This window comes from Nicotiana sylvestris, chromosome 12, assembly GCF_000393655.2.
Source record: "Nicotiana sylvestris chromosome 12, ASM39365v2, whole genome shotgun sequence".
In the NCBI taxonomy this organism is placed as follows: Eukaryota; Viridiplantae; Streptophyta; class Magnoliopsida; order Solanales; family Solanaceae; genus Nicotiana; species Nicotiana sylvestris.
This window is the reverse complement of record NC_091068.1, coordinates 32773302-32845390: the sequence shown is the minus strand read 5'-3', so window position 1 is coordinate 32845390 and position 72089 is coordinate 32773302. Positions and strand designations below refer to the sequence as shown.

General features: G+C 36.0%; 2 protein-coding genes and 1 long non-coding RNA gene across 3 annotated transcripts; 2 read left to right on the top strand and 1 right to left on the bottom strand.

Moving 5' to 3' along the window:
* The first annotated feature begins 32999 nt into the window (after positions 1–32999).
* LOC104210726 (guanosine nucleotide diphosphate dissociation inhibitor 2) lies at positions 33000–40367 on the top strand. The gene is made up of 13 exons (XM_009759689.2): positions 33000–33459; positions 35513–35575; positions 35657–35740; positions 35827–35934; positions 36058–36230; positions 36420–36531; positions 36627–36707; positions 36844–36906; positions 37235–37336; positions 37597–37721; positions 38429–38639; positions 38724–38798; positions 40042–40367. The coding sequence occupies exons 1-13, from the start codon at positions 33373–33375 to the stop codon at positions 40090–40092; spliced, it is 1335 nt and encodes a 444-aa protein (XP_009757991.1). The 5' UTR covers positions 33000–33372; the 3' UTR covers positions 40093–40367.
* A 543-nt stretch (positions 40368–40910) lies between these two features.
* LOC104210727 (MLO-like protein 1) lies at positions 40911–48610 on the bottom strand. The gene is made up of 14 exons (XM_009759690.2): positions 48363–48610; positions 47997–48054; positions 47426–47655; positions 44613–44729; positions 44442–44502; positions 43807–43901; positions 43283–43357; positions 43107–43195; positions 42669–42718; positions 42479–42519; positions 41930–42139; positions 41753–41820; positions 41326–41386; positions 40911–41241 (listed from the first exon to the last, which is right to left on the bottom strand). Exons 1-14 carry the CDS (start codon positions 48489–48491, stop codon positions 41008–41010), a joined length of 1518 nt encoding a protein of 505 aa, XP_009757992.1. The 5' UTR covers positions 48492–48610; the 3' UTR covers positions 40911–41007.
* A 1945-nt stretch (positions 48611–50555) lies between these two features.
* Positions 50556–53004, top strand: LOC104210728 (uncharacterized). The gene is made up of 4 exons (XR_706942.2): positions 50556–50742; positions 51417–51493; positions 51925–52017; positions 52786–53004. It is a non-coding gene; the product is annotated as an uncharacterized lncRNA (long non-coding RNA).
* The last annotated feature ends 19085 nt before the right edge of the window (positions 53005–72089 follow it).

The window sequence follows — 72089 nt, the reverse complement described above, 5'->3', positions numbered from 1 at the left end:
CTGATTCCTTTTAAGGATACGTAGGCAGCCTCATGGTTCGGTCACATCAAAACAAAAATCCAAAATTCCCCAGACTTGAAGAAACTGGGGCAGAAACTGTGGTTTTGCAAAAGATTTGATTCCAAAAGTTGTAATTTTGAACCCTGTTATTTTAAATTGTTTTTAAGCCGGCATGCCACCTTTTCTTTCTAACCCCGTCCAAAAGTCCGCACCCAGTCCAAAGAAAGACCTTCCAATCAATCTTTGAGATATGCTAAGTCAAGCAAGCTAGAGGTATGATTCACATCGTGGGAAACACGTTTGTTCAGGAGCACCCGGAAAAATGAAAATGAGAGTCTTATTGGTGAAAACTCTCGTGGCACCGTAAGGCGACAATGAGTCGAGAGATGAATAAATGAGAGAGTATTATTGGTGAAAACCTTCACGGGCACCGTAAAGCGATGGAAAGCCAAGAGAAAACTAAAATGAGAGAGTCTTATTCGTGAAAACCCTCACGGGCACCGTAAGGCGACAGTGGGTCAAGAGATGAACAAATGAGAGAGGTTTGTTGGTGAAAACCCGTCAGGGCACTATAAGCCAAACGAGGCTCGCGATTTTGCAGAGAGATTGGATTATGGAAAATCCCGGTTTCGAAGTATGAAGACGGGGCACAAAATGAAATATGATTAGGTAAACGATCTAGGCTGATTAATCCGAAATGCAAGTCATGATCATTGGAGCTAGCTGCTTCACTCAGATAAGTCTTTTTTCCACTCTTCCTCAAATAGTCATTTCTGTCTAAAATTCCCTTTTTGTCTTCGTTTCTCGAAGTCACTTTGCTTCGCTGTCTTTTGGGTCTACTTCGCTAAGTCTTTTTCTATGATAGACTTTTTAAGCAAGCAAGAAACGATTTCAAAGCTTATTACCAACTTTAAAATTCACAAAGCGAAGTGCGTCCAAAGCATACCAGAAATAACATGATTCAAAATGATAAATAAGGTGTTAGGGGGGAGTTCAAGTGGTCAAGTGGCTTCGTGAACTTTGAGGAAATACAGAGGTTCAAATGGGAAGGATAGAAATGCAAAACAACAGGATGAGTATGAGACATTCGGGTCATTCGGGGTTCTGTGGTTGAGGTTCGATCAAAAGGTCAGAATATTCTTTGCTAGCCCAAGGCAACCAATCGGAACAAAGCATAGCAGTAGAAAGGCCGCCTTCAGCAAGAATGCCGCAAACTAACCACCTCATTTTCAAACTAATAAGATTTTCTTTGATTGAAACATGGGCAGGAAATTTCGTGTTCGGGAGGAACCCTCCGTGAGGAGAGCGTGCGGCAGATAGGTTCACCCGTAAGTTCTCAGGACCCTCCTGGATAATGGGATTTAATTTAAAATTTTCAGGACCCTCCTGGATAATGGGATGTAGTTTTAAGTTGTCAGGACTCTCCTGGATAATGGGATTTAGTTTTATGTTTTTAGGACCCTCATAGATAATGCGATTTAGCGTAAGCTTTACCTTTAGGAAATAGAATTTAGCTTTCAAGTTTTCATTCTTAATGAGATTTAATTTTAGTTTTCAGGGCCCACCTGAATAATGTGATTTAACTTTTAAATTCTTAGAGCTCTTTTGGATAACATGATTCGATTAACGCTCACAGATGTTCCCGGTACCAAACTAGGGCAGAAAAGTTTCTTTTGTTTTGTCTGTTTTGTTATAATGGCAGGCGCCCACCTGGAGAACAAGGGAATTCGTTTCAAAGTTTAAGCATCAGGCGCCCACCTGGAGAACAAGGGAATTCATTTCGAGTTTAAGTTGCTGGTGCCCACCTGGATAACAAGGGAAATTCATTTTTAGTTTCAACATCATGCGCCCACCTGGATAACAAGGGAATGCAGTTTTAGTTTTAGCATCAGGCGCCCACTTGGAAAATAAGGGAATTCATTTCAAGTTTAAGCATCAGGCGCCCACCTGGAGAACAAGAGAATTTATTTCGAGCTTTAAGTCAAGCTATTGGCACCCACCTAGAAAATAAGGGAATTCATTTCAAGTTTAAGCGTCAGGCTCCCACTTAGAGAACAATGGAATTTATTTCGAGTTTTTAAGTCAGTATCAAGCGCCCACTCGGAAAACAAGGAAATTCATTTCCAATTGCAGGTGCCCACCTGGAAAATAAGGGAATTTATTTCGAATTTTAAGTCAACATCAGGTGCCCCACCTAGAGAACAAGGGAATTCATTTCAAGTTTAAGTTGCAGGCGCCAACCTAGAAAATAAGGGAATTTATTTCGAATTTTAAGTCAGCATCAGGCGCCCGCCTGGAGAAAAAAGGAACCCATTCAAGTATTAGGTCAGGTAGCAGGCACCCACCTGGAGAACGAGGGAATACATATCAGAGTTAATCCCAAGAAAACAGCAGGACCCCGCCTAAAGAATGAGGTCAATTCAAGTTAGGGATAACAGAAGCTCGCCTCGAGAGTGCGAGTCAATAGTTCAAGATGCACAGCAGAACTGCAGAAGTTTCAAGATCAAGTTTGAAGATATATAGATAGGAATTTTGTAACTCATAGATCATAGATTAGCCTAGCTTCTTTTCATTTTTGTTTCGGTGTAATAAGGAGTTCGGTAAGTAGTAGCAACGGCAACAGTAGTGAAATCACAACTTTTCGGTAGTCCCAGCTTCAAAAACTTTCAGAACTACACTGACCCGATTTCTTTATAGCCAAGGATATGTAGGCAACCTCAGATGCAAGGTTCGGTCAAACTTCTCAAAAGTGCTTCCCACGGAGTATCCAAACGGGCAAAAATCGCTCGTATTCGCTCACTTTATCTTTGCCCAAAAACTCTTCATGTTTTCGAGCAAAGAGGGGCAGCTGTGAGCACGTGATTTTTGCCCAACCCAAAATACTCTTACAAAATCACAAAATAGATTTTTGTAGTTTATTTTAATTTTTAGGAATACTTGTTTAATTATATGCATTTTAGGTGAATTTTTGCATACATTAAAAGCATAGAAAATACCCAAAATTATATATTCAAGTTTCATGCATTGTATTCTTAGTTTGGTAGTTGCATTTTAGTTTAATTGTTAATTAATCGCATCAACAAAACAAAATCAAAAAGTATACATTGTTTAGTTTTTAGTTTAGTTTTAGTATTTTTCTTTCATTAGTTGTAAAATCAATTAATTATTTTAGTGTTAGAATTAGCTAATTAAGTCAATTTCATTATTAGGTCTTGTTTAGGATTTAATTTAGGAATTTAGGGTTAATTAAAATTAGTGATTGGTAATTAGTATTAATTAGAATTAAAATTGGGTCAATATGATAAAGAAGGGGATATTTGGACCTAGAGCTTAATTTGGGCTTTTAAATTTGTGGAGCCCAAACCTTTTGCCTCTACAAAATTCGCCTACCCCAGTTTCCCCATATCCGGTCCAGCGCCCCTAGCTAACCAAAACGACGTTGTTTTGCGTCGTTTAATCCCAACCCTTCATTCCCTATGATTTAACAGACCTAAACTTAATACCCCCATCCCATATAATTGTCCAACCCCCCCAAACCCCTCAGACCCCTCACAGTTCCCTTCATCTCCTCTAAAGCCTAACCCTAGCCGCCCCAAATTCCCACACCCCACCGGCCGGCAGCGACGCTCCAAATCGGCCCAAACTGTCACCATACAATCACCATTACCCCCTCTTTCCAAATCCATCACTAGGTTTCCCTAAGTCCCCACCAAATCCTCTTAATTTCGGATCTAAAATCCAGAAAACCTAATTTATTTTTCCCCTTTTTTGGTTTCTTGGATCATGGCCATTCGTTGTGACCTAGAACCTAGGTCAATGGATTGTTCTGGACAAGAACAATCAATTGACATTGGTTGTTGTTCATTTCGAAACCGCCGAGTTTTGATCAGTCCGCCTTATCGGCTAAATTCCTGAGGCTTTGAGGGTCACCAGAGTTTTGTGTTCTGACCAGGTTGTTTTGAATCCATTAGGTGATTTTCTACCCCTCTTCCTATTCTTTTCCTAGAATCAGTGTATTTTTACAGCATGCATGGAGTAATGGAAAATGTTTTAGCCTTTTTTTTAGACAATCACTCGATTTTAGGTTCTATTTGGAGTTTGGCCAATTAACTAGTTCAATTATTTGCTGATTGTGATTAACTTGCATTGGATATTTTGATTAGTTGTTTATTAAAAATTACTGGTTCTGTGAGATAAAAGAGGGAACCGAAGTAGGATAATTACCCTGTTTGGCATTGGTTGGAAATTTGGGGGTGAAAGAGGTAATAAACAGAACTTAAAAGGGGGGACTTAATTAGGACGTAAAAATAGGGATTCTAGGGTGTTTGTTTAGGAAGGTTATAGAAAAGACAACTTTCCAGAATTGTTGTAAAAAATATGTGAAAATATCTGGAATGGACAGCTGTCCCAATAGCTGTCTATTTTTTGTTTTAAAAGATGCATTTTTCCTAAGTTTTAGGGGCTGACATTTTGAGAATTATTCCTCGATTTTTGAGGGCATATAATGTTGCGCCCCCTTTTTTCCCTCCGCGGAGAGAGGTCCGGATTTCGACATTCACGGGGTGTAATAACTCATTTCCTTTGGAAATTGGGTATTTGAAGAGTCGTCACCTAACGAATTATGGTGCGTTAAGGCACCTAGAGTGATTAACTCTTGGATTGGTTTGCATTACCAGAGATTAGGGTAAGGGCTCGAAATGACCTCGAGGGGAAGGTGTTAGGCACCCCTCTCGGTCCACAACTGTGGGTCCCGACCGAACTTATATTTACAAATTAGTCCATTAAATAAACAGTTGAATCCAAATAGGTTGCAAGTAAAGCACATTGTATAACTTCAAACGATAAGATAAAGATTTTGAAAAAGTTGAATAAAATAAAGTTTTAAATAAAAAGAATTTTAAAAAATGGTAGGAGTCCTAGGTTGGTTAGCCTATAGGATCACCCCACACAATATCCGGTAAACACTCCACAATGAGGGGCTACACGTTACATTAGCGCGTAGTCATCATATCCCATATCTACCCTTCTCATCCCCTTAGTGATCATTTAAAGCGAGTGTTGGTTAGCGACCTCTATTGTGTGATGTTACCCGTCCCTTCTTAATGGTCCTGGAGGGATTTAGGACCTCTACCTATAGGTGGTTCTAGACAGACCCCTAAGGTTTTAAAGGTGAAAATACTAAGGCAACAAGCAATAACACATAGGAATCTTAGAAAACAAGAGCAGGAAGGAGCAAATAAGAGGCTCAGTTAACCTCCACAGAAAAGGCATGTAAACAGCACGACTCAAACACAAATAAAGGCCTTTTTGTTAAATAGTATCCTAAGGCATAATGTCTAAGTGAATGTATAGAAAATAGGCAGTTTGTTTTATAAACTCAGAAGTAATGACCCTATCAGTTGCCTACTGATTTTAAAGCTTGTTTAAACCAGAACAACATTAAGTCACAGAAACAGTTTCAGAATTGTAGGTTTTTAAAATGACCTACAAGCTTGCCTATACGCGGAATATTGATGACTACATTTTATATAGTGAAACAAGGCATGTTTTGAAACGGACTCTTTAATCCCTATAGACATGTTGTCTAATGATAAATTGAGGCAGTTTTTGAAAGAACTCGTTTCAGGAAAATAGGCCATTAGTTAAACCAGTTTAGAAGTGAGCTAATCGTTAACCGAATTGATTTATTTTAAACTAAGCTAGTTTAGATCTATAGGCAGAATTCTGGTGTTGTTCCCTATAGGTATGATATCTAATTTTAATACTGATTTCAGAGACTTGCAGGCATGATGACAAATGAAAAACATGTAAACACTTGTTATAACAGAAGTTGGATTGAATTATATCCTATAGGCATGATTTCTAACATAACACGATACAAAAGTCCTATAGGCATGGTTTCCACTTATAAAGGCAAATACAACAAATTGTAAAGTCCAATAGGCATGGTTCCTACCCGTATTACCCCCACAAACATGTAACTACCCACCCTTTTTCACTAGTTACCCAATACTCGTTTATAAATTATTACAAACCATATAAATGAATTACATAAGTAAATAAGAAAATAAGAAGTTATTCTATAGGCAACCTATAGATTGGCCCAGGTTTCCAAAGCCTCCAATAGTCTCAAATTCCTCAATTCCATAGACAGTGTCATAGTCTAGGTGCATCAAAATTTCCTAAGGATTTCAAGGATCCCGGGCAGTGCTTACACCTAGACTTAGTAACCAAATTGAATGTGTGCAGTGTGGAAGGGCCAGCCTCAGTATGCCAGAGTTCAGAGGGTTCTCAAGAGGACCCCAAGGCAGAACACATACTGGAGGGGGCAGAACCTATTGACTTAGGAGTAGAGTGAGTGCTTGACACAATTTGAAAGGTTTTAGTGGGAAAACAGTATAAAAGGAGGTTTGTTTGAAATAGTTTGTGGAGTAAAAGAAGGAGTCATGCGGTAAAACAACTTTGAAAAGAGAGAGTTACATGAATAGACAACAGTAGATCAAACAGGGAGTCCAAAACCACATCAACAATACTCACATGACCAAAACAAACCTACACACGGGGGTGATGGGGATTGGGGATACATAGAGCACATGATTGTAAACACATAATGGACAAAGGTCTTAGGAATTGGTACAGACATGTGCAGACACAACTGATCAGACATAGTCACAGAACCAGCAATATTTAAGGGGGTTTAGTAGGATCCACACGATTTAAGATCAATCCTAGAACCATACAAGTTCAGGAGTGCAGACTACTTTACAAGGAGATCTACATTAGAGTCCAGATAGTGCAAGATTACATGGAGACATATTACATAGAAGGGGTAACATGCTCATACTAATTCTAAGGAAAGGGAGTTCATAACATGCTAATCATGTAAGCATATTAACTACATGTTTCACAGCAAAAGCAAACTAGAAACAGGATGAACTGAAGCGGTAAAAGAACCATATTATTGTTGGAACTTGAATTGAAACCAGAACATACCAGTATAGAAGACAATAAACAAAAGTGAAGGAGCAGGAGGACGCAATAGTTAGCCTTGGCTTGCAGCCGGCTAACTCAAATAGTAGCAAGTAGCATAAAAGAGAGAGCAGAAGGTTTAAGTGCGTGAGAGAGAGAGTTTTTGAACCAAAAATGTTTGTGTGTTTGTGTTAATGAGAGAGTGTGTATAGATAGTAGTTCAAAATTAGATAAAAATAAGGTAAGAATCATAGTAGCATAGTAATTATGGAACTCAGAATCAATTAGAGCAACATCAGGACAAGTACTCTCTTAAGTTAAGGGAATTAATTCAAACGGTAGGAACAAGTAATATATATAAGGAAAGAAATCAGTGTACGACTAATAAGGAAAGATTCAAATTCAGTAAGTATAGGGTAAACAATTAGGGCTAAGTTCAGAACACTCTAATTAAGGAAATAACCAGTAAGAATAAAGTACCACAGTAGACAAGGTAGGCAAATCAGTTAATTTAAATAGAAGAGGTAGAAATTGAGGGTTTAAAGGAAGGTATTTCAATCAAACCCAAAAAATAGGGAATCCAAAATCAATCAAAAAGGGAGTCACGATTTTGTATTCATCATATAAATAGAGAAGATAAGAATAACCAGACCTAGCAAGCATGCAGGTTAAACATTATCGATAGAAAGAGGCAAGTCTGAACAATCAAGATGAACATAAGCACATAGAGGTGATATAAATTAGGGTAAAAACTCAGTAAGAACATATTCGAAGCAAGATAGTCACAGAAACTCAAACAAGAAATGAGTAGTCATGCTAATACACAAAACAAAACGAAGAAGTCTAGAAAATTAGGGCTTTCAACATAGGCGAGTTGAAAAGTTGTAAAATCATAAAATCAGTCGAAATATGCAAGAGATGAAAGTTTAAACATAAGGAATCGGTTTAAACAAAGTTTTAAAAGGAGTTCCGAAAACCCTAATTTTAGAAGAAGGTGAAAACCCTTTGAAATTGATAATTCTTGTACACCCAAGAACAATGTAAAATACTAAAGAAGCAAAATAAAATCGTTTTAAAAATGTACAGACCTAGAAGATGTAGGCAGAAATTAGGGTTTTAGAAGAAACCCAAATAGAGATGAAAGAACCTGTCTAGAATCCCTAGGATCGTAACAAGCACAACATGATTTTACTTGAAATCACACTGAAGTAGCCAAGAACAGACAAATAGCAAACCCTAGATGCAAGTCGTCGTGGCCCAGGGCCCTTGAAGACCTTAGAGAAGGCAAGTTAGCATTAGAGGAGCCATTGAAGGCTTAGGAGTTGAAGGGAGATCACTGGAGAAGACCGGAGAAGAAGGTAGGCGGTTGAAGGATCTAGGGTTAGGTTGAGTGGTTGAGGGATGAGATGAGATGAGAGAATACAGAAGCAGCGGTATCTGAATAATGAGCTAGGGTTAGGGGTCGTTGGAATTAAGAATGGTAAGAACGGACAAGGGCCATTGATCTAAGATCAACGACCAGGATTTAATATGGCTTTGGGTCGGGTAGGCGGGTTCAGGGCTTGGGTCGGGTATTTTTAATACGAAATTGGGCTGGGGTTGGGTTTAAATTGGGCTACAATTGAAATACAAATCTGGCTATATTTTAAATAGCCAATTTTCCCTGTATAATTTATAATAAATAATAAATAATTTCTGAAAAATAATTTTGTGTACTAAAATGATTTAAAATAGATATTTAACATTTTAAAAATATAGGAGGTCAATTTTACGCATATAAATGTAATTATACATTAATGGGGCTAATATTGTAATTATATGCAATTTAGCTTTAAAAATACAAAAATTCAATTATAAAAATGCATAAAAATATTTTAACCATATTTTGGCATTAATATAGAAATTAAATGACTAAATCACCACAACACTAATTTGAGGGATAATTATTGGGGATTTTATGAATAAAAGGGAAGGAAATAAATCAATTTAAATCCTTAACAATATGGAAAAAATTATAAAAATCTTGTGCATGCTTATATATGCTATTTTGAAGGTATTTATGCATATAAAAAATATAGGAAAAAATTGGGTATCAACACATAACAAATTTCATCCAATATATATATGACCTTTCTTCTCACTTGAAAGCACTGGAAAAAATTGGGATAGGGAGAGATGTACAAAACATCATTTTTCTACATATAGATGAATTTTGGACACAGGAAAAACACCTTAAAAAGTTCAGAATCCCTCTCTAATGCAGTCTTCAAATTTTCTGGGTTCGAAGCTTTGTCTTGGGCTTTCATTCTTCTGTTGATTCATTGCTGTGTGTTGTTGTTTATTGAGCTATAGCTGGGCTTTTGGTTCTGTTGTGGTTTATTCTTCAGAAATCAAAGACCTATTTTCTTATTCTTTGTTGTGTTGCTATCAAGGTATTAAGTTTCGATCTGTTTCTATGCATTAATTGTGTTAGAGTGCTATAGTTTTGAGAACTTGCACTTATGGTCTACTTATATGTTAATGAATTTCTCTTGTAGTAGTTCGCCATCTCTGAGTACAAATGAATTTACATTTTTGTTTATTTGCTGCTTTTTAATCAATTTTCGACTAAGTAATTAAACACATAGAAGCTACTGTGAATCTGGAGGGAATCATACATGCTACATTAATCTTATTCTTTACAGTTGTTGTGGTTTAAGGAGTTTGCACAATAGTATGTCTAAATATTCATTGATCATTAGTGAAAAAATAAAAATTGGAATTAAGACTTGTCAGGATAAGTGAAGCAGAGAATGTTGCTCAGTTCAAGCCTTCATGTTTCTGATTAACTGGATCTGGAAGTTTGAAGGAGGGCATGAAATTGTGCACATGATTGGCCTAACTCGGTTGTTTTAAATTGAATCCCAGAATATGATGATGATATCTTTCTATAATTCTTATTCCGTATACAGAAAACAGACTATTCATGTTCTAACTTATTCATTGTAGTAGTCAATCAATATGTAAATAATTATGACTGTGTTTCTATTTTCTAAAAATCCAGCACTTCATTTGATTGAGTTTTATTTGTTTTATAGTCTGTTATAGCATTGAATGCCCATATTTTTACATACTCATGTTTGACCATTTAACCCCTTCTCCTTCATCGATTAAATATCAATTTGTATTTCCCTTTTTTAAGAGTAATAAAACTACTTTTGGTCGTATCCTGTTAGCTGACTGTAAATGGTTTAAAAATAATGCAACCTTGGTTATCTTTTGGACTGATTGATTAATTTGGTAAGCTACGTTAAAAATTACGAACTTTTGCTTATAGGTTGGCATGAATCAACAGATTATAGAAATGAGCGGATTCTTACACATAAAGGCTTCTAGTTTAAGATCCATATTCATTTGTGTTTTAATCGAGTCTCATACCTCACCCCAAATGGTGTCCTTAGCTTAAAGACCTCACATCAATCCCAAATGTAGTTGGTTAATTGAATATTCGTAGAAAATGTTTTAGGCGCGCTATATAGTCATCATAGCTACAGGTACGATTTTTGTGACGTAGTTGTGACACATAATTTCCAAATCGGGGTGACATTTCATGTGACCCGACTTTAATTTTCAATAATGTTAAATAAAATAAATGTGTCGTGAACCGCAGGTGCATTTCATGTAGCGTGGTTTACGATGTGTGTTCAAAAAACAAACAAGTGTATGACGATAATGAATTTCCTAAAAAACAATGAAAGCGGTTAGACAGTTAAAAATGCCTGTAGGTTTAAAATGTGTAATTAATCAGATAATTAGGCAAATAATGATAGTTTGAGCGACCATGCTAAAACCACGGAACCCGGGAATGCCTAACACTTTCTCCCGGGTTAATCGAGTTCCTTACCCGGATTTCTGTGTTTCGCTGACCATAAATTAGAGTCAAACTTCTTCGATTCGGGATTTTAAACAGGTGATTTGGGATACCATAAATTATCCCAAGTAGCGACTCTGAATTTGAATAAATAAATCCGTTTCGGTTATTGTCACTTAAATTGGAAAAACTCCTCTATACCCCTTTCAGGTAGAAAAAGGAGGTGTGACACCTTATCCAAACTTATCCAAAGGTTCGAAACACCACAAATAACATCAAAATCATGAATCGATGATTAAAATCCTTCTTTCAACTTTGAAACATTCAGACTTCGACGAACGCGTCCGAATCATACTTAAACATTCTAGAATAATGCCAAAAATTATGTACAAGTCACAAATCACGATACGAACCTATTCCAAGGCTCGGAATCCCAAACAAATATCAATAACATCAAATTCCACTTCAAATCAAACTTAGGATATTCTAAAATCTTCAAAATGCCAATTTTCCACTTTAAGCGTCGAAACGCTCCCGGACTATCCGATACTAAACCTGAACATACGCTCAAGTCCAAATTCATCATACGAACCTATTGGAACCTTTAAATATTGATTGGTTGTTTACTCAAAAGTCAAATCTTGATCTACTTTTCAAACTTAAAACTTCCGAATTGAGAATTTTTCTTCTGAATCAACTCCGAACTTCCCAAAATTCAATTCCGATTACTCGTACAAGTCATAGAACATGAAGCAAATCTACTCAAGGCCTCAATCCGTCGAACAACGCACTAGAGCTCAAAATTACCGATCGTGTCGTTACATTCTCTCATACATACGTTAGTCCTCGAACGTACCAAGAACTGTTCCAGAGTTGCCCAAAATCGCTGAATAACACCTCGTGCACCTACCTGTGTCACCACAACCCATGTAAGGACATTAGCTCGAGCCCCATTGAAGATCATTCCTACTACCTTAGCCCATAAGCCTTAGAACAAAATTTCAACATCCAGAATTTTCTACGAGACCTGATTCTAACATACGAACACCATATCAATCTCAACACATTGAACCCCAAAACATGATCATCCACCCATACTGTAGTCACACGTTGCACTGCATAATTAGTATGCCCAATATAGTATCCTCCAACCATAATAGTTTGTAAATCCACGAATCTGATGTCGTAGTATATATCATAACACATATAAGTTTGGTTCCGACCCTCGCAATATTGCAATGATGAAATAGATGTGTGAAAACTCATAACCACCTGCCAAATCAATAATTCATGGAATTCCTCCGCTCAACATAAACCCCTGCCTTATTCTGAAACTGAATAGTGATATTTTCTCTCTAATATATCTTATATAAATTTGATTGCACTGATTTCAGGCCCAAAAACCTCATCTTACCCAGTGCAAGCCGCTCGTCCAACAAGCCACATCAAAAACCACCTAAAATCCATATGATGACATCAATGCGTCAACAAGCCACAACTCGAATATGACCAATTTAGGAAAAACAAACTCGGTTAAAGAACTATCTAACCCATGTAATGAATAAAACGGCCAAAAAAATGCTATGAACCTATCTTATAGATGAGGAACAAGGCACGCAAAATAAGTATAATGAACCATACTCAACATCTCACTGTTGCGGCATGCAACCCGATTCACACATGATACCATTGCGACGTGCAACCCGATCCAAACATTATACCCATGGCGGCATGCCACCCGATCCACACATGATACCGTTGCATCGTGCAACTCGATCCAAATATGATACCCATGGCGGCGTGCCACCCGATCCACACATAACAATCGATAAGGAAATACCCATCAAGCTATAATGCTCATACTTATGAAATGCCCGAATATCGACCACAAGCATGCCAAGTGCATAAATACTACCCTAGGGAGACGGATAGCGCCATGCGCTACAAAACTCAAGCATGACTAAGGTAAAATAAACAAGCAGCATCTCGAAAGCCATCTTGCTCATATAGCACCACAAGCTACTCGGGATTACAACCCATGTGCGAATACTCAAGCCGTCTTACAGCCCACATAGCATAATAGAGTATAACATAGAATAGCTAACTATAGGAATACCATCCAATGCCCGAAGACTCCATAGGCAATGCTATGCTGAATGAACTCATCCGACCTAAGGTAGAGCATACATTCACATTAGATCTACCAACAGACCTTAAGCCAATTTTCGATCATCCCATACTAGGCCAATAACCTTTCAAAGGTCCACAAATGACCCTATTCATGACACATATAAACAACCGTCAAATTCAGAACAAACTCCCAGTCCAAAACCAGAGGAATAGAGTGTCTATCAAACAAAAATTTTTCCATTAGCAACATCACCAAGATCTCCATACATGATGTCAATCCCAAATAATCAAATGACTAACACGTCACATACTCTAGAAGAACAATTGCAACATGCAACTAAATTCCTATAACCGCAGAAAATGTAAACCTCAAGTCGTGGTCTAAATCATCACAAATCATCCATTTACACATAACAAGGCCATCAGAATCAAATACCTCCAAATCAATCGAATTACGGTGCTTGTCAAGCCCACACGTACTACCACGAATCACCTGTATACCCTTACCACCCAAAGGAACTTAAAATTTCTACAACTATGCTGATTCGAATCATTACTAACTGATTTAACTTCTTCTAATTTACTTTTGACTTGCCTTTGAAACAATACTTCTATCCAAACACACAACGGACCCAAACAACACTCATCCTGAGTGACCCAAATCATAAGACCACATCGTCTCAATACCCATCAGCCATCTCATACCCTCATCATGCACTCAATAGTATCTCCAAATGATACATCCGTTCTGAAAGTCCTCTTGCGAATACAAAGTTGTTCCTCCCATTTCTCCAATACACAGCCCCGATGATAACATAGAAATTTCCCAAGTATCCTTCACACTCTGCTGCAAACCCAATCCTCATCCACATAACGAACCCAAAATCCTTATACAACGCACTTTAATTCTTGAACTCACTAGAACCATTATTGAGAGTCACCCACTCTGACCTGGTCCCAAATATAACCAAACTCTAGTGCTTTGTTACCACATGAACACTCCCAAAGAAGCAACCAGATAAATTCTTTTCGTTGTACATCATATCCACAAGAAGCATAAATTCTAAGTCATTCCAAAATTTTCACATGAATCGATAAGGTGAAATGAATCACACATTCATCAAGTCATTTGTCCGAATTAACCTTGATGTTTAACCGATAACCCGATACTGCCAAGGCACACAACCATATGACCTAATCGTAGATTATGGCTCCCCCACTTAGCTTTAAGTTGCAATCACATAAATCCATAACCCATAATGGATCGTCCTTCTCAGTTACCATGATCTCGTATTGTTACTCCGCCAAATTTCTCTCAAGTTCTTGTTAAACTTTTCATAAAACATTCTGACTTATCAGCCACAATCGCACATTCGACCTCCTAAAACTCGTACCATCTTCTTCAAGTGATCCACGCTCACATCACATTACATGCTTCCTGCTGGGTAGAAAGTAGAACTCTTCGTAGGAACTTCATCAAAATCATACAACTATTAACCTGCTAGCAATTCAACCACCACGAGACACCTCCCACCATATCCTTCCTCATCCTTTGCTGCCAAAATACTGCCTCCAATCATAGTCCATCCTTGTAGCACCCGAATGGATAAATTGCCACCAACTCTATGCCTTCATAAAGATCATCTCTCTCTAGCCATAAACACTAGAAACACTAATTCGACTCTGAAGCCGCATGTAACGCCATCTTTGATAATCGCTGCTTATGCACAATACCACAACACCCTGCCTCGAAGGAAATTCAAAGAAGACCATAACACCGATGAGCCTTAATGCATTCTAACAAGGACGACGACACCACATGACAATTTAGAATTCCACCATGCTAGAAATATCAAATCTTGCTACTCTATCAACTAAAGATTGAACACTCATAGTTCAATTGCCTCTCCTCCGCTGGAATTGAATACCGAATCTCTAAGACTTAAACCGAATAATTCTCCTATTGAGTCATTTACTGCCACATCACTTATTTAGGCACCCTACCATTTCCACCAGCACTGCATGTAACAATTCATGAACATCACAATACACTATGCTTAGCCTCGAAACCATAGGCAACTCTAACACTGGGCCGAAACAACAGAACACCCCTCCACAAGGCGACGATAATAGTCCACCCAAATATGCATGGAAAAATATCTTGCACCACATCTGCAGCATTACTACAACTCCCCGATGCCCAATTAATAACAAGCGCTCAATATCATATAAGAATGAGTAGAAAGAAAATGAAGACATAAGCTTCAATGAAATCAAACCGTACGACGAGGAATAAAGAAAGGAAGCGCTCCTAACATCCTTGTAACATGTTGAAGATATGTACAGAAATCTCCGTACCGATCTGCAAGACTCTACTGACTTGCTCTTAACTCGTAAGACCTAAGTGAACCTAGCCCTCTCATACCAAGTTTTCACGACCCAAATACCATAATAGATCGTGATGGCACCCAACTATGCAGCTAGGCGAGCCAACGCGTGAACCTCTACTTAACTATCCATTTTAAATTTATAAAATCAGGAATTTCATTAAAAAAAATCTAGCACTCATAGAAACCTGTGATTTTCTTTACCAAAGTTCCAAATATAAATAAATCATAAAGTGAAGTGATAATAATAACGTAAAATAAAATAATGAACATCTACTAGGAACCCCCAAAACCCGGAGTCACAAGAGCATGATCATCTACTAGAACAATACAATAGTACCACAACATCTATGTGGAATAAAAAAAAGACAGGATATAATAACTGAATAAGATGGAGACTCTGTGTGCTGCGAATCATAACGTAGAATGCAGCTCACTATAAAGTTCCCTCAACAACTGCGCAAATGCACCAAGATAACCACCTAATGTACATGCCTCAGTACTTGCACATTCAATGCAGAAGTGTAGTGTGAGTACGTAAATCAACTTGTACACAGTAAGCATCTAGCCCAACCCTAAAGAGGTAGTAACTAGGGGTCAACATTGACACTTACTAGTAGTCCAATAAATTAGATATACTAAGGTAGTCAAGTATGAAACATGATAACTAAATAGTGAGAACAAATATATGCAAATAATACGGTCTACAACTGAACAGTGAATTACAAAGTCCTAAATTATTGGATACCTCCTCAAATGGAATACGTAATGGTCAATACCAAATAACCATTCACATCTCAAGTCGGGAAACTCATAAGTACGCGGAATCCTGATCAAGTATTTCACACGATTCTATCGAGGCGAGCGGCCCGATCGTATAAAAGCATTTCATAGAAATGCCAAGGCGAAGGGCCTGATCCCATAAGAGTGTAATACAAATCCTGCCAAGGTGAATGGCCCGATTCCATAAGAATATGATACATGATAATGCCAAGGCGAACAAATCGATCCTATAAGAATATGTTACTCTAACGAGGCAAACGACCAGATCCCATTAGAATATGAAACTCTGATGGATGACTGACCCCACTCACGAATATATGTATGAGTTGTGAAATTCAAGAAAAACTATTAGAGTAATATGCACAACACGAAAGAAATCCGTTAAGGAAAGTATAATTTCTGCGGCTAATCAAGTAGCTCGTCAAGTATTCAAAATAGCAAGTTCGATACTCTACGCGAGTCTAGTCTCAGGCTAAATATAAATTAAAGCATTTAAATAGGCAAGAATAACTCAAATAGTACAATTAAAGCATGACGTGAATCTAAGTCTACCCAGACATAATCAAGAATTCTAGCATACACACAGACACTCATCACCTCATATGTGTGCAGCTCCCACAACACATAGAACATAATAAATATAACACTTACGGGGTAAATTCCCCATCACAAGGTTAGGTAGGAGACTTACCTCGCTCCGAAGTTCCATAACCATCTAAAATACCTCTCTAGCACCTCAAAAAGATGCCCGTCAATCCAATACTAGTCAAACACCGTACAATCCAATAAACATATACTGCGATACTCATAATTTAACAATTTTTAACTCCACTCGAAAAGTCAACAAAGTCAACCTTGGGCCCACGTGCCCGGATTCCAAATTTTTTCAAAGATAATTACTACCATAACACCACGAACTCAAATATACACTTTATTCCAAATTGCATGTCAAATTTCGTGGTCAAAATCCAAAAATACCAGATTCTAGATTATCTTTCAAAATCTTACAATTTCTACCAATTTCCATGTTTAAATCCTTGTAGAATCTATATAATTTACTTACAATATATGGGAATTACTTACCCTGCCATAGATGATGAAAATCTCCACTTGAAGAGCTTCAAAAATTTCCCAAACCATGTGTGAAGTGGAAGAAATGAGCCAAATCCCGAAATAAATTGAAGTTTGCCCAGGCTTTTCCTCTTTGCGATTGCGGAAGCCCCATCGCGATCACGAAGGCCAGAAATGCTACTGCCAAAAATTACTCTACGTGTTCGCAACCACCAGGTTGCATTTGCGAAGCCTTAAGATCCTATTGCTTCGCATTTGTGGTAAGCGATCAGCGTTCGCAAAGCCTTAATGGCCCCAGATCCCCCGGCTCCACATCCTTCTACACGTTCGCGATGCCCTGTCGCGTTCGTGAAGGGCCACTCAACACCTTCTCTATGTTTGTGACCTCTTCATCGCGTTAGCAATGAACACTTCCCATCAGTCAACAAATCCTTTTTCACGATCGTGCAAGTCCACTCTCGATCATGAAGCACAACACTAGCACCAGCAACCAGCAACACCAAAACACTTAAACTTTGTCTGAAACCATCCCGAATCACACCCGAGGCCCCCGAGACCCGGTCCAATTACACCAACAAGTCCTAATACCATATCCAAACTTATCCAAAAGCTCAAAACACCACAAATAACATCAAAATCATGAATCGATAATCAAAATTCTTTTTTCAATTTTCAAACATTCAAACTTCGATGAACGCGTCCGAATCACACTTAAACATTTCGGAATGACGCCAAACTTTATGTACAAGTCATAAATCACGATACGAACCTATTCCAAGGCTTGAAATCCCAAACAAACATGAAGAACATCAAAGTCCACTTCAAATCAAACTTGAGAAATTCTAAAACCTTCAAAATGTCAACTTTCTACATTAAGCACTGAAATATTCTCGGACTATCCAATACTCAACCCGAACATACACCAAAGTCCAAATTTATCATACGAATCTATTGGAACCATCAAATCCTAATTCTAAGTTCGTTTACTCAAAAGTCAAATCAACTCTTTTAACTTAAAGCTTCCGAATTGAGAATTTTTCTTCTAAATCAACTCCGAACTTCCCAAAATTTAATTCTGACTATGCATAAAGTCATAGAACATGAAGTGAAGCTACTCAAGGACTCAATCCACTTAACAACGCGCTAGATATCAAAACAACCGGTTGGGTCGTTACATTGAGATTGTGGCACGAAAGGCAAGGTCGTGTGATTTAAATTCAATTATGGCACATTAGATATTGAGCAGATATTTGATTATAAGTGAGTTATCAACCTCCTTTTAGCGCATGGATTTGGTACCGTTCTTCCGTAGTTAGGTGATTACCCATATTACTTCCGGCCCTATGAGCATGGTCGATACATGAATTGTATATCAGACTGATACATGGATTTTATAACGGGGTACATGGTTCTTCTGCCAATTATGGTAAGAGGTAGGGTTTTGGGCATGCATAGACAACCTTCACTCATTTAGAAGCATTCATTTTAATGCTAACTGTTTCATGTCACATATATATGCTAGTTCGGAGCCTCGACTCTGTTGATTGAAGCATGCCATCTTTAAATACCATATCTGAACAATGTTATGATTATCTTTTGAATTGGAAAAGAATGCTTTTTATATTCAACTATTTATTATCTTGATATCTATTGTTCATGAGGATATTTACTGCATCAGTTTCATGCTTTGTTATTTATATTTGTATTGTAAGTACCTTGATGCCTATAGTCTTGCCACTACCTTTTTGATGTTAGACTTGATACTTACTCGCTATTGAGTGTGATGTACTCATAGTATGCTTCTATATATTTTTTTTGTGCAGATCCCCAAGTGGTACTAGCAGAGCCTCTTATTGAGCCTAGGCATTCTCTCAGAGACTTAGGGCGAACTACACCTTACAGATTCTTTTCTCGGTGTTCGAGTCCTTGTTCTTATTATTTATGTCATATCTATTTTTTTTCTCAGACAGTTTTGATTGTGATTCAGACTTGTACTTATTCATTAGTTGCTCGTGAACTTGTGTCACCTAGTCCTTGGGGATTGTATTATTATGATCGTGTTTGAACCATATTATGGTTGTATCAGATACCGTTTTGAGATCATTCCTATCTTTATTTATGATATGACTCTATTAATTAAAGAAATCTGGACTACAGTCTGTTATTTGTGAGTTGTCTTGCTTAGAAAGTACGATTAGGCGCCATCACGGCCTAAGATAGGAATTTTGGTCGTGATAGTATAATGTGCAAGACCAAATTTAAAGGGGAAAATTACAAGCCTTTTTTTATTGAAGAAAATTACAAGCTCAAGCCAAAGAAATAATAATAAAGGTATAATATTTTGAGTAAAAACTACAAAATATCTAAGATAATCAAATAGGCAGACATAAATGTTGTCTCCGGCTAAAATCTTCACCTTCAATAATTAGTTGAATGGCATAAAATAAAGAATCAAGCAGAGATTGAAGAATAATTAATTAAACGAAAAAAGAATTCTTAGTCCCTTACAAAAGAAAGGAAGAGATGTTGTAGAAGCAAAGATCTATAAAAGTAAATAAGAGAGAACATATATTTTATACACATAAAAAAAGAGTAAAATACAATAGAAAAGTATCACATGTGATTCTTAATATAAGGATATAATCTCTTCTATTGTCACGGTGTCACCAGTAAATATCTTACATTCGACATTTTTATTGATGAAGCTTCACCTTTTTTCAGAATAAAGTGAGGGAAAACACATCATCTAAAAAGGAGAGAATAGTGAACATTAAAAAGGATAAATCATTAACTAAAATGATTATTCCTTCGTGTCTTAAAAAATAATTCCTCAATAGAGTCGCCACCTTGTGACCAGCACTAAATTCGGCTTAATTTTTACCAGAGCAACCTCAATAATCATATTTATCCTTTTAACTGGTGTTTCAAGATGAACATAGACGTAGATAAATATTGGGTTTAAGCTGTATAATTAGAATTGTGTGAAAAATAATTAATGAGAATTTGGTGGCAAATGAATAAATCAATTCAAGTAGTTCACCAAAATAGAAAATTCAATTTTGGAATGCGTCTAATAATGAAGTAACAGTGGAATAGTTTTTGATAAATTGTGAGACAGTATCAAATGGTTAACTGAAACACACCAGCAACGCATAAATGCAAAGGGCGGAAAAAATTAAGTAAAGGCAAAAGAAAAGAAAGAAACAAATTCGAAGTTATTGCCATCAAATTTTGAAAATTACTCTATCAAATGCTTAGTCTTTGGTAATTTGTGCAAATCAAATATGATACTATGGGTCTTCAAACATAGAGAAAGAACATGGTACAATGATTAAGGCGATATATACATGCAGGGACAATGTCACGACCCAAATCCTAACTTATTGTGATTGCACCTGTCGTAGTACTAGGCAAACCAACATTTCCAAAATATTCCCAACAATTTACAGAAAATGATCAAGTAGTTTTAAATAAGCAAAGATTTCAAAAACGGGGGTAAAATTCCAAACACAAGTGCGGAAAATAGCTCACAAATTAGGGTTTCATTGAGCTCATGAGCATCTATACATCACCAGTCTAGAAAAAAAATGTTTATGAGAGTTTGGATCAAAATACAAATAAAGAAAAGATAAGGAAGGAGAAATAAGGACTGCGAACGCCAGACAACTACCTCGTAGTCTCCAAAGATCAACCGTGCACGGTATCAACTCCCACCACGTTCGGAAATACCTGGATCTACACACGAACTGCAACGTATAGCGTGAGTACAACCAACTCAGTAAGTAACAATACTAAATAAAGAACTGAAAGATAGTGACGAGCTACATGTATAATTCAATTTCAGTAGTCTCAACAAGGAAAGTAGACATGCTTTCAAATCCGGAAATTTACATCAAATCAGTTTATACGTGCCAAGTTCAAGTAAAACCGGATAAAAATATCTCTCAGAAGTTTTCAAAAATAGTGATACATGGAAACTATGTGCAACAACAATGAAATCATATACAGCCTCTCAGGGCAACAATCACTCAGTCCTCTTATTCACACCAACCTCACAATCACTCATTTCTCACACCCACTAAATCCTCACGGTCACTCGACACTCACACTCAGTAGATACCTGCGCTCACTAGGAGTGTGTACAGACTCCGAAGGGGCTCCTTCAGCCCAAGCGCTATAGCAAGTCAATCATGGCATAAATCAATGAAACATGCTACAGCGTGTAGCCCGATCCCATAAACATCCTCACAATCAGGCCCCGACTTCACTCAGTCATCAATCTTTCCAGTTTCTTGGGCTCTCAAAAATAATAAAAATCAGCCCACACAGCAATGGGATGATGTATCAACAAGAAATAATAGAGAGTGAGATATGATATGCGAGTAAAAACTGAGACTGAGTACAAATAATATTTAGCAGGTAATTTAACATATAACATGACCTTTGTGGTCCCAATAGTACCAAGATATAGCTAACATAATTTACAGTCAAATTTCTATAACACATGGAGAGAAAATAGCTAACAATAGGTTTATTCAACTTTATAGTTTCACGGAATAGACCAAGTCATAATTCCTACGGTGCACGCCCACACGCCCGTCACCTAGCATGTGCGTCACCTCCAAACCAATCACATAACATAAAATTCGGGGTTTCATACGCTAAAAACTAGATTTAAAATTGTTACTTACCTCAATCTGAGCCAAAACTCTACTCCAATATGCCTTTGCCTCGCAAATCAGCCTCCAAATGTCCCGAATCTAGCCACAAGTAGTACAATACAATCAATACGGGCTAAAGGAATCATTTCCATAAGAAAACATGAAATTATAAGTCAAAATCCGAAATTGGCCAAAAGTCAGCGCTTGGGCCCATATCTCAAAATCCGACAAAAGTCACAAAACCCGAAAGCCCATTCAATCACGAGTCTAGTCATACCAAATTTATCAAAATCCAATATCAAATCGACACTCAAATCCCCAAAATTAACTCCCCAAATTCCTAGTCTCAAATCCCCAAATTACACCTCAAAACACACCAACTAGATGGGAAAATCAACGGGAAAACATAATTATTGAAGAAATTTAACCACAAGTGACTTACCTCAAGAATCCCTTCAAAATCTCTCTCAAAAATCGCCCAATTCCGAGTTTGCAAAGTCAAGAAATGATAAAACCCTCGGAACCCAATATTTATATTCTGCCCAGGCTTTTTGCACCTACGGTCACTTATCCGCACCTGTGGAACCGCTTATGCGGTTAAATCTCCGCTTCTGCAGAATCCATTTGCCCAACTGCCTCCGCTTTTGTGAGCCTTGGACCGCATTTGCGCAATCGCAAGTGCGGAAAATCCTGTCGCACCTGCGCACCAGCCCATATCTGCGCCATCAGCCCATTTCTGCGATCATGCAGGTGCAGAAAAATCTTTGCACCTGCGACCTCTGCTCACCTCTCCCTTGTCCTCTTCTGTGGGCTCGCACCTGTGGTTCCCACTCCGCAGGTACAATTATACTAGCAATGGAAATCCTTCAGCAACTTTACAACTTCAAAACTTGATCCGTTAATCACCCGAAATCCACCTGAGGCCTTTGGGACCTCAACCAAACATACCAACACGTCTTAAAACATCATATGAACTTAGTTGAATCCTCAAACCACCTCAAACAACATCAAAAATACGAATCGTACATAGATTCAAGCCTAATGAACTTTCAAATTTCTAAATTCTATAAACGACGCCAAAACCTATCAAATTACGCCCGATTGACCTCAAAATTTTGCACACAAGTCACACATGACTCCATGAACCTACTCTAACTTCCAAAAATCTAATCCGACCCCGATATCAAAAAGTCCACTCCCTATCAAACTTTCTAAAATTCCAACCTTTTCCATTTCAAGCCTATTTCCAACGGACCTCCAAATCACAATCCGGACATGCTCCTAAATCCAGAATCACCTAACGGACCTAGCGAAACTATTAAAATTCAAATCCGAGGTCGTTTACACATAAGTCAATATTCGATCAACTTTTCCAACTTAAGCTTTCAATTATGAGACTAAGTGTCTCAATTCACTCCGAAATCCTTCTGGACCCGGATGAACTAACCCGGCAAGTCATATAACAGTTATAAAGAACATAAGGAGCAGAAAATAGGGAAACTGGACTACAACTCTTGGAACAACCGGCAAGATTGTTACAAACAACGACCATAAACTGATTTGACAATATCGATTATGAAATTATAAGTCAGCTTTATCAAGTAAAAATAAATGATGAGAGAAAGTTGACATACATAATGTGCAATAACTATTAAAAATATAATAATGGAAGAATATTCCAAATGTTGAATTGTAATTTGTAAATTTCAACAAGCAAGGAAAGATAAAAGAAATTCAAATGAATGAATAAGGCCGAAATAAGTGGCTACATAAAAGTTCAAGTTTGTGTCTTTTGATTACTATGAATGTCAATGCAATAACTATTTTTCTATTTTATTTTGTACAAAAGGAAAGGTCAATTAAATACTAAAAGATATTTTGATAAATTAAGTTTCAACTTAGGTGTTAATGTTTTTAGTATAGTATGATGATGTATCTATGTTCATATGTACATTTATTATCAACTTGTAATTTGGCTTTTGCAAGGTTTCTAGCTCAAATATTAGAGCATAGTTCCAATTTATAAGATTATGATAATTTATTTTGATAATGTTAGTTTAAATCTAAGTCAACTTAGCAAAAATTGTATGCCTCCAATTATAGCTAAACCATTAGTTATGAGAACAAAATTCACAAAAAAGGTTTAGTATGGGATGTGTTATTTAATGTACAACAGCACTTGTGCGTATCAAGCCAACACGTTGTAATAAACTATCACAATTGGTTGAGAGTCCAGAGCAAAATAATTACCATCTATAAATTTAGTTTTGCGATTTAATATGCAGCAGCACTTATGTGCAGTACCATCTATAGGATGTGTTATTTTATGTGTAGTAGCACTTGTGCGTGCCAAGCCAACACGTTATTATAAATTCTCCCTATCACAATTGGTTGTGGGTCAAGAACTAAATAATTGCCATCTATAAATTTAGTTTCACGATTTATGTTTTAGTTGCTCCACCATAATGCACAAGATGAGTCCTTAAAGAAGGGTGGGGATATGTGTTGGTGGTTCCAATATTAGGGGGAGAAAATGTGCAGCTGAAAGGTTATACATAAAATGAATTATGTAGTTTCTCGTACAAGAAAATATGAACTTGAAATTCAAGAGATAATTCATTTGCAAAATATTTCCAGGTGCATTTATTGATCCAAAGCTAAATATCATATTTCAGTTGTAAATGCTCCAAATTGAATTAAAGTGCTTGAAGAATATAGTCTACGGCACGCCTGTAGCGTGATAGACCAATCGATTCTAAGATGAACTTCTTAAAAAATAAGGAGCAAATGACAAGATACTATAATGAGGCAAGTACTACAGAAGAGCATTACGACATAACACTTTATAATACCTTATCGAGAGATGATCAATTACTCGAAAATAATGAGATAAAGAGATGATCTCCATAAGTTATATCTTTATTGGATAATATTGGAACCAATGCAAAAAGATTGCCGACGATGTCTTTGATATAATAAAGTGCTCAATATTATAATAATAAGGATATTGAGCTCAGATCTATCATAGAATGTAGACAGATAAATAATTGGCCAAATGTAAAATACGCAATCAAGACTGACTTCACTTAGAAATCATGAAGTCTTGGATGGATTATCACAACCCTAAAACCGACTCGGTTGTGATGACGCCTATCGTAAAACTAGGCCAGCCGACACAATTCCCAAATCAACCAATAATCCATAAAAGTCATTTTTGAGTTATTAAGTAACAAAAATCTCATAACGTAAGTCAAAATAATTAGTGCGAAAGAAAATAATACAAGCCCGACATCAAGGTGTCACAAGTCACGAGCAACTAGAAGATCTGTCTAAGTACAATAAAGTCTAACAAAATCTAAAAGGCAATACTAATATAATCTAGGGAAGATATGAGGGAGAAGAATAGGGTTACGAATGCCATGCAGCTACCTTGTTGACTCCGAGACTTGCTGAATGGACGATCAACGCTCGCTATCAAGACCCACAACTCCTGAATCTGCACACAAAGTGCAGGGAGTAATATGAGTACGTCAACTCAGTAAGTAATAAAAGTAAATGAAAGCTACAGTAAGAAAACATATAATTCCACGTCATAGCACCACAACAAAAAAAAATACATTTCCAAAACAGTACCGAAATCAATTATCTCATAAAACAAAATCAGTTTCAGTAAAACCTTTTCTTTTTTAAAAAAAACATCTTTCAATATTATCAAACAAATGATGAAACAGTGAGTGAAAATGATAGAAACGTAACCAGCTCCTCGGGTAAGACATGTACCATAAACCCCATCAGGCAAAAATATCAACAGAACCAGCCCCTCAGGCTACCCCATCGGGCAAAAAAAACATCTTTCAATATTATCAAACAAATGATGAAACGTGCCCCAAGAAAGCCACTGAACTGAGCCAAAACTCACACTTGGAGAACTTTGCATAAAGTTTCTCCTCTCTCAACCGCTACAATACCACTCTCAAATGCTCCACGTGCTCCTCTTGACTACGCGAATATACCAGAATATCATCAGTGAATACAATAACAAATGAGTCGAGATAAGGCCAAAACATACTGTTCATCAAATGCATGAACGCTGTTGGGGCATTGGTTAGCCCAACAGACGTCACAAGGAACTCATAATGACCATATCGGGTCCTGAAAGCTGTCTTAAGAATGTCTGAGTCCTTGATCTTCAACTGGTGATACCCTGAATTGAGATCAATCTTAGAGAACACCCTCGCTCCCTGAAGCAGGTCAAATAAATCATCAATACAAGGTAAATGATACTTGTTCTTGATTGTGACCTTGTTCAACTACCTCTAATCAATGCACATCCTCATAGTGCCATCCTTTTTCTTCACGAATAGAACAGGCGCACCCCACAATGACACACTAGGCGGAATAAATCCCTTATCAAGGAGTTCCTGAAGCTGCTTCTTTAATTCCTTCAACTCCGTCAGTGCCATATGATACGGTGAAATAGAAATGGGCTGAGTGTCGGACACCAAATCAATACCAAAATTAATATCCATGTCTGGTGGCATGGCCGGCAGGTCTGCAGGAAATATATCCAAAAAGTCCCTCACTACGGGGACTGAACCAATGGTAGGAGTCTTTGCACTGAAATCCCTCACGAAGGTTAAGTAAGAAAGACAACACTTCTCAACCATCCCTTGAGCCTTCAAAAATGAAATCATCCTATTGGGAACAAAATCTGTCGAACCTCGCCACTCAATCCGTGGCACACCCGGCATAGCCAACGTTACTATCTTAGAATGACAATCCAAAATAGCACGACACAGAGATAACCAATCCATGCCCAATATCACATCAAAGTCCACCATACAAAGCAACAAAAGGTTCACTCGGATCTCCAAACCCCCAATAGTCACCACACACGACCGATATACACGATCCATAACAACAGTATCGCCTACCGGAGTAAATAGACGAATAGATGAAATAAGGGACTCACGGGGCGTATCCAAATAACGAGCAAAATATGATGACACATATGAAAAAGTGGAACCAGGATCAAAATAACACAGAGGTATCTTTGTGGCAAACTGGGACAATACATGTAATCACAGCATTTGAAGCAATAACATCGGGCCTGGGTGGAAGTGCATAGAAACGGGCATGACCACCACCTAATGACCTCCCCCTCTGGGGCGACCTCTAGCTGAATGTCATCCACCCCTAGCTAGCTGGGTGGGTGGTGAAGTAACTGGTGCTGAAGTCGATGGCTGACTCCTCAGTTGAGACAAACCCCCAAGATGACGAGGACGCTGTTCCACATATGGCCCAACTCTCCACATTCATAACAACCCCCTAGTGCTAGAGAGGGGGACTGAAGAGAACCCCTAGCACCAGGATGACTAGCAAAAGAACCTGGCATGGAAGAGCCCTGAATTGATGGAGCATAGGACGAACTCTTGGCTGGAAGGGCACTAAGTGAGGAATGACCTTGATGAGAACTGTGAGAACCATGGCCCGATGATGCCCCACGATAACCTTGGCGAGCTGACTGAACATGCATGAATAGATGACCTTTGCCGTGCTCAAACTGACCTCCATAAGGAGTACCACTAAATCTTCCCTGACCACAAGGCCTCTTAGCCTCCCGCTCAACCCTCTCCTGACCACGAACCATCTCAATCTGTCAAGCTATGTCAACAAACTCATCAAAGGTAGCACTAGATACTCTCTCTGGTCATGAGCAATCGAAGCTGAAAATCGAGGCCATCTATAAACCTCATGGTACTCTCTAGGTCTGTGGGAACCAACCAGACCGCATGACGAGCCAACTCGGAGAACCGCATCTCATACTGTGTAAAAGACCTATCACCCTGACGAAGCTGCTAGAACTACTTGCGCAGCTCCACTCGGCGAGACTCAAGTGATGCCCTAGCTGTTGTGTGGGTTACACCCATACCCCTACCACGACCTCAACCGCGTCCTCAACCTCTAGTGGCCCCACTGGTGGTTGTCCGTCCTGAGTAGTAGCATGTGTCTTCACCATCTATGAGAGAATAGAATAATGAAGTTTAGTTACCAGATTCAACAAATTCGCACGACAGAAATTCAAGAATGTGAAGTTTTTCCTAAAGGTTCTACAGCCTCCCGAGGATATGTACAGACGTCTCCATATCGATTCACGAGACTCTACTAAACCCACTCATGACTCGTGAGACCTATGTAACCTAGGCTCTGATACCAACTTGTCACGACCCTAAAATCGACCCAATCATGATGGCATCTATTGTGAAACTAGGCCAACTGACACAATTCCCAAATCAACCAGTAATCCATAAAAGTCATTTTTGAGCTATTAAGTAACAAAATTCTTATAACGTAAGTCAAAATAATCAGTGTGGAAGAAAATAACACAAACCCAACATTGGGGTGTCATATGTCACGAGCAAGTACAAGATCTGTCTAAGTACAATAAAGTCTAACAAAGTTTGGAACACAATACTAATAAAATCTAGGGAAGATATGAGGGAGAAGAACAGGGATGCAAACGTCATGCAGCTACCTTTTTAACTCCGAGACCTGCTGAATGAACGATCAACGCTCGCTATCAAGACCCGCAACTCCTGGATCTGCACACAAGGAGCAGAAAGTGATGTGAGTACGCAAACTTAGTAAGTAATAAAAGTAAATGAAAGCTGAGCAGTAAGAAAACAGATAATTCCATGTCATAGCACCACAACAAATACAATACATTTCCAAAACAATACCGAAATCAATCATCTCGTAAAACAAATTCAGTTTCAGTAAAACATTTTCTTTTTTTAAAAAAATATCTTTCAATAGCTTCAAACAAATGATGAAACAGTGAGTAAAAATGATAGAAACGTAACCAGCCTCTCGGGTAAGACATGTACCATAAACCGCCCCTCGGGCAAAAATATTAACAGAACCAGCCCCTCGGTCTACCCCATAATCGCTCGTTGTCAGCCCCTCGGGCAATAACATGAATCAACAACAGCCCCTCGAGCAACATCACATCACTCACACTGGGTACCCGCGCTCACTGGGGGTGTTCAGACTCCGGAGAGGCTCCTACAACCCAAGCGCTATCACAAGCCATCTCGTGGCATAATAAATCAGGCCCTCGGCCTCTCATATATCACAAATTAGTACATGTTGCGCCGTGCAGCCCAATCCTATGATATCCTCACAACACAGGCTCTCGGCCTCACTCAGTCAAAAACCTCTCAAGCCACTCGGACTAATAGTAAAACAGGGTGCTCAGCTCGAAATATCATTTTAATATCAAAACTGAGTAATAGGACTGGGTTATGAAAATAGTAAACCACGGCATGACTGAGTACAAATATTAAATCAACACAGTGAGGAATAGTAGTAAAAAAAGCCCCTAAGGGTCCAAACACAATGGTACAAGGCCCAAAATATGACATTCAGTTCAAAACATAGTAATACTTTCCAAAACACAATGATATCAAATAGTTTTTGGTTAAATACGCGACTTAATAGTCGTACGAGACGGACCAAGTCACAATCCCCAATGGTGCATGCCTCCATGCTCGTCATCTAGCGTGTGCGTCACCTCAAAGTAGTGAAACGATGTTAAATCTGGGGTTTCATACCCTCAGGACAACATTTACAATCATTATTTACCTCAAACTAGTCCAAACTCTAGCCCACGATGCCTTTGCCTCTCGACTCGGCCTCCGAATGCTCCAAATCTAACCAAAATCAGTATCATACCATTAATACGCGCTAAAGGAATAAAGCCCAAGCGAAAATAATCAAACTAACTCAAAAATTCTAAAATTGGCCAAACCTGACCCCTGGGCCCACGTCTCAGAATTTGATAAAAATTACATCAATAGAATACTTATCCTCCCTTGAGTCTATACATACCAAATCCATCGAAATCGGACCTCAAATGGCCCCTCAAATCCCCACTCAAAGCTCTCTAAAAACTCAAGCCCTAGCCTTCAATTTTAACCCTTGAATCCCACTAATTTCATGTCTAATCAATTAGAAATCACCACAGAATCGAGTATTGAGTTCAAAAACCTTACCTCCAAGTGTTACCCTTCGAATCCCTCTTCAAATACTCTCAAAAAGCTCCAAGTCCGAACATATATGGTGGAAAAATGACCAAATTTCGCGAAGGCAAGAATTTATATGTTTTGCCCCGGGGTCCCACATCTGCGGTCCAGATACCGCATCTACGGAACCCGCACCTGCGACCAAACGTTCGCATCTGCGGAACTTCACTTAATACCCTATCCACACATGCGATCAATACACTGCACCTGCGGGCTCGCTGGTGCGACTCACCTTCCGCATCTGCGGAACTTCACTTAATCCCCTATCCACACATGCGATCAATACACCGCACCTGCGGGCTCGCTGGTGCGACTCACCTTCCGCATCTGCAGTGCATCCCCAGCCAACCAACCTCCGCTCCTGCAATCAAAATGCCACTTTTGCGGCTCGCACATGCGGTCCCCAATCCGCAGGTGCGGTTATGACAGAAAAACAGCAGCTTCAACTGCAACTCCATTTTCCAACTCTCCGATAGCCTGTCGAAATCATCCCGAGGCCCTCGGGACCTCAACCAAACCTACGAACAAGTCATATACCACTATCCAAACTTGTTCCAACCCCCGGAATACTAGAAACAACGTCGAAACATCAAATCACCCTCGCATTCAAGCCTAAGGATTCCAAAACTTCCGAATTCCGCAAACAACGCCAAAACCTATCAAACCTCATCCGAATTACCTGAAATTTTGCACACACATCAAAAATGACACAACAGACCTACCCCAACTTCCGGAATTCCAATCCGACCCCGATATCAAGTTTTCCACTGCCGACCGAAAAATAACAAAATTCTAATTTTGCTAATTTAAGCCTAAATCTACCGCGGACCTCCAAATTACATTTTGAACACGCTCTTAAGTCCAAAATCACCTAACGGAGCTATCCGAACCATTAGAATTCACATCTGAGACTTTCTACACCTAAGTCAATATCCGGTTGACTTTTCCAACTTAAGCCTACTCAAAAGAGACTAAGTGTCTCATTCCACTCTAAGACCACTCCGAACATAACACAACTAACGCGATATGATGAAATACAGTTGAACAACACACAAGGAAGCAAAAATGGAAGAAACAGAGCGGTAACTCATGAAACGACTGCTCGGGTCATTACATGGATAGTCCCAACACCTTAAAGTATAAAGCTAGTGAGGGGGCAAAATTTTTTATAATGTCATGCATAAATTATATAGAGACGTGCTCTCTTGTGGTGGATGCAATCACTTTCAGGTTTTAGTTTGGCAATATATAAAAATTTGATACGCGTAAAAAAATTCTTGAAGAATTTAAATTGTTTTGAAACATATAAAGATTCTCAGGAAATTTATTAAATAAAATTTCAGCAAATCCTTATATGGGTTAAAGCAATCATGGCGTACATGATTTGTATCTTAGTATAAATAGTGCACTTATATATCTTGCTAGAACCATGAGTATAACAAATATGCTAGAGAGATAGTTTGACTCCTATGTAAAGATATGAGAATGCGATTAATACCGTATTGCAAAAGAATCATTTATATAGATGTTTATCCTAACAAATATTGCCAATGTTTTATTGGTTATGCAAATGCAAGACATTGCGTAAAGTTTGTTTTTCAAAAAATCTATTTGCATGTGAGGGTAATTTGATATTATGATATTCTACAAGCCACTCAAGTCATGCCAAGATACTAAAAGCATGTGGCGCAACACACAAGAGATGAGTGGATTTTATTTGAAAAGAAGATATTAATGATATTAAAAACAATGCTGCTTGCATAGTTCAATTAAAAGAAGGATACATCGAAGGAGATAAAATAAAACGCATCTCACCAACGTTTATTTTCAGACACGATCTTCAAAAAACATGGTGGAATAGATTTTCAACAAATTTGTTTAAGTGATAATTTGGTGGAATATTTCGCTAAGGCATTGCCAATTTCAATAGTTAAAAGGCAACACACGATTGAAATTCATCGTCTTCGAGATATTAAATGATGTTTTCATCAGAGGGGAGCAAAATATACATTGCACTCATTTTTACTTAGCCAAAGTTCTGTTCCACTGAATTTTTTTCTGATAAAGTTTTAATAAGATAGCTAACAGTGCATATTATTGGATGTATGTACTTTTTTTCCTTCACTAGAATATTTTTTTCATAAAATTTTTTTACCAGTAAGGTTTTAATGAGCCATAATATCTATTATCTAGTGGTGACAAAATAGACAAAAAGACAGTTATCCAACCATATTATCCGCTAAAATGCGTTGGATAATGAACTTTTAAGAAACGGGTCAAATATGGATAAGAACTATATTATTCACTTAGAAAATAGATAACCAATAAATAACCAATAGATAACTAATGGGTTTAACTTTTACATTTATAAAGACTCAAATTGGGAATTTCTCAAATTTAGGAGACTAGAAATTCCCCAAAAAGTGATCATATTCAAGAAACCATGGATAATATGGATATCTGTATTATCTATCGGTTAATCCATTTTCTATCTGTATTAAATATGGGTCAGGTCAGATAATATATCCATTTTGTATTACCCATTTTCAACCCGTCAATTATCCGACCCGACTTGCCCGTTTACTCCTACTATTATATATGCATATTTAGGAGGGAGTGTTATGAAATATTGTCATACACCTACTATTCTTCTCTAAGATATAGTTAACTCCCACTACCTTCTCACAATTATGATTGTAACTTTCACACCTTATAACTTCCCAATGATCTTAATGGTAATATCATGTTCATGACACTCTTTGGAGTTACTCATGTAAGCTGATAAATAGAGGTATTGACAATTATGTTGTACAACTTGAACGCTTGGAGGAAATAAGAAAACTCTCCTCAATTGTCTCTCTATATTTGTTGCTTTTTTTTGTATTATTACATTTTGAGCTTAATTTTTATTAATTACTAATTAATTGTTATTATATAGATTAATTTGACATTATCTTATAGGCAATCTGATATGTGTAAATAATTTATACACATAATTTATGCCTACATTTTCTTAAAGAAACAATTTTTTTTATATAGGAATGAAAAAGAGAAAAGAGAACTTGAGAATCCCTCCTAGCATTATGTTTTTGCGTGTGTGTGTGTTAGCACTTTAACCTATTTCTTTAATAAAAATTTTCCAAAAAGCCACAAAAAAAGAAAAAAGAAAAAGAGAACGTGAGAATCCCTCCTGCTCCTAGCATTTTCCTTGATCTATCTATCATCCATCCAATTTCTTTATTACTCTCTCAACTTTTACTGCCTATAAATCTTACCCCCACTCTTTCTTCTCTCTGTTTGTGCTGATGTATTTAACTTGACCAATACAGAACCCTAATCATCCGCTTCTATCATTTTCTTCTTTGCTTAATCAAAATTCATCTCCGATTTGATCGAATATACAATAGTAGCAGCAGCAGCAGCAGCAGCAGCAAAAAATGGATGAAGAATATGATGTGATTGTGCTCGGCACAGGTCTTAAGGAATGCATCCTTAGCGGTCTTCTATCCGTTGATGGTCTTAAGGTATATTAATTATTGAATTTTTGCCAGATCGGTATTCCTTTTATTAGATCTTCCAATTTATTTTTAATCCCTTAGTTGTTGTTTTTTTGTTCGTAATATGTAATTAGTAACTTTTGTTAAGGATCTGACAACTCTGACATTTTATGATGCAAAGATTGATTTGTATTATATCTGATTTGACCCTTTTCTCAATGATCTTCATTGTCAAGATAACTTAATTGTAAGTTTTATACACTGATAGAGTGGAATATTTTTACATTATCGGTGTAAGCTAACCTGTAATTGTAGGTTAGCTAACCAGTTAATGTATATTATAAATATTTCGGTGCAATTATGTTAAGAGTTATAAGTGATCTGATTATATAAGTATCTTTTGCACTGCATATAGAACTTAAACTCTTAAACTAAAGACAATCATTTCACTTGGTAATATGCCATATGAGTATTATTATCTAACACTATCATTCTAAAAGCTACCTTGGCCTACTAGGTCATGAGTATTAAATTGAAAGAATTACAAGAAAATACATATGACTTCACACCATAACAAAAAATGGTCTATGTTTTTAAGTTTTACCCTACCTAGCCCATATTGTACATGAAAGCATTAGCAAATTCAAAATATGTGTTCTTATAACCATTGCTTCTAAAAGCTATAGAGTTAAATCTCACGATCATTGCTTTCACTCTCTCTTCTTCTTCTTACATCTTCTACATATGCTTCAAGGGGCCGTGTATTTTCTGCTTCTCCCCCTGTTTGCAATGTCAGAAAATTGAAGAGTAGAAGTCCACCATTGAAGGCCATTCAAAGCTTTGCTTTCGAAAATAGGATTTTTTGAGTTTATTAGTTGTTTGGATAGGGCGTTGTTCCAATTGATTGAAAATATCAAAAGGAGTTCAAATTTTAAATTTGAAGTGATTTGGAGTAGATTTGAGCAAGATTTGAGTTAAATTTCAGAGAAAACGCAAGGTAGAAGACGAAGTCAGTTTTTTGTATAATCTTGTATAATAGTGTATATGAGTGTATAAACACATCTTATACACTTTTATACACCTTTATACAAGCGTCTGTAGATGAACTTCTTCCACGATTTTCAGTTACAATTCTTGTTCAAAACCAGTCCAAATCTCCATTAAATGACTTCAAATTTTATATATAACCGCCTTATACTATTTCTAACAAGTCTAAATAACACCCACTCTAAATTTCTTACAAAATCAAATTCGAAATTTGAACCCACATATTTTAGCTTGTTAAAAATCTAATTTTCACCACCCAAATAGATTTGGTTTGTTGAACTAATATTTGAGTCACAGTTACTGATTCAAAAATTAACTTAAAAGCTTGAGCAATCTTTTTTAAAAATTAAATAGTAATTTCGAGAATCCGTTGGAGTTGAATGTTGGGTATTAGCCTATTATTTTTGGGTAGTTGGTTGTAAATTGAAATATGAGCTATAAAGTTGAAAAGTAGGGAGCCTAGTTGTTTTTATGTGAAATTTTCCCAGTTAATTTGAGCTATGCGAGTATAAATTGGAGATACAATTAATTGGACGCGATTATGCGGACAAGCTTCCTGTCCTAGAACCTGTGCACATATGTTACAGGTTTAATATTTTGAGTTTATGTACCTACAAATGCAAGAGAGTAATCAACTTTAGCCCTGGGGCTTTGGTTTAATGGTAAGAGGCCAACACGTGATGTGTGGGTTAGGCGCTCGTCATGGGTAGGAATCCTGTTGGGGACAAAAGCCTAGTATTTAAGCGGAGAAGGTAGAGGGGCAGACCCATTACATTTCGAGTTTCAAACCGTGTGCCAATGGTCTGCGAGATTTCTCTCTTATCAAGAAAAGAGAGTAATCAACTTTACCTGTGGATTGGGTGGTAGAATTTTGATCGAGTCAATATTTGGTTGAAAGAAAAGAAAAAAGGAAAGAATATGTTCTTGGTACAAGGGCCATGGAATATGGATTTCAACTTAAACATGCTTAACATTCTTTTTTGATTTACTTCAGTTGTCTAATGATTGAGTAAGGCTTATTTCATGTTAATAGGTTCTGCACATGGACAGAAATGACTATTATGGAGGAGAATCAACTTCCCTCAATCTTGTCCAGGTAGTTTTCTGCAAATCGAGCTTGATTTATTTGTTCTATATGTTTCTCCTATTTGTCTGATAAAGAGTTATTATGTTTCAGCTTTGGAAGAGGTTTAGAGGAAGCGACAAACCTCCAGCTGAATTGGGTTCTAGCAGGGATTTTAATGTTGACATGATCCCTAAGGTTTTCCCCTTTTTCTTTTGCCTATCTACTTCATGGAAACAAAACCTTCCATTATTTGTGATGTTCTAAATCGTTCTTTGGAGCAGTTTATTATGGCAAATGGTGCTCTTGTGCGGGTGCTAATTCATACCGATGTTACCAAATATTTATACTTTAAAGCAGTTGATGGCAGCTTTGTGTATAACAAAGGAAAGGTATAGTTGTTTTTCATGGATATAGTCTTTCACCTGATTGGTGCAATTGCGACATGTTGAATTTTAGAAATTGTTTGGATAACTTTGTTCTAACTTAGAATATTGTTACACCTTATGAAATAGGTCCACAAGGTGCCAGCTACTGATATGGAGGCACTTAAATCTCCTCTGATGGGCATTTTTGAGAAGCGGCGTGCTCGGAAATTCTTTATTTATGTTCAAGATTATAATGAAAGCGATCCTAAAACACATGAAGGGATGGATCTAACTAGAGTTACCACCAGAGAGCTTATTGCGTATGCTCTTAATTTTTAGCTTTCTATTTGGTGTTCAGTTTCCATAGGTTAATTTAGATGCATTTTCATATAATATAAATTCCTGGTCTGATTTCCTCGTGTGCCTATTATCATACTTATTAACATGTTCGATTGAGGGGCATCTGCAAAAGAATTAGTCTTGCTTATAGTTATGTGATAATTTTACAGAAAATACGGTCTTGATGACAACACTGTGGACTTCATTGGTCATGCATTGGCACTGCATAGAGATGACCGCTACTTAGATGAACCAGCACAGGATACTGTGAAAAGAATGAAGGTGAAACACATTCTTTTGCTTTTGAATTCTCCTGCTAATGTTGTTCAAGGTTTCTGTGTGGATATGTGAAGTTTTTGTTCTCTATAATATGACAGCTATATGCTGAGTCTCTTGCTCGTTTCCAAGGAGGATCACCATATATTTATCCTTTGTATGGATTAGGAGAGCTCCCCCAGGTACTACTTTGAGTTCATCATTAGATTTCTTGTCTTCTTTTAGTGATTTTTTAGTTTCCCTCGTGTTAATATTTTGTACTTTCCAACTTCTTGTTCTTTAATATTACTGTTGTTAATATTTGTTCTGCTAACATAGGCATTTGCTCGACTGAGTGCTGTGTATGGTGGGACCTACATGTTGAATAAACCTGAATGCAAGGTAGTATCTCCGCTCTGTATCTTATATATATATATCTGTGTGATTATGAGTCCTCTGAAGATAACCCTCAGGGGTTGGCCTGGTGGCAATTGACTTGAGCCTTGGGGTTTGCTCCCTTTCAAGGTCTCAAGTTCGAAACCCACTGGGTGCAAACAATTTCTGAGGGCCATCGGACTGGGTAAAACCTGAATTAACCGTGGTGCACTTGCGGGAAACTCCTTTCCGAGGGCCTGTGCACCCCCGGGAATAGTCGGGGCTCGAAGAGACTCGGACACCCGGTGCAAATAAAAAAAAAAAGTCCTCTGAAGATGCTATCTTAAAATGTCAGGTAGAGTTTGATGAAGAAGGAAAGGTCTGTGGTGTTACTTCAGAAGGGGAAACTGCAAAATGCAAGAAAGTTGTATGCGATCCTTCCTACTTGCCCAACAAGGTAAGTGTTTTACTACCTGTGCGCTTAACTGCTCCGTTGCCGATAATTTGAATAGGTTTCTGGATCTGTAATAGCCAGCATGATCTTTCTTTGAGTGTAAATAAGGATAGATCATTGATACATGATATACAATGTTTCCTAGAACTAGATTTTACTTGGTTATAAGTGAAAGTAGAAAACTTTTTGTTGTGAGGATAAGTGACCTGTTTATTTAAGTGGTCGGATGAGTTACTAACTCCAAGGCATGCTGCTATTTGCAGGTGAGGAAGGTTGGCAAAGTTGCAAGAGCTATCGCGATTATGAGCCACCCAATTCCAAATACCAACGACTCTCACTCTGTGCAGATTATCCTACCTCAGAAGCAGTTGGGTCGCAAATCAGACATGTAAGTATCCTAGTATGTTAGATATTAAAATTTTACTTATATTCTCAGGGTTGAGCTGGAAATTCCGAATCAATTGCAAATAGAGTTTGTGTTGGCCTTTGAAAGCCTGCTCATTTGTTCAATTAAACATGCATATGTGACAACTTGATTCTTACTTGAGTAGTGAAAACCATTTTTTCGTGAAAGCCTATTCAATGGCGTTACGTTCATTTAATAAAAGATTGTTTGTTTCACAATTTGCACAAATAGAACTATCTTTTTATATTTCATTTAATTATTTTTCCTTATTTTGCGCAATCTTACGTTTTCAAAAATGCCCCTCCCTCGTTCAAGATTCACTTGGAGGCAGCAAAAATTCCATATGTGGCACTTTTAGTTCTCTGCACTACCTCTGATTCTGTTGGTGGAGGCGGTGGGGTGTTGTTGTGGCACTTGACATGTGTTTTTAAATAAGTTCAAGCTGTGTCTCAGTCTTTAGATGGGTTGGTTTCAGAATTGGTAAACTTTTTGTATGGAGTATGCCAACCGGACTGTTATTTGAAGATGTTGACCTAGTTAATTAATATTTTACTGGGTTTTGAGGGCTGGATGCTTTCCTTGAAAGGCTTGGTCCAACGCTGTCGCTCGATTCAGGCTTGTTTTGCCGAAAACTCTTAGAATTTAGAACTAAAGTTGTCTTACTTATGCTTGAACATTTGGTTCTTCAGGTACCTGTTCTGCTGTTCTTACACTCATAATGTTGCTCCAAAGGGGAAATTCATCGCATTTGTCTCAACAGAGGCAGAAACTGATAACCCAGAGAGTGAACTGAAGCAGGGCGTCAATCTTCTAGGGCCAGTGGATGAGATCTTCTATGAAACTTATGACAGATCTGAACCTGTCAATGAGCCCTCCTTGGACAATTGTTTTATTTCAACTGTGAGTCTTAAATTTTACTTTGAAAATCATACTTATTCAGAAAGATAATCTATCATCAATTTACTTTATTCTCTATTTTGACAGAGCTATGATGCCACAACTCACTTTGAGTCGACTGTAGATGATGTGCTCAATTTGTACACCAAAATAACTGGAAAGGTATGAGTTAGTATTTACCTCAGTTTGGTCTTTCCACTACATACTCTGGAGATTACTAGGACAGATCTTATTGTCATTGCCAATAGCTTCTGTTTTGCCTACAAACCCTTGAAACTTTGAATTTCCAAAATATTAGTTTATACTTGTGAAACGTGGCTAAAACATTTTACCATTTTACTGTCTGAACACGCACTGTCTGAGAAGTATGTTTTGCTATTATTAGATGTTACATTGCGAACTTTTACTTCCTTAAACCATTTTTTTGTGATATTACATTTTAGTTTTTTCTGAGTTTTGCTGTTCTCTCTAAGAGCCTTGAAGTACCTCTGAGTAAGTCCTTTTACTGTTGAAAAGAATACCTTTAGAAGGAAGGAGTAAATGGAAAGAAGAAAAGAATACTATTTTCATAAAGTAGACACTCATTTTGCACATCCAGACAAGGAACAAGTTGCTCTGTCCCAAAAACCCTTGTGCCTTTGAGACAGAGGGAAGGGATGGCGGCTACAGTTTAGTGTATTGTTTGGCACTTGTTTAATCAAGGAAAGAGACCAAGTTGAATCAGTTGAGTTGGGCAAGTTTTGTAGAATATCTGTTGTTCATTCTGTATGTTGGAAATTAAAAAAAGTTCTGGATGAACATTGACATTAAATCCCTCTTCTTGGTGATAGAGGGGTATATTCCACAAACAGCTGATAAGCGAAGTGCCTCATAAGGACATAGCTTAACTATTTAAATCACATCAAAATGTCGTTTTCTTTCTTTTTCTTTATCAATATGAGCAACATACTTCCATTGTTGTTGGTGTATGATAATCACTTTAGTTCACATAAGTACATTTGATGCTCTACTAATTTGTCGTAGTATCTACATTTTTGTTGCAAGAGTCTTCTTGTGTCCTCCAGTTTTTGTGTGGGAGAGGGGGGCACGGGAGTGTAGGTATGGGTTGCTGTACCGGTTCCCACAGAGCTTTTGTACTGAAACTATCCCGGTCAAATTCTAGATGTACCATTATTTTATCAAATGGTGATTTTCCTAGGCAGTAGCTACTCTCTTCCTGCCACCAGGAGTAAAAAAAAAAAGGGGGGGGGGGGGTTGCTGGGAGGGTAATGGGGCCAGAAAGAAAAAAGGACTCGCAGCATATTTCTAATCACTAGATATCATTTGGAAGGTGGTATAATTTGCAATAACTGCATCGAATTTTAAAGGACATAACTTAGTTGACTCAATTGCATATCCTTTTCAGGTACTCGACCTCAATGTGGATCTAAGTGCTGCTAGTGCTGCCGAAGAATGAGAAATTCCTTACTGCTGTACTTGCACACTATGTGATGCTGAATCCTTTATGTGTCAACGAGATTCTCATGCTTTTGCTGTAGAAGTGGATTAATTTATAATGGGTTCTCTGTTATAACTGTTGTTAAAATGTTCTTTTCTTCTATTGAACAAACTTATGTAATGTTGAAATTAATCACGGTTCTTCAACTTGGGGGTGCACGTAGAGTTCAGGTGCTTAAAGTTGTTTTTGACTTCTGGCTCCTTGAAGTTATGGAATTTCTCTGAGTTGCTATAGTTTTCTGATTCAAGTGCACCTTTTTGTTTCTTATGGGTTTTAATGTTGCGGTAACTCATTATATACTTTTCGTGTTGCCCACGACAGATTGTACTAATAGTTATAAACCCAAAAATGTAAACGAGAGTGAATTGACCTTTTTCCATTGTTAATGCCCAAAAATGTCAGTCGCTTTCTTGTGATTGATATAGCGATATTAGTTTATACAATAAACTAATTAGAGGCTCAATGTTTAGTATCTAGAGCTCTAGACGTGTATTAGTTCCTTTTTTGGTCTAAATGGATATTCGGAGCAGGAAATACACATTAGCCTGGGAACAAAAATGTTTAGTGGTAAATCGTTAAACGTTAATACTGGTTTGCAGAAGTAGTGCAGGCTTTTGCCTATGGCAATCGGGACGTGGAGTTTGAAGGTCTTTATTTTCCTATAATTCAGCGGCAATGCGTCTGCTTGTTTGTGGTGCAGAACATAGGAAGGCATGGAATAATAATCCATATCTTGAGGGGAAAAAAAAATCTAGAAATTAAAAGGCATTGAAACATGCATGAAATAATTGAATTGATTAGGAAAGTTATTCAAAACGTCTCTGATCATTCTTTACAATTTTAACAGCTTTGAAAGATGGGAGAAATGTTAGCTTAATTTAGTTTTGAGTTGAGTTGGTTGGTCGCGGGCCGGGCATTGCCTTCTTCCATTGCAGATTCTTGTATTTCTACTTGTGATAATTGCACAGCCATAGGAGAAGGGGATGATTCTTTATGTCCAACTTGGCTGGAGCCATTGGCAGCTCTTCTTTTAGCCTTCTTAGCCCAGAAAACAAGCCCGTCTTGTATATGTTCGTCGAATATTTCTTTCTTGAAGGAACTTCCCATCTGCATCAATAGTACATTAGGAGAAGTTATAAGTAAAACAATCAGACAAACCAAATAGTAAATATATGGTCGAGGATCGATCACCTGTGTGACAATTGCATACAGCGGCAGAGTACTATAACTGCAAAGGAATTGAACAAACACCCTGCAATAGGACACAATTCAACCTTTACTTCCAAATGCTGCATATAGGGATGGCAAGAGGGGCTATGCTTAATCAATAATTATAGCATACAGTGGTGTGGATGCTTTAATGGTAAGACAAGTTGGACTCAGATAGTCAGATAGATGTGAATCGTAAGCTACTTAAAACTTTACAATATTTGTACCAAATAAATGAATACATGACATGTGTCCTGCGTATACGCTTTTTTTCACTTGACCGGTTAGATGATATGTATTCTCTCTTTAATTTGTGACTCTCGTGGCTAAATTGCTTCGTCTGGTTTAAACACCGGATGCGAGTAAGCATTTTTCTTCATGTCCACTAGGTGTGGAGTAGTGAACTTACCCTATGACAAGTCTTGGGATGATATAACCAACTTGTCCCATAATGCAGGAGTTAAAATGATATTGAGCCTGTCAATGAAAAGAACGCGATATTCTCAACTATAAAATAAAAAAAGGAATAGAAAACACCTAAAGCAATAGTTACATTAAGAGTTTAATGTTTTGGTCTTAAGATTACCCAAATCCAGAAGAAAAATGCAATCTCAAAGGAGTTCTGGAAAAGGATGATATGAATGAGGAGTAAGACGAGTCGCGGCCTATGAAACCAGAAGTGGTCATCTGATGGCTTCACAACCAAATCTCCTTCAACTGCTACATGCTTTGCTGCAACCTCTCCAGCAAGTTGAGTTATTACATGCTCCAGTTTAGTCCCCACAGCTAGCAAAAGCTGCATAATACACGTATAATATTTCTATCTTTTAGGATTTTCTGAGGAGAAGGATATCGAAAACAACATCTTTTGAACAATTGAATCTGAGGACTATTCATATTCTAAGAATGGTGACCAATAACTACGATTTTTAAAGCTATATATATATATATATTGCCATGAAATATGAGCAGAGTCCTACTATATGGTTAATACTAAGAGTTTATTTCACAAATTTCTTGTCCTTCTATTAACTCTTGAACATTGGACAGATTGTAAAGTGAGAAAGAGATTAAACAAATGAATCCAGTAGTTCAAAGAGATTAGTAGTTTTTAATAATACTAGAAATTACTTACGCCAAAGGGAACAAATGCTATCCAAAAGTATGCATGCCAGCCTGAAAATAGAAAGTGAGAGAGAATAAGAAACAGATAGATGGGAGAAAAGGAGTGATGATTCAAACGTAAGCTGTTGTTCTTGGCTAAAAATTATATGCACTTATGATAATCAAGAAAAAGGGATGAAACAGTGAATGACATAGCTCACCATGAACATTTAGCAATAGGAACAAGACCACAAATACCCAAAGATACCAGCTGCACAAGCAAATGCAAATTTTCAGTTGTAAATTAAAAGGAACTAAGAGCTTGTTTGACGTAGCTGATTAAAAGTAGCTAATAAGCTGAAGTACTGAAAAACAATTTCAAGTGTTGATGCTATATATAAAAAAGCGGTTACGTGTTTGGATAGAAGTACAGAACCCGACAATAAGTTAAGTAAATGAAATGTTGGTCACTGAGGAAACACACGGGTAACCTCGAAGAGGAGCTTTCAAGTCGCCAATACAAAAGATGGGAAATTTTTACTTGATTATGGAAATTATGTTATGCTCATATATATTTCAAAATCTGTGATCAATAGCATCAGCTTGACTAATACATGCGTACTTGTTTTCTTTCTATTTTGTTCACTGGTGTAACTCACCTAATCCCAACAACTTTCTTGAAATCAGCTTCAAGAACACGTATCATATACTTGTGAAAATTGAACTTCGGACTCCCCTTGCAATGAGTCTGAGGTAGTAATTCAGCAAAAGTTGAGCGTCACGAAATAAGCAAACATACTAAAACCAGTATAATGTGTGGTTAATGTAAACGTACCATAATGAAGCCGAGCCTCAAAGTTGTATAATCTGATTTTGTGACAGATCCAAAAAATTGCTTGACGAACGAATGCTGAGAATCAAGAACCAAAATAGAAATTTATTAAAACAGACCTAAAATATTGACAATGTACAGAAGCAGAATCTGAAATGTGCAGCTTGCTGAAATACACAACTGGTCATGTTCCTGAGCTGGTGATATACTAAAGATTTAACTTATATACACTAACAGTGTAAAATATTTTTAGACGATCACCATAATTTAACCTGCTGTAGAAAAGTAAGAATTTGCTTTTGCTTCATACCAACTAGTAATTCAAGGTCTTGGTTACCTCCAAAAATAAGAATGTTTCTGTCCACAAGTAGTTTAATTACCATACTTGAGTAATAAGACATTGAATATACACACAGACACATACACATCATCACCACATATATATATATATATATATATATATATATATATATATATATATATAGAATTGAAAATAAGCATAAAAGAAAGAAGACTTCTCCACTTACCAGCCAACTTAATAAAGTTGATCTTTTACCAAAACCTAGAAACCGTCCCTTGACAAAATCATGATCTTGGACATGTGTAACTTTAGAGCGAATTACTGCAGTCACAATATATCCTCATTAGAATGATGGAAAGAGAAGTTACTCTAGGCTGATATTGTTTCATTGTGATGAATACACTATTAGCGCAATTTAACTGGTCGTAACAGGTTGTTACTATATTTTCCTGGGCTTGCTCCGAATAGTCAACTGTTGTTGTAGGTCGACTTAACGTGATGGTGTTAAAAATCAATATACTATCAATGCATAGAACTTAAACTCGTGAGTTGTGAGTACTCATGCAAACTTTGTATCCAGTTTAGTTCAAAGGGAACTATACTACAAAGGGCAGCCCGGTCCACTAAGCTCCCGTTATACGCAGGGCTCGGGGAAGGGCCGGACCACAAGGGTCTATTGTACACTACCTTATCCTGCATTTCTGCAAGAGACTGTTTCCACGGCTCGAACACGTAACCTCCTGGTCACATGGCAACAACTTTACCGGTTATGCGAAAGTTCCTCAAAGGGAACTATACTTGCAAGAAACATTTCAACAATAGGAAGGAGACATGCAAACATCAGCAGGCAGTAGGCATTACCTTCTTCTGGATCATATTCCTCTTTCTGGATAGAATCCTCCCAAGATTTCCACTGACGTATCTGTGTAAATAGAGCAAAGGTCATTTGTACAAGTAAAAAACAAATGGAGAGGATGTAACTAAGCTGCATAATGAATTCAGAAAACTAAATCAAGATGATTAAGAACTTACCTTTATACCTCCAAATAAAATTGTAAGAGCTGAAAAAGTAACATGTGAAACAGCCAGCACAAAGATAAATGTATGGAGATGATGCAATGCTGTGAGAGATAGCAAAGGTGCCTTGTCCTGTTAAGATCCAAAAAAGAAAGAGTTAGAAATTCAGAGTTGCCATTCTAAAATCTGAAATATCAACCAGAAAAATGACACATCAAAGGCATATGATCAGAAACATCAGTATTGTGTCTTGAAAGTATCCAATTGCAAGAAATTTTTACCAATCTTGATTGGCAAATTAGTTTCTCTTTTTGTTTGCTTTTTTCTTTTTTCACAATTCGGGCGTTTGGAAACGAATACAAGGTTCAAGTTAGTATTTTAGTTGAAGGGAAGTGTGTTGGGATTTTAAGCATATGATATGCTTAAAATAGGGGAATGAGAAATGGAGGGAAATAAATTTTTTAAGTGAAATTTTAAGTTTGTCCCCTTGTCAAAGGGACATAGTCCCATATTGGAAGAGGAAGAGTTTTTTTATGGGTATATAAGCAATTGCTCTTCTTCTAGCTCTTAAAGAGTTTGAGAAGAAGGCAAGCCTCGCGTCGTCGTCGTCGCTCAAATTCGGTCGATTGATTGATTAATTTTTTGGATCAAATTTATTTGTTAATAGTAAAATAATAATAGAAAATAGAATATTAATATTAAAATAAATATTCCTTCTTTATTTTCCCTCTCTATTGTTGAGTAAATAGTCATTTATGTTGTGGCCGTTTTGCATAAATAACCATTCTGAAGAGTTGCACCTCTTCAGATTTCAGTCCAACTTTGGCTATAAATACAAGACTATTCTGCTCAGAATTTCTATACGATTTTCTGAGTTTCTCCTCCTTCTTCTGCCTACTTTTAACATCAAACAAAACAACAGTAAATGTGATTTGCTACCGAACTTTGTGTACGCTTAAACACTAGGGTTTGAAGTACCACTACACCAGTGTGTAATTCGTTCTATTCTGGGAGGAAATAATCCACAACCTTGGGTACTAGGAGGGGATTAAATTCCTTAAGGAAACACTGTGAATTCAGTGGGCTCGGACTAAAATTCTGTTTCTGTTTATGTTCATTTATATTTTCCAGAATTATTTTACAAATATAGTTTACTAACAAAGTCTTGGTACAACACTAAGGGGTCGTTTGGTAGGGTGTATAAGAATAGTACTGAACAAGATGTATTAGTGATACAAAGATTAGTTATTGTGAGATTATTCTTTATTGTTTGGTTTGATGTATTAAAAATAACATGCATCGCATAATTTTTTTAAGAAAATTATTTGTTTACGAAATACCCTCCACATTCTTTAGCTTTGCATTTGGAAAAAGTTTTTAAAGGGAAATTCTGTTTTCATACATGTCCATGTATTAAAAACTATGGTATTGTTAATGCCATGATTTTCTATGTATAAGAATAATATTGGATAGTTATATGTAGGTTGAAAAATACTATTAAAGAAGAGATTAATAATACTAAAGCTAATACATGTATTATTTTCCTTAATACATCCTACCAAACAATCCCTAAGAGTTGCCACCATGTGACCTCCAGCTCACACGTTCAAATTGTTGAAATAATCTCTAGTAGGAATCATAAGACTACATACAATAGATCCAATGTGGTCTGGCTCTTCCTTGAGTTCCCACATAACGGGACTTTGTCCACCATGCTGCCCTATATTAACATGGTCCGGTTCTACTCTCTCTAGGACGTGTTCTGTAATGTCCTAAGGGGTCGTTTGGTTGATAGAGTTATGTAGGTATTAGTAAAGTAGGGATTAGTTATGGAATGTTTAATTATGTAGGGATTAGTTATGCAGGATTTTGTTATGCATGATTTAATTGTGAAGGGATTAGTTATATCAGGATTAGTAATTTTATGGATTGTAATATAGAGATTATTTTGTGTTAAATATTTACTTTATTTTAATTATATAATGTGTAATTTAAAATAAATATGAGAGTTTTTTGGTTCATTTGATTGTTTAATCCATGTATTACTAATACATGTGTTAGTTATTCCACATTCTACCTGGCATAGATAATAGGGATCTTTACACAAATATCCGACTATGTTCTTTGTTTATTTTTTCTAACCATATAGATAGAATATACATTCATTATACACAATTATATACATATAATACATAAATTATGCATATATTATACCTTAACCGACTATTTTTAGTTTAAGCGGTTGGGTGAGCGAATATTTGAGTTAATTCTTCTAAATAATACATAGATTTATTCTATAACTTATCCATATTTACTTATACTCCCGGTGGAAAAAGCAACAAAACATAACATTAGTTATGATGACTTTTGTAAAATGTAACTAAAAGCTACCAAACTTGGTATTAGTTATGTTACTCCTAATACATGAATAACTTATCCTACGACCAGCTACTAAGGGGTCATTTGATTTGATTACGGGTTATGCCGGGATAAGTTATGCTGGAATTAGTTATACTGGGATTAGTTATCCTGGTATTGTTTTCTATCCACTGTTTGGTATATTGTATTAAAAATGACTATTTGCATAATTTCTAAGAAGAGGGTATAAGTTATCCCGATACTAATTACTCTACCCCTATAAGGTATAAGTTATCTTGATACTAATTGTAATTCCGGAATAACTTATAACAAGTTTGCTAACCAAACAAAGTATTAAGGTGATATTAAATCTTTATTATGCCACTATATCTACTTATACCTTGTACCAAACGACCTCTAAGTAAGTGATTACTTCCAAAGGTCAAATCAAGAAAACTAGTTATGCATACCTTAGCCTTACAATAACCAGAGTTAGCAGATTCAGCGAGAAGGCGCCTTCCTCCTGGAATTAAAGAGAAGAAATTGCTGGAGGATGTCTGAAAATGAACAGTTTCATTGGCATCTTCATCCTTTTTACAAGGCAGCCAAGTGTTGCTCAAGTGCTTAGGAATACATATTTTAAGCATTCTCTCTTGGAAAACAGTCAAAAGCAGAGATATGAATCCCAACAGCATCAACTCTGCATCATTTCATCATGTTTTTAGAATAGGAACTAATCAGATATCTTAACTTTGACAAAGTAAGAGAGAGAGGTAACAACAAGTGGATTTACGCAAGTGGGGTCGGCAGCCTTACCCCTACACTGGGAGGGCAAAGACCGTTTCCGATAGACCCTCAGCTAAAGAAGTAAAAGAGTGGTAACGACAACCACCCAATGGATTCTCACAAGTGGGGTCTGGAGAGGATATGATATACACAGCCTTACCCCTACCTTGTAAGGGTAGAAAAACTATTTTCGATAGACCCTCAGCTTAAAGAAGTAAAAGAGATGTAACAAAGAGAAATTGAAGTAAATTGTACCTTCTTTGATCTTTTGTAAGGCTTCATAAAGAGGCTTCTGGTTCTTCTTAAGCAAATACTGTTAGACAAATCACAATTGAAACTCATATTATTAAAGAGACATGATACATATTAGAAGTACTAAGGGTAAAATCAAGAAAACTTTGTGCTGCAAACTACTATTGGAAACGAGTTGACAGTAGGCGCAAAAGGGCAGTTAGGTGCATAAAGCATCCTGTATTCACGTAGGGTTCGGAAAAGGGACGCATCCTAAGGGGGTGTGATATAAGCAGGCGGAGACAACTTTTATCATTGCTCCAAAGCTCCCCTTCAACTTGACAATCAGCGTAAAACTAGTCAATTTAAAGAAGTTGGATTAACCATCACCTTGCCAGCATAATGAATGATTCTTTCAACAACAAGAGAGATAGCAACTATGAAAGTGCAGACCAAGGCAACAATCCATGTTGGTGTAAATTCCAAATTTGTTTCTTGGTCTCCTCCACCTCCTGCCATCTTTTATTTGTTGTTTTTAAAACTCCTGCAACTCAAATATTTAAGACAACATAAATATAGGATTATGAATATTTGATTAGGGTGACAAATACTATGTTTTGTTGATTGCAGGAGATATCAAAGTGGAAGTTATAGAGGAAGAATGAAATAGTCAGAAGAAGAATTCCACCTTGTGTTCATGGGTCCCATGCATTGACCTACTATGTTTAATTTAGTTAATTGATGATATTATTAAAGAAACAAAACTTAGGTGTTAAGCGTTAAGACACTTCCTCAAGTACTCTGTTATTCACATGCATATTGAAAAGAATTATTATTTTTTCCTCTAAGTTGAAATTTTGAAGTGAAGATAAACCAATATAACAAACTTGTTTCACCAATAAATGCAAAAGTACCTAATAGTTGTAGAAAAAGTGAGTATTTAGCTATTTTGGCATCAAATTAATTGATTATCTGAAAGGATTTCTTGACATTAAATTTGAAAATTAACAAATTACTCCCTCAACCAAGTTTACTTGTCCACTGTTGACTTGACAAACCTCTTAAAAAATACTTCCTCCGGTCCATAATAAGTGACCAATTTGATTTTGGCACGCCCATTAAGAAAATATTAAATTCTATATAAAAATACCTAGTATGACTAAACTACCCTTAGTTAAATATTTAATGTGAGGAGTAAAAAAACTTTTTAGGGATATGTACATAAGGATAATTTTGTAAAAACAAGTTGAATTCTTTCTTTATTATATAAATGAACACTTATTTTGAATCAAAATAAAAAAGCAAATTGACCACTTATTGTGGATCGGAGGGAGTATTTTTTTAAGGGCTTTAGTATATCACCCCTATTTATTATATGTAGGAAAATGAATTGGAAATAAGCAAGGGTAAAATATGTATAAAATAGTGATAGATCAACGACTTTCTAAATTGGACAAGTAAAAGTAGACATTTATTTTTAGTATAATAGTGAACTAGAAAACTTGGACGGGAGGAATAGTTGCATTTTGAAGAGAACTTTTTTATTACTATTATATAGGCTGACTTGAACCTTGGGTATGATTTCTCCGTCTTCTTATGCCATAACTGTTTAGCAAATATCCATGGGGCAGAAAATAACTACCCCTACCCATTCTTTTTAATACCCAGCCAAATGAAGCAAATTTAAGTTACTATAAGCTAAGCTAATTCAAACCAAACCAAGTCAAGTTAAGACAAGCCAATTCAAGCGAAGCCAAATAAAGCCAAGCCAAATGGATAAAAAAAAGTTGAGATGGGTGGGGGTAATTAGTTTTAATAGGATAAGGTATATATTGTAAATAATTTTTAAATGGGTAGGAAAGGATAATTAGTTTAAGCTCAATAGGTATTTTACCTAAATTGCTCCTAAAACTAATTACATGCATAGTACAGATCTTATATAAAAAGTCAAAATACGCCAATAGTATATAAAATTATTTAAACGGTGGTCAGTACATATATAATTTAAAGCCATGTTTTAAATGATAAAAAGGAGATTGATTTATCCTTCGATGATGCAACCTATAAACGCGTTGCGATAGACTATGGGGTATTTGGTAGGGGAAGTCAAGTTTTACAAGTATTAAAGAACAAAAACAGTTGGATAGACATTAGTTGGAAATGAAGATATCTTATGCATCCAAGGTGTAGTTTAATGGTTAATGACGTGGGTGAAAATTATACAAGATCATAATTATACAAAAATTAGGTTATCTCTTTTGATATGCATAAGTTTTGGTGAGTAGAGTTACACAGTAATTGTGTTGGTGGTAGATAAATGTATTAAGATGTACACAAGTTGATTCGGTCACTAATACACTAGCATAAACGGCTCAGTTTCAAACAAATTGGAATTGGCTATATGAATCCTTAATGTCGCTCCATTTAATCTCATCTCACAAAAATATTATTTGGTTCGGACACCACCATTATAAAAAATAAAAAAAATAATAGAGAAAGAAATGAAGATATCATTAAATACATAAATCATTCTTTAAAAACTTTGATATAGTAGGTGGAATTAATAGAATAAAACTGGCTCATCATCTTTAGATGGTACTAAGTGTAAGAGTTTTGGTATAGCAAGTCAACTATTCCAGAAAAAGAAAAAATAAGTGTAAGAGTTTTGGTATAGCAAAGTTAATTCCGATTCTCTCTCTCGAGTTCCATTGAGGAAGCACAACAAATTGGAAGTTGTAGATATGATTTTGTTACTGCCTGGGGTTAAAAGGTAAGTAGAAATCATTCATTTTAGGTAACTGCTTCCTTAGAATACATTATGTTAGTCTGTCATCTTTCATTTTGTTGCTTTTGCAGTTTGTCTTATGTGAGATCAAAATAACATGGATATTTTTTTACCTTAACGGATCAGGTTATGCAGGGGCATACGACATTCTAATAGTTTGTTTGATCTACCACCTTACTCTCCTCGTTCTCTTAGAGAAGAAGGATAATGTTTAGTTGATAGAAGTACAAGCAAGCCAAGTTTAGTTAGATAGCGGTACAAGTAGGTCTTTAGTAAATTGATCGCATACAAATAGTCAATGTTACTGCAATTTTAAAAATGAGTATCTTATTTGATATGAAAAGAAAGAAAGGAAAAACTTAGAAAATGGTTATCTTATGTAATCAGTCTTCTAATGTTGATGCTGAAAGTCCATGTAAAAGAAAAGCTTTATTCCATAGCAGCCAAAAAGTACATGGATACAAGCACAACTATTCTGGATGTGCAAGGAGTATGATATGTTGTCTAACTATTAAATTAAGTGAGATATATGTGTCCTTAGAGTGTGACTGGTCCAATTGTTATTTTCATTGATGGTGACTTTGGAGAAACTGTAAAAGGTAGTCCTATTGTGAGTTTATATTCATCAATAACTTAAAACTATATGAATCATGGTGCAGGAATGAAGAACTTCAACAAATCAACAAGAAAATTCATTGAATGCCTCCAAACTATCGATGGTAACAATTTTCCTTAGGTAATTACTTCTCTCTCAACTAGCTCAAGTCATGGCTAACTCTCTTCTTACATTAATTAGGGGAGTAGTCTAACCCCCCAAGCTCTCAAACAGAATCGGAGGACTTGATGCTTAGGGACTGTTCGATAATGTGCGTCACTAGAAAAACTCAATTATTGAAAATGGTGTTATCTAATATTTGAAAATGGTGTTACATGTTAATCATTAGTCCCAATATTGATTAATTGTTAAGTGATATCAGTTTGGGGATTGATTGCGAAGAGGATTATAATGGCTCTCTCTTTTAATTGATTTGGGGTGTGCTTGAGTGATTATTCTCTCTATTATTAGTTTCTTAGATGTAAACTAGGGACGCCATAAACTTTGCGTGGATGAGAACATTTTGTACGAATGGAAATTGAGTGTTAACTGATGCTTGGTCAAATCTACAGATAATGATGCGTATGCAGCTCAGGCATTGCGAATGGAGCAAGGCTGCAGAATGTGCATAGGTTTCTCGAGTCTCATTGTGTTTCACTCCAAGTGTAATTACGTCGCCTTTCTCCTATTTCGGTTTGGTTTGTTTATTGAAGGCTGTGATTTGCATGTGTTATGTATGCAATTATGAGAGTTTTTAGCTGTATTGAGGAAATTCCAGCTTTTGTGAAAACAGTGTTATAAATAGCGCTCGCCCCAGCGCTAATAGCGTGAGGCGAGGCGAGGCGAGACTGTGTCACTTCTTTCATCTGTTGCGTTGTGATTTGCATAAAGCGCTCGCCTCTGCTTGTGTAGCGAGAGGCGACAATGTAGCGTGAAGCGACTGTAGCGTCGCTTTTTATAAATAAATTAAAAAAAAAAAAAGGGCAAAGACTTAAGAAAAAGGGTCGCGATTAGGGCTTGACTCTTAGAAGTTTCTTTTTTCAACTTCGAACAACAGAGGCGAGATTAGGCAAAGTTTCTTAAAAAAGGTTCGCGATTAGGGCTCGCGATTACTATGTCATCGTCTTCTTCATCTGAAAGCTTCAAGTTTCTGCCAAGTGCCATATATATATATATATATATATATATATATATATATATATATATATACATATAGATATAAATTATCGCTTCACATAAAAAAGGCGAGCGCTTTGCTGCGCGCCTCTCGCCTCAGTGAAGCGGGCCCTCGTCGCTATTTGTCGCCGCACGCTATCCAAAACATTGTGTGAAAATTCAGTTACATATCAATTGTATACTTATCCTTTTGTATCAATTATGATTGAGTTTTGGTTACTTATCAATTGTTGCTTTTATTTATTTTGTTGGCACAGGATATAGGAGGTCGTGTCACGTCATGTAGCAGCCCAAGATCACTCTATGGAAGTAACTTTGCGGATCATGAGTGTCCATTGAATGTATCTCTAGGATTTATTACTGTTTTTTCCCTTATGTTGAATTGATGTAAAATATTACTCCATGAATTTTAATACATTTGATGGTGTAATTCTGAAGTGGTTATGTTTTTTATGTACAACAAATGATTTATTTAAGTAATCGTTCTCTTATATTTGTGACTGTTACAAGTAATAGACAAGCTTTCATGCAATGGACAGGGTAAATATATGTAATGAACAAAAATTGTAGAAATTAATTACGAAATAGAAAACAATTATGGCAATTCAAATTGCCTTTTAAAGGACAATTGTGGCGGTTGTAAAACGCCATTTATGCAGGGTTCGACTAATGGCGTTTAGCAGGAAACCACCGTCATAAAGTTTTGGCGGACGTAATTTCCGCGTTTCGTGAAACCGCCATTGATACTTATAGTGGCGCTTAAAAACCGTCGTAACCCACTAAAATAACCGCCATTATTACAATATTTTTTGCAATGTCGACCGAACCCAGTAGCTTTGGTTAGAACCCTATAATTATCTTTTAAAATTCATTGAATATGTACAAATTATTCATTTAGAACCTAGTAACTTAAAAGAATTATAATTCCCGAACCCATAAACTTCAAATCTTGGCTCCGCCTCTGCCCAAGTAAATACTAAATTCGAGACAAAAATAGTTAGTGTGACTAAACTATCCTTAATTAAATGTTACAGCATAGTTATAGTAGCACTTACTTCTCTTCTCAAATATGAGGAGTAAATGACTTTTTAGGGATACGTACATAAGGGTAATATTGAAAAAACAAATTGAATTTTTTCTTGATTCTATAAATGGATACTTTTTTTAAATCAAAATAGGAAAGTAAATTGGTTAATTATTGTAAAGCGGAGGGAGTAAAATAGTCGTTAATTGTGAAATGAAGAAGAGTCAAGTTAACCAAAGTTTCTCCCAATGTACACATTCCTCAATTTGATGATTGATGTGGAATTCGCATTAACTATTCACTATCTTATCTTTATCTTTCTCCAAAATTCTATCTTATTCGGCTAATGACAACTTGCCCGGACTAGTGACTGATACCTTCAATTTTCGCTAGTCTATACTCCAAAGGCTCACAAGAAATCAAAAGAATTATTCTTCCGTTCTAATTTATGTGACAATATTCGAATTTCGAGTATTAAGCGAGTTATTTTTTAAAATATTTTATATGTTATTTAAATTTATTAATTATTGTGATATATAATACTTTTTAAGTAGTTTCTAAATACGTAAGTTTTATTTTCAAAAATTTAAATTTTTATGTTTAAATATACGATTAAAATTAAAAAGTTTAAATCTTGAAAAATAAAAAGTATTATATAAATTAAAACAAAAGGAGTAGTGTAAATCTTATTCACTAAAAACATAACATTAAATTCTATTGAATTATTGGAAAACAAAGCAAAAAACGAAAATGGACAAAACGAGAAGGGGTCCGCTTAAATTATTCAAAGGAATATATTCACATTGTAAACGTATTAGCTTCTTATCATCTAATTCAAAGCAAAGCTCAAATGATGCTATATATGGGGCATGTCGTGGGGATTTATTTTTTTTCACATTCGATTTTTAACTCGCTTTGGGAGTCAATTAATTCAAAATCCGTACTAAAAAGTCCTGCTTTAAAGACTTCTAGTTAATAATGGAGGATTACTTGTCATTTTAGGTACATTATTTGTGGTTATGTGAAAGTTAGCAACAGATAAATTCTATAGCTAAATAGGAGAATTCGTCCGCTAATAGCGATGATTATCAAGAAATTTTTTTAGCTATGAGGGATTTAGGACAGAGTGACGACAAAGATTGTAGCTAATTCCAGATTTCCTTTTTTTCTTTTTGTGATTGTTTTATTTCTCATCGTTTTTTCCCAAAAAAAAAGGGGGGGAGGGGGGGGGGGGTTAGGGTCATCATGAATCAACATTACAATATCCGAGCAATTCCATGAACAGCTTATTGTTTGTATAAGAATGAATTATTAACACGTTTTTAATCGTTCTGTTCTTATCGCTTGGCTTGAATAAACTGTTATTTCTCTAAAGTTCATAATTCTCTATACCGATAAAACAAATGATTAAAAGATTAAGAAATTTATAAAGAAGGGAAGGAAACAAAGTTACTTTATTCTGCTTTTGAAAAGATAATTTCACTCATATTAACAAAAGGAAAGTTGAATCACTAAACATATATTATGAATTCTTATCACATGTTTTATTTATTATATGTGCAATCACTTTTCCCTTTTTCGAAACTAGAAAGAAGAAGAACTAATAGTGAATTTGAAAAGATAAGAAAGAATTAAACTTTTTGTGGAAGTATTTTTTTAGGGAAAAGGTCCAAATATACTCTTGTACTATGAGAAAAGATTTAAATATATCTCTGTCGTTATATTATTGGTTCAAATATACTTCTCTTCCGTTAAGTTTGGCCAAGGTGTACATCCAATCCTAGGTGGCACTAACATTTGATGAGGTGGGTACCACGTGGCATGTCACCTCAGCGTCCCTAATAAATTTGACCCCTACCTTGTATTTTTTTTTTCCACTACTAAAATTCCCTTGATCTCCACTACCATTACCACCATTACCGCTACCATCAGCAATATTCTTAATATGTTTGCTCTTAGAAGAGTATGGGGCTCGTGGTGGTGGTAGTAAATCTTAATGTAAAACTTCTTTACACCAAAAATAATTCAAATCAAATCATGGATATCCTCCAAAAATCTAAGGTTTTGATATACTTACTGATTGTTCTTATGTTCTGCAAATGAATGATCAAAAAATTATGTAAGCACTAGAGTAAGACAATTGATCATGCCCAACTATATCTTATAAAAAGGACAATGCGGACGTTGCAAATATAACTTGAGTATTCTGCCCAGAGTCGAATCCACAGAGAATTAACCTATCAATCACTATCTTTAGAACTACTAAACTCTTGAGAACCAATTTCCCCAAACGTTTGAATCACAGTTGATGGTGTCTTCAATAACTAAAATTGCACGTAAATAAACAGCTGTAAACTAAGGATGCTAAGGTTGTAAACAATAGTGAGAAAAAGCTAAGGTAAAGATTTCCCCTATTGATGGAATCCCTTCTGTTTATCCGTCATACAAATTTACCAACACACCTCTATCAATCATGAACACTTTTCTTACCGTAAATCTCTCCCGAGTAATCACAGTAATATACTATTGCACTCTCCCGAGATACACTAGCTAGCTTTAATTAACACAGTTCACTTAAGATTGCACCCAAGGCTTCGTTATCCCTAATCCCGCCTTTAAACCCGCAGTTATAGATCCCTCTTATACTTTGGGAGTGGTGTTGCTCAACAATAACCTAAATATGCACTCTCTCCCGAGTTATGCACACTAAATAGGCACAGCTAATTGAGGATCCTGTCAATTAACTACAACAAGAACATAGTTGAATAAATAAAGATTGAAACTAGCAATTTGTATTCACATAAACCAGAAGTTCATCCCCCAATAGGTTCCATCAAAACCTTAGACAAGGGATTTAGCTACTCATAACTATGGGTAAACAAGATAAGATAATATTCATCATCAAAAACTAGCAATAAAAATAAAAGAAAAGAAGAAAGATGTTTTGGGTGATCTCTCACAATTGCTTTTTTTCCAAGATACTCTAAAATTCAATACATGCCTCTCTTGGGCGAAGTCTAGTGTTTAAAATAGGGTTTTGGGCTAAAAATCCCATGTTTTGCACTTTAGTCCCTGAAATTTCCGCCTCCTGCCGCGGTTCTACCGTGGTCGCGGTCAAACCGCGGCCAAACATGGCCTCTGATTCTTCAATTGTCTGCGAACATTCTTCACCGCGGTTCTACCGCGGTCGCGGTAGAACCGCGGTTTTTCATCTTGTTCCATTTGGAATTTGGAAAAACGCAAAATATGAAAGTTGTAGACCTTTGAGTTATCTTTCCAACCATATATTATGGAGCCAAAGAGTTCTGATTAAAAAGTTATGTGCATTTTACTAGACAGTGCGCAATATGCCTCATCGAGTCTTCGTTTGTTCTCAACTATCAAATTTGACCCCCGAACACGATCCCGGCTTAATTCCTTGAGCTTTTACTCTGACTTCAAAGCTTAAAATCACTTAAATTCATTTCATAACATCTATATAGCTCGGAATCACACCTACAAGGCACAAAACACATAATTAGTGCAAAACACTAGCGATTAAAGCGCAAACTCAACTAAAGTGCAGTAAATTAGAGTGTAATAATCAACTAAAACACGTAATTATAGCCTATCATCAACACCCCACACTTAAACCATTGCTCATCCTCGAGTAATCAAACTACACTTTATATAGACACGACCTTTTTAAAGCAATTTTCCTAACTCATCACACCAAGAATATTTAAAATAGACTAAGCACAAAAGCGTAACATCTTCACCTCAAGATTTGACTCACAAGTACCACGCATTATTCACAACTCACCCACTTACTCTAATATAGAGGCCACTGACATTATCTTTCCTTCATGAATCAAGTGCCCTTACACAACAAAACAAAAAAGTGGTTCCACACAATAAAATTTAAGAACACTTAGGAACCCAAGATAGAAAGAATTCACTCACTCTCAAAAATAATATTCATATGCCACAAAAGATGCACCATAAGCTTGCCCGTAGTGTACTACTCTACTAATGGAGCTCATTCAATCTAGGATCAATTAGGACTTTATTTGGTTGTAATGTAGGTTACGGGACGGGTAGGATACATTTAGATATAAGAGTGACTACACCTCCCTAAGCACTTTAATACATATAATTTAACATTCAAACCCCATACTTATGTCAAACCAAACTCCACCTTCACATCAATATACATCAACTCCCACATTATTTAAGCTCAATTATATCAAGAGTCACCACTATCAAAGAATATTTTTTTTTCTTTTCCTTTTTTTTCAATTCAAGTGGCTCTTGCCTTTTCAAATCAGTGCACCTTTCTCCTTATTTCATTGGTTCCACTCAAAAGCCAAACCAACCACTCCACACTTTAACTTTTAGAAAGTTCATAAACAATTCAAGTGCTCATGAGAGGTTACAATGGTTCAAAAAGATGGTTAATTCAAGCAATTGGGTAGGGCTTGTAATGTGGTTGCCAAAGAAACAGGATTACAGGCTCAAAGGGGTTAACTACGATACATAACAATTAGACGGGTAAAATATACATATCTGGCTCAACAAAGAAACGCCTATATCATTTCCAAGACTGAACAAAACTACTATTTCGCTTTGCAAACACACAGGGCAAGTTCTAGACATCAAATGCAATGCACAGAATACAACAAACCTCACACACGCATGGCACATAACTCACTCAGGATTGGATTCATCGAGACACTCTAGTCAAAGCAGTTGAGCAAAGTTAAGATAATACAATTTAAGGTACTTCTACAAGAGTCAAAAACTGAGTCTAAGCGTCACAACCAAAGTACTCACTATTCTCAAGGCATAACAAAGTCAAGAGATATTGCTTCACTTCAAAACACAACACAATGGCTCCTACTCCAAAAAAAGAAAAACTAACTACACCTGATTCAAATAAAACCCTTGGAAAAGAACCGTGGTTTAAAGAAAAACCAAGGGGGAATTATTACACTACCTAGAAAAGAACAATAAAATAAAATAAAAAGAAGCTACATGGACTACTTCCCTCAAGAGTACTGTCCAAGTGGTCCGTCCTCAAGAAGAGTCTTGTACCTTTATTTTTTTTTAAGATCCGACTTTGACCCTCAAGAGACCCGTCGACAAGAGTCCGTCGTTGGGACAAGTCAGTTACTCCTAATGTGAGTACAGTCAACTATACGCAACAACACATATACAATATTAGAACATGTTCCATGTCTATGTACACTACAATACAGTATCAAGGCAAGTCTCCCACCCCACACTTAATATTGTGCATTGTCCCCAATGCACACCATACTAATAAGAGGGTAAAAGAAACTCCCTGGTAGGCCAACGGCCGAAGCACTAGCAGCTCATGGGGTACTCAGACTTCTCCCAATCTTGGTCCTTCGTGCGGGTACCTCACACTTAGTTCCAACCAATGGTTTGTGGTTACATCCTTCCAATGGCTTTGTGTTCCATGTTCCTAAAAATAAAAAATCTACACTACAAGAATAATACAATAATAAATAAAAATAAAATTAAATAAAATAAAATAGGGTTGCCTCCCAACAAACACTTGATTTAAAGTCGCGGCACGATGCAAATAATTTTACCACTTTTCTCGCCACTTGGACGATATGAACTGTGTACCTAGTGTAAGCACGTGATTTTTTCCCTATATGAGAATTACTCCCAAAAATTCAAAAATAAAATGATTTTTCTTTGGTGTGCAATTTTGTGATATTTTGTGATATTTTGAATAATTATTTGTATTTGTCTGTGCATGTTTATTTGTTAAATTAATAAAAAAATACAAAAATATGTCGCATTTGCATGTAGGATTTAATTCTATAATTGTTACTAATTAAATTTGTTTACAAAAAAACGAAAATTACAAAAAATAGGCATCATTTGCATTTTTAGCATTTAATGTCCAAATATACAATTTTATGCTTAATTAATACTTAATTGTGCGTTAATTGTTATTGGGAGTTAATTTGCGCTTTTATAACTTAATTTAGTTCTTAATAATAGTTTAAGTATTTTTATAATTTAGTTTTAGAAAAATAAAAGAAGAAAAGAGAGCGAAAATATAAAGAAAGTCGGAATTGGGCCTCTTCTTCAATTTCAAGCCATAGGCCCAAAAAATGGCCCAATCTTCCCTACGACCCAGTCCATTTCGAACTGGGTCGACCCAGTCCATAACCCAAAAGACCCAAACCCCTTTGTCTTACATTTTACAAAAACAAAACAAAAACAAAATCAAGAAAACCCTAACCTAGACCTAACCAATCCGCCACCCCCACCCCCTTTCCTATCTTCTTCTTCTTCCTCAAGCTTCTCCACCTCCTATGGATTCCCTTTGCCTTCAACCTCAAGAAGCCATGACTACACACACACACACGCACGTCACCCTCACGACCCCATCCCTATCCGCCATTGAAGCTCGTCAAGCTCAAAGCTTGCTCGACTATGGCTGCTTCCCCGCTGCGTTTCAGCTGCTTTTGCTTACGTCCAAACACGCCCCCAGCTGCTGCTGCTTCGTGGTTCAAACTTCAAGCCCTGAGCTGCCTCGTCCAGCTTCATGCCTCGTCGTTCATGGCTGAACATCCATCGCGACAACCCAACTGCTGCTGCGTTATTCTTCTTCGTCTCCGTCACGGCCAAGATCACGCAGCAACTGCTGCTGTTCACGTTTCTGCCATGGACGAGCAAGATTTGATGCTGCCATGGCCAGTTGCGGACTGCTGCTCCTTTCCCTTCGTCTTCTTCGGTTTGTCAAAGGTCGAGGGTTTTTCGTCGAGTCAAGATCCTGTACGTCGTGAGTTCATCGTCAAGTTCGTTGTTTGTTTGGTCGTTGTTCGTCGTTTCGATCCGGTTAGTAGTTTTTGAGTTTTATTTTTGTCCATATTTTTGTTTGATATTTTCCGGATCCAAAATCGTTAAATGATTTAATCCTTGTTTTGTTCGTTGTTCATCATTGAAATAATTTTCTAGTGTGTTCATGTTGTTTGTTAAATTAATTTTCAGATTTCAAAATAGAAGTTTAATTAGTTGTTTTCATATTCATGTCATGTTTGTATTATTGTTTAAGTGAATATTTGTTAGTTTGATGTTTGTTAGATTCAAATTGAAATTTAATTAACTATTTCTTCAATTTGTTTCATGTGTTTATGTATTGTTAGAAATTGTTAATATTGTTAAGTTCAAGCTTAAGTTCATAATTGTTTATTCGTCGATCTTGTTATTTGTCTAAAAAGAATTTAGTTGTGTTAAAGGAAATATATTGATTTAATCGTTTAATCCGTCATGTTTGTTGTGTTAAAATAGATTCATTCATGTTCATACTTTGTTTGGATGATCTTGAATCCGAATTTTGTATAGTTTGATTTCTTGTTTATCATTTATGATTATTTCGTGAATTTGTCTCATAATCTTGTTTAAGTTTGATATAGGAATTGTTGGTTGTAATGTTGTTATGGTTGATTTTAAGTTCAATATTATTGAATTTAATCTAAATGTACTTGTTTGATTGTTGTTGTTGTTTAAATCCGAAAATAGGTTTGTTGCTAAAATATTGTTCAATCAAATTTTAGTTGTTCTTTGTTGTTCAATTTGTGTTCATGTGATTTGTTGTTGAAATATTGTTAAAATCGTGTTCATGTGATATTGTTGTTATGATGTTCATCCGTGTTCATATTGTTGTTTGAACATTGTTAGAAATTGATCATATTGTCTATATTTTGGTTAAGTTTGATTAATTGATGTGTTATAGCTGATGGGTAGTTTGGTAATTTATAGTACTTTCGGGGGTAAAATAGTAATTTCAGTAAGGTCGTGAGGGGTAGTTTAGGAATTGTACATTTTGAAATTGTTTATTTGAAGCATGGGGGACAAAATGAAATGGGGTGGGTTGTGATATAGTTGTTTAATATAAAGGGGGGACAAGATTTAATTTAAAGGGGGAATCTTGTATTATTTTAAGTGAAGCATGGGGGACAAAATATAATGGGGTGGTGTGATATGTTTATTTAATGTAATGGGGATGAGTGGGAAGATAATGGGTTGGGTAGAGAAAAAGTATTGATTTTAATTAATGAAAAGATTTATGGGATGAGATTATATATATGAAGTCTTGAACACAAGACATAGACAATACAGAGAACAGAAAAGATACGAGAAAAAATACACACACAGATAGAGAGAAAAAACGGACAGAGAATAGAAGAGAGAAAAAAAGGGCTGAACATTTAAGAGAAAGAAAAATTCCGAAAAATATTTAAGCTTTCAAAATAAAAATAAAAAAACTAAAAAATCTACTGCTTTCTTTCTTTGTTTGAAATTAGTATTAATGGTTGTTGTTTCATTTAAAGCTTAAAGCTTTTGTTTTTGGGATTACTACTCCACCGGTCTGTTACTGGGTTGTTACTGTTGCTGGGCAGTTGTTGCTATTGTACTGTTATTATTGCTGCTGATTCTCATCATCATTTTCTTTTGCTTCCAATATCAGGTACATATCTGTAAATTCATGTCATGAAAAGCTTCAACATGGCAAGTAAATGAAGTTTGGAATTATAAGGATGTCTTCTACTCATTTAAATTTTATTAGTTTAAATTTCAGTTTGTTTCAGTTGGTTAACAAAGTAGTATGCTTGACATGAAGACTATTATCTAATCGTTTTCTTTTTAAAAGTTTGCATAAGTTTTGTAATAATATTGTCCATTTCGAAATCTCATTAGTATAGTTATATTTGAATTGTCAAAATAGGGAATATGACATAAAAATGGGCCATTGATTACATCCCGTAACATTGTTAGCTAAATGTAAAGTAGAATAGAAATATCAAGAAAACTACATTCTAACCTCTGTTGTTGAATAAGGTTAAAATGATGTTGATTGTATTTTTTCATATATGGTAAGATAACGGGTATATGTATAACCATAAGAAAGGTGAATTGATTAGCTTGTTACGACGTTAAAATATTATGAATGGTTCCGACGAATTGATTAGCTTGTTACGACGTTAAAATATTATGAATGGTTCCGACGAACAACTACGTTGTATATAAAGCAATTTTATTGAATCAGTTTGTAATATTTCTTTTTTTCTTATCAACTTGACTCTTATCTTCCATTGCAAACATTAACCAAACCATTATAACTTTGGACTAAAAACAAGTAGATGAGAAGGAGATATAATTTCTTCGAAAACTATTAGTTTGTTTATCAAATTAATTCTCTTTCCTAGTTTTATATGCAATTCATTTTTTGGGTATGCATATATTGTATTTACGGAAAAATGGTATTATTAATCCCACGTTTATTTTTACCCTTTTAAATTTGAATGGCTTGGAGAAATATAATTCTTACGCAAAAAATATAATTTGCGGTTAACATTCAACAATTTATGGAAAATCTATACTACTATTAAGAATATTTTGCGTGATTAGGGATGCGTTCGCGTAACCTGATTATATTTCTAAAAGCAATTCGGATTATGCGTTCGCGCAACTTCGAACGAACATTTAATAAAAAGGGGGCTCTTCGGAGAATATCAATATTAATTTCATATAACTCGAGATGTGCGGTTCAATATTTAATTATACAAGAGCGACGAACGTTCTTAATTTTATTTTTAGCACAATTTCGAACTTAAGTCTTCTTTTTTTATAATAAAAAATTTCGAAAAAAAATAATAATTATTATATTATCAATATCATTGTGTATACGTACGCGTGACACGATTTTTCACGTTAAAAAATATATAATATATAAAACGAATACACGTACGCGTGATTCGATTCGAAGAAGGGTCTTTAATTATAAACAATCTAAATAGAAGCGGTAACAATAAAATCATGCAATAAAAATGTATTTAACAAATCAAAATAATCAAGCCGAATATAACAGTTGAGCGACCGTGCTAGAACCACGGAACTCGGGAATGCCTAGCACCTTCTCCCGGGTTAACAGAATTCCTTATCCGGATTTCTGGTTCGCAGAATAATAAACAGAGTCATATTCTCCTCGATTCAGGGATTAAAATTGGTGACTTGGGACGCCTTAAAATTCCCAGGTGGCGACTCTGAAACAAACAAACAAATCCCGTTTCGACTGTCCTTTAATTGGAGAAAACTCCCTACGCACCCTCGCGGGCGCGGAAAAAGGAGGTGCGACACCTAGCTTGGAATCAAGCTTGTGACCACGAGCGATAGGGGGTGGTAAGTTGATTATCGAGCCGAGCCTTAAATTCTTCATTTTGCACTTCTTGGCTCTCATGTGAGGAATGTCATTTTGGTTTTTTGTTTCCTCAAATTGTAAAATGTATGGTTGTTGCCTTTCCTCCTCGCAGTCCCTCACGGACTCATGTAGTTTAATTTTTATATCACTACACAATTCTAATGTTGAAAAATGCTTGGAATGTGACTTCAAACCTTCATTTTGCAATTTTTCTATTCTGACATCCTCTTCTTCCCCCAGACTAGAGTCATTCTCAACCAGATTTTTATTTACACCGGTTGATTCTAAGTCCATGTTTTTCTCGGCATCATTGGTACTCATGGGGTCGGTTGGCGGAGGTTCAATTCTTGACTCTTCAAATTTTAGCTCACATTCTTCCTCATTTTCAAGAATGGTCTCCAACATGAGCATTATTTTCTCATTTTGGGCATTTGAGAGTTCTTGGTTTTGATTAAGTGCCAAGGAATTTTGTAGACTATTTTCCAAAAGCTCCTCCAAGGCACTTTGTTCTTTGTGTCCTCCTTCAAGTAAGTACTCCAACATGAGCTTGAACTCTCCCTTTCGGTCATGCTCAACTTCTTCCAATTCGTTAGCCCTATCATTTTCATCAAAAACAATAGAATCATCATAGCGGGGGCTTTGGGAAGGGAAGGACCAATGACCATTTTGAAAACCACACTTATCACGAATACTCCACTCATGGGTTTGAGATTGTGCGCACAATCCACCCCCGGAAAAATTTAAACAATTTTGTCATGAGTGTGGTCCTCCACAATAAAGACAAGGGTCATCACAGTATGAACAACTACCATCCCACCAATTTTTATTATATGATGCCATTTTTCAAAACTAAGAAAATAAACAAGACCCAAACAATAAAAATAGACTAAGGTAAGAAAAATTAATTACACAAATATTCACAAGTTGGGTATAGAGAAAACTGACCATACTAAGAATTTTTGTATTTCTATCAATGGTAATTGATAATTCCGTTAACTCCCCGGCAACGGCGCCAAAATTTGATCACGCCCAACTATGCCTTATAAAAAGGACAATGCGGACGTTGCAAATATAACCTGAGTATTCTGCCAGAGTCGAATCCAGAGAGAATTAACCTATCAATCACTATCTTTAGAACTACTAAACTCTTGAGAACCAATTTCCCCAAACGTTTGAATCACAGTTGATGGTGTCTTCAATAACTAAAATTGCACGTAAATAAACAGCTATAAACTAAGGATGCTAAGGTTGTAAACAATAGTGAGAAAAAGCTAAGGTAAAGATTTTCCCTATTGATGGAATCCCTTCTGTTTATGCGTCATACAAATTTACCAACACACCTCTATCAATCATGAACACTTTTCTTACCGTAAATCTCTCCCGAGTAATCACAGTAATATACTATTGCACTCTCCCGAGATACACTAGCTAGCTTTAATTAACACAGTTCACTTAAGATTGCACCCAAGGCTTCGTTATCCCTAATCCCGCCTTTAAACCCGCAGTTATAGATCCCTCTTATACTTTGGGAGTGGTGTTGCTCAACAATAACCTAAATATGCACTCTCTCCCGAGTTATGCACACTAAATAGGTACAGCTAATTGAGGATCCTGTCAATTAAATACAACAAGAACATAGTTGAATAAATAAAGATTGAAACTAGCAATTTGTATTCACATAAACCAGATGTTCATCCCCCAATAAGTTCCATCAAAACCTTAGACAAGGGATTTAGCTACTCATAACTATGGGTAAACAAGATAAGATAATATTCATCATCAAAAACTAGCAATAAAAATCAAAGAAAAGAAGAAAGATGTTTTGGGTGATCTCTCACAATTGTTTTTCTTGCCAAGATACTCTAAAATTTAATACATGCCTCTTTTGGGCGAAGTCTAGTGTTTAAAATAGGGTTTTGGGCTAAAAATCCCATGTTTTGTACTTTAGTCCCTGAAATTTCCGCCTCCTTCCGCGGTTCTACCGCGGTTGCGGTCAAACCGCGGCCAAACATGGCCTCTGATTCTTCAATTGTCTGCGAACATCCTTCACCGCGGTTCTACCGCGGTCGCGGTATAACCGCGGTTTATCATCCTGTTCCGTTTGGAATTTGGAAAAACGCAAAACATGAAAATTGTAGACCTTTGAGTTATCTTTCCAACCATATATTATGGAGCCACAATAGAGTTCTGACTAAAAAGTTATGTGCATTTTACTAGACAGTGCGCAATATGTCTCATCGAGTCTTCGTTTGTTCTCAACTATCAAATTTGACCCCCGAACACGATCCCGACTTAATTCCTTGAGCTTTTACTCTGACTTCAAAGCTTAAAATCACTTAAATTCATTTCATAACATATATATAGCTCGGAATCACACCTACAAGCCACAAAACACATAATTAGTGCAAAACACTAGTGATTAAAGCGCAAACTCAACTAAAGTGCAGTAAATTAGAGTGTAATAATCAACTAAAACACGTAATTATAGCCTATCATCAACAATCTACATCTATTGATTAGTCAGAGCAAGGGCAAGATTCTTTACTTTTCTAGAATCAATATTTCCTCTTTAAAATGATTTCTGTCATTTGCATTGCTGGAATTTCTGGTGGACATATAGCCGAACTTGGAATGTTGCTGGTAGACTTCCAGAAGATGATGAGTGACTTCCAGATGAGGATTTTGAGATTGATGAGTAGCTTTGTATAAATATAATATTGTTCATGGTGGCGGTAATGGTGACATTGGCGATGAAGGGGATCAGAAGAGAATTTTAGTGGTGAAAAAAAAATAGAAGGGAGCGATAAAATAGGCAAGGGCGCTGAGTTGGCATGCCATGTGGCATCCATCTCATCAATTATCAGTGTCACGTAGGATTGGATATTTACCTTGGCCAAACTTAATGCCAGCAGGTATATTTGAACCAATAGTATAACGATAAGGATATATTTGGACTCAAAGTATAACGAGCGATATATTTAAACCTTTTCTCATAGTATAGGACTATATTTGGACCTTTCCCGTATTTTTTAACATTAATAGTGTTAGGGTTCTTGTTCATCCCAATTGTTTAAAGTGGCAGTGTTTTCTTTTCTTTCTCTCCTCTGTCTTGCATCACTTTTATTTGTTTAAAGGGTTCCAATTTCTCGAGGTTTATATTTATCACTACTAAAAAAGAAAGGGGGAAATCGACTGCGATAACCGACCAATATGGGCCAGTAATTAGCAAAATTCGACCAAAAACTGACCGATTAGTGGCAGTCAGTAATCATATGATCGGTAGAGCCAATCGACCGACTTTGGTCGGTATTTTTCTACCGATTTCGGTCGGTCAATTAAATTCCAAAAAAAAAATTATCGAAAAAACTAACCGAAGTTTGTCGGTATTTTTAATTATGCAATTAAAAAATGCACCATCTGGAAATCGAACTGGGGTATGTGCTGTGGCAGGATACTACTCTACCACTAGACCATTGGTGCATTTTATTTTAAGACTATCTTTTATTTCATTTATACTCTTTAATTGCATTTTCACGAGAAAATAACCGACCGATGTCGGTCGATTTTATTAAAAAATAAAATTACCGACCAAAATCGGTCGATCTTTCAAATGACTGGCTGAAATAACCGACCGATTTCGGTCGGTTTTATTAAAACATAAAATTACCTACCGAAATCGGTTGATTTTTTGAAATGACCTACCGAAATAACCGACCGATTTTGGTCAATTTTTTAAAAATTAATTTTAATTTATTTTAAATGAAAAACCGACCAAAGACCGATTTCGGTTGTTTTTTGAATATGAATTTTAATTTATTTTAAAATTAAAAACCGATCAAAATTGGTCGGTTTCTTGAAAAATAAATTTCGAGAGACAAAAAAATAGTTTCCCGCATTTATGCACCAAAATAAACCGATCAAAGTGAGTTGGTTTCGTTAAAAAAATAAAAAAATAAAATATTTTGAAAAACTAACAAACTTCGGTCGGTTTTTTTTACTTCAGTTCGTCGATCGCGGTCGATTTATGTCAAATTTCTAGTAGTGATTTGGTTCCTGAAAATACGTATGAGTATAATTATGCCTTACAGATTATAACAATGCATGTTTGAGAAAATCAATGACAATAATCAACATAATCAAGCCTCTCCACATAATGCACTTGCTTCAGAATGAATTTAGTTTGATGTACGTTATATTTAGTGCATTATCCATGTGCCAGTAGTAATAAGTTCGATACCTTGTCTATTAGATATAATTTTCTATATTCAATATTAATTACTAAGTTACTATTCAAATATTTTCTATTTGGATATGATTTTACCATTGCTACTTCTTATTAGGCATATCAATGACTCTGATGCATTCCCTTGATAATAATTTCATTACTTGAATACTTTATTTGGATGATTGCGGTGAGAATGAGTAACTTTTCAGGCAATTTAACATGAGCACTTCATTTGAATATTCATTTTTTGAAAAACTAAGAAACATCTTAACTTATAAGCTCAAAATCGAAAATTTAAAATATCTTAACCGACTAATCGGAAACCGAACTTAAAAAATTTGATCCAATTCGAGCTTATTTGGATTGGATTTGAATTGTCATTTTTTCAATCCGAAAATCAAAAATCCAAACCTAAATATTAAATTCATTTCGAACTGTCCGAACGCCCACACCTAAGAACAATTGACTGAGACTTTGGAGCTTAATTTGATACAGCAAGTCTTTCAAAAAAAAAAAAAAAAAAGAAAAGAAACACTTGGATAGTCTTTAGTTGTGAAACGAAGACACTCGATTAGTTAGCGAAAGTCTCACCTAATCCTCATAAGAAATCAGAAGATATATCTTATTTAGTAAACATAAAATGCGATGGTATTATTAGAAGGCAAAGCAGAAGAGATCTAGTGGACAAAACGAGAAGGGGACCGTAAAGTGCAATAGTCAGCTTTTAAGCCCGCTGTTTAAAATATATCTATAATTTATAGTAATGTATTTAAAGATTAGTCAATTTATCCAAATTTTGAGACTAATAAGTATTCTGAATTTGAAAATTCAGAACTTAGTGTCCAGGATTTTTGAGCTGCTAATTTGAAATTCAGGACTATGACCTAAATTTTTGAACTACTAATTTAAAATTTAGGACATAAGAAATGAATTTCTAAACACAATTCTCGAACTTTAGGACACGATGTCCTGAATTTTGAAGTTTGAGATTTAAACTCTAGGACGTTGTGTCCTAAAATTGGCTAGTTTTTAAATACATTATAATATGTGAAATATTTTAAATAACATGATTAAAAATGACTACCACTCAATTATTCAAAAGAACATTTCACATTGTTAGCGTATTGACTTTTGCTATTAACATCTAATTCATAGCAAAGCCCCAATTGATGCAAAAGAGGATACACTCACACATGATGGTGATTACTCTATTCTACGATTTGTTAATGTTTGATAATGCAACCGCGTATTTCATATTCATTGTAGTGTTGAATATGAATAAGAATCTTTTAAAAATAAAAAATGTCTCAAGTACAACCATTTAAAAAAAAAATTGGGGTTACTTTAATAAGAATCAACTATACATAGAATATTCGTGTAAACTGATGAACATATTATTTTATATGTGAATACATTTTCAAGTCGTTTTCTTATTGTGGAGCTTGAATATTTATTTTCGGTTTTTCTAAAGTCCATATAGATTCCCTAAGGATAAGCAAATGTTAAAAATTTTAAAAAAAAAAAATTGAATGAGAATAGACACTTTATTCTGCTTTTGAAAAGATAATTTCAATAAAACAAAAGGAAAGTTGAACCACCAAACATATATTATGAATTCTCACCACATTGTATTATACTATGCAATCGATCTTTTCCTTTAGAAGAATAACAGTTTGAACTTGGAAATATGAGGAGAAATTGATTCTTGTGATTTTTATGGAGATAATTTTCCTATTTCTTTAAACAGACTTGTTTCTTTATTTTTCTCCTCTTGTCTTGCATCATTTACTGTTAAAGAAAATTGAACCAGTGAGCTACCAAGTTCTCAGAAATATTGAGTACATTAAATTGTGGAAGGATTATGTATTTATATTGATTAACAGTATGCTAGGCACTAACATTTCAACGTTAATAAGCATAGGAATTTATTTTTCATGCATTTGCAAACTCAATTATATATATAAATTAATTAAGAGAATAACTTGAGCGCGTGCAACATATATATGTGTGTGTGCACGTGCGCGTATACACATAACTGTCACACCCTAATTCTCTAGCATGTTAAATGGCACCAAATGCCAAGAAGTCATCGTGTTAGAATAGATCTATTGCGCCGTGATGGCTATTTTTTGGTGCGAAATTGTACCATTTTTGTCTTTTCGAAAATTTCAAATTCGGGTATAAAAGATAAACTCTTATTTTGTTTTAAAGCATTGAAGTGAAAATTGAGGCTGTATAAATATCCGTGGAAGATCTTTCAACAAACCCTATAACAATTTCAAGAATCCACAAGGTTTGGGTAAGAAATAATCCTAAATCTTGTATGTTTAGTTGAATTCGAGCATGAGTTAGTAATAAATCTGACTTTGGCATTAAGAAAGTACTCGATTTTGACTTGATCACTAGTGAGGATTTGGGTTCTGTCATCTATGGAATCCATCTGCGAACTTTATTGGGTGAATTACCCCAATTGTTGTATTTTCTTTTTCTCCTTAGAAATGGATAGACAGTTGACAATAGCCAAGTCAAAAGTGTAGAATTGGCCTCTTAAAGTGAGCATATGTCACTACAAATATTTTGATTTTTCACGAAACTAGTATTTGTCAGCCAACAATATAAAAGAATGATCCTATAAAGTGAGCATATTTAGCTATCGTTTGGACAGACATTCGATTAAAACTTGAAAAAAGAGTTTTTGAATTTGTGTTAAAAAATAATTTTTGGAAGTTAAGTTGTGTTTGGACATTGTATATGGTCAAAATCGGATTTTCCCTTTGTGTGACTAATCGAGATTAGAATACGATAGGTCAAGGTTCGACCTCATGTTATATTGAACCATGGTGCAAAGTTAGATCGTCAAGCTCGTGACCCAGAGACCGATCAAGATCGAGATCAGCCAAGATAGAGATCGAACAAGATCGAGGGAAACTTACTGAATCAAATAACAGAAAGCCGAAATATTCGCAATGGGGCGAGGATCATGGCGAAAATCCCAACACGTATCAAAAAGAGGCCGATTAATTAGCTAATCATGAGATTTCTTACCTCATTTAGAACTGTATCAAGAGTAGAACTCCCCTACTATATAAAGGGGATCTGATTATGTAACGACTCGACCGGTCATTTTGAGCATTTGCACTTTGTTCGGTAGTTTGGGGGCAGGAGTAGTTTCGTATGATGTATTAGGACTTGTGTGCAAAATTTGAGTTCATTCCGAGTTGATTTGACGTGAGTTTTTGGAAGTCCAAAGTTCGAAAGTTCATTAAGTTTGATTTGATATGCGTTTCGTCGTTTTGATGTTGTTATGTGTAATTTAAGGCCTCGAGTAAGTCCGTGTTATGTTATAGGACTTGTTGGTATATTCGTAAGGGGTCCCGAGGGGCTCGGGTGAGTTTTAGATAGGTTTGGGTTGTGTTGCGCTCATTTTTCTTATGTTTCGACGTCATTTCTTCAAGCATAAATGGTACCATATTGAAGAAATGAGCTCTGATTTATGTTTTGATTAAAGCATTAGATCTGTATCGTAATTACGGAGCAATACCAAAAAGAATCATCGAATTTGGACATCGTATGAGGATTTTATAGTCATCTTACTAAGAATTGGTTGCCAAGTTTTTAAGATTAATTATGAAATTGCCGTTGACTTCGTAATAAAAAATCTGCACTATTCCAAATATTGAAACCAACATATCTCCTTCAATATAAGGTCAAATGGAGTGATTCAAGAGCTTAACTTAACTAGAATTTCACAAAGAATCCAATGGAGGCATGAAAAGCGAGTTTCAGGATGGTTTGACACAAGAAACGATGTAGAACATTGTTAAATCGAGGATTTTGTTCATTTAATATATTTTGAGTTGGGGAGCTCAGATTTGGTTAATTTTGGAGGCGATTTTCAATATATGGATTGGGGTAAGTGTTCTATACTCGATTTTGGTTATATTTTATGAATTCATCTTCATTTTTGGCATTTGATTGATGATTCAAAGTGAAATTTGGGGGTTTTGTCTAAAATTTCATAAAGTGAATTTTGGAGTTTTGAACATCGATTTGGAGTCAGATTTGAGTGAAACTAGTATGGTTGGAC

Excerpts from the sequence above, each read along its gene's own strand:
- LOC104210726 (XM_009759689.2), top strand. The coding sequence starts at position 33,373 with ATGGATGAAGAATATGATGTGATTGTGCTCGGCACAGGTCTTAAGGAA. Across the intron at positions 36,708-36,843 it reads GATTAGGAGAGCTCCCCCAG|GCATTTGCTCGACTGAGTGC; the intron begins GTACTACTTTGA and ends CTGCTAACATAG. Across the intron at positions 38,640-38,723 it reads ACAATTGTTTTATTTCAACT|AGCTATGATGCCACAACTCA; the intron begins GTGAGTCTTAAA and ends CTATTTTGACAG.
- LOC104210727 (XM_009759690.2), bottom strand. The coding sequence starts at position 48,491 with ATGGCAGGAGGTGGAGGAGACCAAGAAACAAATTTGGAATTTACACCA. Across the intron at positions 42,140-42,478 it reads TAGCATTTGTTCCCTTTGGC|CTTTTGCTAGCTGTGGGGAC; the intron begins GTAAGTAATTTC and ends TGTATTATGCAG. Across the intron at positions 41,387-41,752 it reads ATCCCAAGACTTGTCATAGG|GGTGTTTGTTCAATTCCTTT; the intron begins GTAAGTTCACTA and ends GTCCTATTGCAG.